General features: G+C 31.2%; 1 long non-coding RNA gene across 1 annotated transcript; it reads right to left on the reverse strand.

The window, feature by feature from the left end:
- Positions 1 to 2,917: 2,917 nt before the first annotated feature.
- Positions 2,918 to 27,890, reverse strand: LOC123661037. The gene is made up of 4 exons (XR_006744275.1): positions 27,823 to 27,890; positions 27,305 to 27,313; positions 7,655 to 7,666; positions 2,918 to 2,927 (listed from the first exon to the last, which is right to left on the reverse strand). It is a non-coding gene; the product is annotated as an uncharacterized LOC123661037 (long non-coding RNA).
- Positions 27,891 to 72,089: the final 44,199 nt, after the last annotated feature.

Consider the following 72,089-nt stretch of genomic DNA (forward strand, 5'->3'; position numbering starts at 1 on the left):
ATTTTGTAAAGTGATAATTATTATACTTATTTAGTGAGAATTAATCGCACGGGTATAGCTAGCTTCTTTATATTTTATTTTTTAAACTTACTTACAATTTAACTTAAATACACTAAGAAATACTGATAAATACAAAAGGGCCTAACAATTTTTTTTACAATTAGGTAACAGACATCAATTTTTTTTTCAATTATAAAGTGATAAGCTATACGATTGTCATATTACACGCTCTTTACTACCAATTCCTTATCACAACACCTGTTCACCTAATTTTTAACCAGTTCATGTAAACATATGTTATAATTTTGAAGTGTGTTATCGAACAAAATATACGCTTAGCATTTTTTAACTTAAATTTTTAAATGACTGACCAAATTCGTACTGCCAAATATTTTTTCGTGAATATACTGTAATTTTTATTTTATTTTATTTAATGCAAACTTTTCCCTGACAATTACAAACACCAAAAATAATGTAAACACCAAAAAAAATCATTTCGGTGATTAATTTTTATTTACAACTAGCTGTATCCTGCACGCGTTGCCACGCTATTTTTTTCCTTTTTTTAACTCAAAAACCTTTGTGGGCTCATGTACAATATTTTGCTGAAGATCATGACATGATCAAATGCATAGTTTACAATTCTATAAAGGACATACAGACAAACATTCATTTATATATATGTAGATAAAAGAAGATTATGTATTACATGAATATATGTATTAAAACTATATTAAGTTTACAAGATTTGTAATAATATTTCGGACTGCCTGGATAAAAAATAGCTTCATCCAATAGTCGTGGTTGCATGTTCAGTTAGCCGACAATTAAAGCTAATTGGGATCATTTGGGAGGGCACAATCCATTCGATGCGGGCCATGCGACAATTACACATACGTTTACTGATGATTCCATATCAAGGGCAATCCTTAGCGCTGCCAACGGTTTTACTATAATTTTATCTTATTTTTCTTCTTCTAGGAAAAATGTAACATTATATTATCTAATAAATAAATCATAAACAATAAGTATACATAAATCGATTTTTACTAGCCTAGCGTCACAAACTAGCCAAAAGTGGGAAAAAATCCATCGTTGTGGGAACGGTTGTAGCCACAATCGTAAAGTACTTGTAACGTCACACTGTCTCGTTCTATTGAGAGCAATAAACTGATGATAATAAACGTTATGCCAGAAGGAAAGTACAAAAAATTCTTATACTGTTGGCTTACTAGTTACTAAAAAAAATTGAGTTTGCTCGCAAACGAAAGAAAAAGACTTCAATTACATCGACAAGTTTGTTCAACACAACGTAGGTTGGCGAAAAAATAATAAATATTAAAGATAATTATTAAAGATAAGTCAAAAACAACTTGTAAGATCTTGATCAAATTTAAATGGGACCACACGACAAGCATCACCTTACGATAAAAAAAAAACGAAATCGGTTCACCCAGTAAAGAGTTGACGCCGCGTTGGCGCAACGGTCACAGCATTGGCTTGTGGTTATTGCTCTTGCGGTTGCGGGTTCAATCCCCACACATGACAAACATTTGTATTGACCATACAAATGTTTGCCGTGGTCTGGGTGTTTGTGCAGTTCTTTTGGGCCTACCCACCGTGGCTAACGTGCCGGAGAGCACGTTAAGCCCTGGGTCCCGGTTGTGATCATGTAAACCTGATAGCGATCGTTACTCATAGTAGGGAATATATCCGCCAACCCGCATTAGACCAGCGTGGTGGATTAAGCTCTGATCATTCTGCTACATGGTGAAAGAGGCCTATGCCCAGCAGTGGTATATTACAGGCTGAAGCAGTAACGAGTACTGAGGTAAAATAAAAAAAATACAGTCGAATTGAGAACCTTTTTGAAATAGGTTGAAAAAAAATTATAAACAATATATATATAATAAAATTATGAAATGTTTTTTTAATAAATATTAAAGTTGTTTTAGAATTTAATCGAAACTGTTTGACTATTTAATTGGCCGAAATCGAGTCTGATTTCCACCAGTGATTATTTCCATTCCTAAGGTAAAAGACCGATGCGCGGGAAAAAGGAAATAAAATTCAAGTCTTTTGTAATAATATGTAAGTCATGATTGTTCATGAACTACTCCGACTAGCACGGTCGATATTCGGGTGGCTGTGACCACAACCCTTTTTGAGGGCTAGATCCGCGCCTGAGACTAGCAAGTTTGCACTGTAAATTAAACGTAACAAAGTATATAAGCATTTATTGTAGGAAATAATGTGAAATTTTATCGAAAAGCGTATCCAATTGTTTATCCAATTGCGTAAAAATCAAAACATTTCGGTAATTTATAAAAGTAATGTGTAAAGTCCCACAAATTACAAGGCTCATCATTTCATCATCATTTCAGTCTATCACAATCCACTGCTGGACATAGGCCTCCACAAGTTTACGCCAAAGAAGGTGTGAACTCGTGTGTGTTGCCCATAGTCCGCGTGTCCACGCTAGGCAGGCGTTACAAGGCTCACACAATTGATATTGTATATGTTTTAATATGAATATCACAGAAAGATGTAAATTAAAATGTAATAATTTCGTTACTAAAAATTTAACACCTTATTCTTCTTTCTCTTAGTTTATAGCTTTGCTTTCAACCGGTGACAAACATAGTTGTATACAGTAAGATAAATATATTTACACGATATTATACTGCAGCTATTGGTAAAATCTTATTAGCAACTTCAAAAAAACAAATTTAACGGGCAAAACATAACCGCCTTTTTGATGTTGCTTAAATTTAAGCGATTGAATTATGAGCCTGAATGCTCGTACAAAGTATTTTGAGTAATGCTAAGTATTTAGCTGGATAAATTAGGTATTTAGACAAATTAAGGTCAATCCGCTTTGACTTGATGATTGATCAGTTCTTATTTGACGATTCAATTGCATGAATCTTTCAAAGAAGATGTGAATAAAATGAGAAAATTATATTAAGCGTTTGTGTAAAAATATTTGTATCGATGTTTTATTTTCCTTGTCTTAAGGGTACGGAAAGAAATAAAATAGGTGGCATTTACATATCAACAGAGTGTTCGATCAGCCTAAGTGATTTTTGGTCTATCGATCAAATAAATTCGGTTAAGTGTTGTTAAGTACCCAAAGACAGATAGATTCCGAAATTCCAAAGTTACTAAGCGCTTTTTCTTTTCCAACTGCCGTATTATTAGTCAAGTTTCCTCTTGTCGAAGATAATTTACAAACATACCTTGGGCGGTTGTTTGTTTCACCCAAATATATTTTGTACGGTTCATTATAGTAATATGATACTTGGAACACAAGATTTAAGGTTGTTTATTGATAAAATAATTACCGTTCTATGAAAACACCAAGGATAAATATTTCATAGCATGAAAAATAAATTCCGAATTGTAGTGTATTCATTTTGTTCATTAAAAATTGACCTATTTTATTAAGGCTTGATACTTTTGATATTGCTTTTATTCGTCTTATATATTTTATGCTCAGTTTATTTTTGTGACAGAGATCAGAGAGATCAAAATATATTATTATTCGAGAAAATATCTTTGACTACTTTTTACGCGTAAATTCAAAGGTCAAAGAATAATCGAAATTTCGACTCTAAATCGTTATTTTTGGTTCAGCGACTACAATTTATTTATTTGAAGACGTTTACGCAAATAACTTTACAACATTAGAAACCGAAGGAAATTTGCAGAATTTATGTCCGGAAATTTTAGAATAGTTGATATTTTCCTAACGAGTCGCGAGATTTTATTTGTGTTAATGTTTAGGGCTTATGTGAACTCTAGCGTATTTTTTTTAAATACGATTTTTGTTAACAAACACAAAAAAAAAGATTTGGTCGGTAGAGATGTTTTTAAACTAAATTCTATCTCTATTCTTTTATTGTTCAGTCGAAGTTACAGACGTGAGAGTAAAATATACAATTTTTAGAAGGGAGCGCTATTTTTAATTTAATAATAAAGACATAACGGTTAATAATATCAGTACGTAATTTTTTATCTTTTATACCTATTTGTAAAACATTTCTTTGTACTCAACCTCACACGACGTCGGTCGTAATGAAAACAAAGCTTCCTTAGAATTTATACAAATGCCTTTTAAAGATCGCATAACAGTTTAATATTATCATAACAACGTAAACCGTCTGTTATCAACATATAGAAGCGACTCATAGCTTTTTATATGTTTATATTACTTTATATTATAGCCCTAATGTAATGCTATATAAAGCATATAATAAATGTTTCATATTGTTATTTTTAACGGTTAATAATAAAACACTATATGAGGGGACAAAATTTCGTTAAATTATTTTAAGAATATTCAATTTTTACGAGTAAAATATACATATTAGTAAGATTAGGACTAATATGCTATTCTGAAAGTAATTGAAATTCATGACTTCGTGGCGATTTAGATCTGATACGACTTCAATTAAATGATAAATGGCGGGGATTATATTTATGACCGTTTATTTGCATTCAGGTAGTCTACACCCACACATTTAAATATGTTCAAGTACGCTTGTTACGTACGTTTACCTTTGAGGTAAATATCATTCTAGTAATTTTCACTTTACATACTTTTTTTGGTATAAACTTATTATTAGTAACTTTCAGTCGCCCGTGACCTTGGCGTTTGCAACGTCACTGAAATATCGGGAGTTTCAAAATAACAATTGTGATAAGTCCGCACGAGTAAAAGTTTCATCAGTAATCACTACATAGTATAAAACAAAGTGGCTTCGAAATAGTACCTATAAAACAAAGTGGCTTCGTGCTGTCTGTATGCTTAGACCTTTAAAACTACGCAACGGATTTTGATGCGGTTTTCTTTACTAAATAGAGTGATTCTAGAGGTAGCTTTAATATATAATACAGGTATAATATAGTAGAGGAACAATGATAGTTTTTGCACTCGTACGAAGCCGGGGCGGGTCGCTTTTGCTATTAAAGACAAATAAGACACAATTAAAGTTAAATCTTACAGTATTATTGAAAATACGGTTCCATCTTTTTTACGTCACTCTAATGACCAAATTTTTATAAAATTAATTATTAGTAGGAAAGTATTATGGAAAAGGAATAAAAATAATGGAAATATTCCGCTATTCTGAAAAAGATCCAGCTTAATTACGTGCTTCTTCTTTAAGAGGAAAACAACAAATATGCATATTCAAGAATTAATAAGAGGTGTCATTTTGGTAACATCATTTTTTATTAAAATAAGGGAAAAGTTAAATCTGGCAGCGTGATTCCAGTTAATTGAATAGTTTTTTGGTCGATTCTCTAAACTGAGGTGTGACTAGTTGTACAGCAATCTGTCTACTTAACATACCAGTTTTGGATTTATAATAACTAGTGATCGCCTAGTGGTCGAAATTTGACCATGATTAATTTAAATTATAAATTTGAACATTAAACGAAAGACATGGTAGTGTGTATTTTTTATGCATAAGTTTTAAAAAAAGTTAGCATTCATCACTCTTTCTCTATACAAACTATAAGTGTGCAAAATTTTCGTAACAAGGGATGCAAAGCTTTTGCTTCACGTATTAATATACAGAAGATTCTAATTCATACATATATTAATATGAAATTAAGATTTTGTTGTTTAAAATGTTTTGGATGTCCATAAATTTTAAGAAGGGTTTTACATTATAAGTATTTCCTTAACGCTATTTCCATGAACAACACGTTCAAAGTACATAAATATTACTACAAAATTACTTAAAGCAATACACATAAATATTTCTCTATTTCTCAGTAATCGTATCTATGAACTGACGTCACAGTATTGTTACAGTGTTGAATACAAATACATCTTATTCAGGTGATTTAATATGAATAAATTTTACAATCAATTACCGAGTTATTAATACAATCGACTTTCCTAGCAAGGTTCTGACCTTTAATGAGATAAATGTGTGACTAATTGCAAATACTATATCTTTGTCGTTATTTACTACTGTCACAAATAATGATAGTTTAAATAAGACAGAGGTTACATCAACGTTAAGTGATTGTGAAGTTTATAGTTTCCTTAAAGAAGGTTATGATTTATTTTATATTTTTAAACTTTATATTATATGATATGTGTTTAAAGGTAAGACCACCTTATCAACGTAGCGTATCAACATTGTTACTGCTATTGTTCTAGCTACGTCTCAGCCAGATATTACGATTGCTTTTTGCGTTTAAGAAAATGATAAAATTTTAAAGTAACCATTGCTATAAATCCAAATTATTTTTGAAGCAATATAAAACCTTGAAGAGGATAAATTGAGTTTTTATCCTTTAGACTTTATTGTACTTATCGGGTTTTTCTAACAGTATTTTTAATGACTGCTCGGTTACTTAACCAGTATTTTTTTTTTGTGTTAGACAGCCTGATTACAAAGGGATAGGGTATTCCATACAATAATATGTCAAGATATAATTTTGACTGTGTGATTTTCACCAGTCGTATATTTTATTATACTGGTACAGGTTTTATTTATTGAATATATCGAGAGAACTCCTTTGATAAAATAGCTTGGTACATGAATCTATATGAAATGTTTACAGGTTCGAATTTGGGTTATATAAAAAATAAAAAATATTTGTATCAATCCGGCTGGCTGCTAATACTGCGTATTTTAATGACGTATAGCCGATAAAACGACATGAGAATATTTGGAGGCTTAGAACTATCTATAATAACCATTACCAATTATAACCGTAATTACGCTGAGTACGAATACTGATTCGTAATACTTTTTTATTGTACGTCACTTAGCTAAGTACAGTCTTGAAACAATCGATAAGGAAACCTGCTTAGCAACATGTAATAAGTATGTTTCCGAATTTTCGCAACAGTGTACTAATATACTGCAAATACCTACACGCAAAATGGACAAAGGACAGCATATGCGTTTCTCATTTATTAAATATACTTTATATTTTACTTATATTGTATTATAAATTGTAGAATAAAAGTGTTCAAATAAACAGCTCCTTTATATTTGTCATAGAGATATTTATTTTTCAAGGTCGTACCTGAGACAATTTTAAAAGAAAAAAAACTTTCCTTAAGAAAAAATCCATCACGTAGAAAAGTTCACTTAGAGACAACGAAAACTTCGTGCTTCAAATCTCGATATCTGAAACTTTGTTTTAGATGATTTCGGTTTCGGCAAGAAACTTTATTTTCAAACTGTAATTGTTCAAAATTTTTCGAACATAGATTTACAGGTCATCATCGGAGATTTTAATCAGCAGATTTAAATTGTGAACAATTAGTACCAAATAGTATGTCTACTTCAAGAAACAAGAATTAAAACGTAAAATATATATTTAAATCAGCTTAAAAAAATCTTTAATTAGAGTTTCAAAAGGAACAAACACCGCTTGTTGCAACAATGTTTACTTAATTCTTTTTACCTTTTGTTGTGTTGTTGTTTAAAAGAATAAAATAAATAAATAACCTTTTCAATTAATCAATAATAATCATATGACTCTTATACTTTCCTGATTTATCTATTCTCATTTTCTTGTTTATGGAGTAAACCGCAAGTAAAAAAAAAAGATCGAGAAAATTCCAAATGTATATTTTCAACCAGTTTTCTTGCCATTCGTCAAGGGAATAACAGATAACATTGAAACTTTCCTAAGTAACTACGCTATAAAAACAGTGCTAAGCGCTTTGTGAAAAAAAAAAATGATCAAAAACCGAATAAATTTTGACGTATACATAAAAATATTATTTCTGTATGAGAGTTCCTAAACTCGCCAAGTCAGCCATGTAATACGAGTAGATATAATATAACGAGGATTATATATAACATAACGAGGATAACGAGGATTAGAACAACAAGTTACATCGTCTCAATAATATTATATCTCAATTATAATTTAAAATATCTCAAAATATACTTGAAAATACATCCCAATTTATAACAATAATATCAGTTGCCATGTGAAGTGATTGAAATAATAAACTAAAAATATTTTTTTTAAACAAGCTTTACATTAAATGCGTAAAAACATTAAGTAAATTTCTCCACCAAACTTTTACTATCAACATATAACGTAATTACATAATTTTTATGATATATAAGCTTGTCGCGAGATTTGGGTACTCGTATTTACTTAGTTTTGAAAGTTATACAAATCCGCAACAAGCAATTGTGGATTAAGCCCTGTCCCTTGTCATATATGGAAAAGAGGTGTTTGTCAAGCAGTGGGCATTACAGGCTTAATCATTATTCAGTTTAGTTTAAGACCAATAAAACAAATATACGTCTTTTGTCAATTATGGATAAACTACGTTATAATGACAACACATTGGCGCAGTGGTCGGCAGCACTGGTTTATGACTGTTCCGCTGGCGGTTGTGGGTTCGATCGCCGCACATAGCATATATTTGTATTAGCCTTCCACAATTTTCCGTGGTCTAGGCGTGTGCAGTGTGTGTCTGAGTTATGCTTGTGTATTGTGCGTTGCGTTTATTTATAATTACTAGTGGTCGCCCAGTGGTCAATACTCGACCATAATTAATTTAATTTATAAGTTTGAACATTAATAAAAAGAGTATATATGTGCGTGTGTCAAATACATGGTAGTAGTGTGTAATGTTTTTTTTTTTAAATTAATTTAATCTATTTTTTATGCATAATTAAAAAAAATGCATTCTGCACTCCATCGCTATATAAACTACAACTGTGTGAAATTTCAATTTTCGTAAAAAGGGGTACAAAGTTTTTGCTACACGTATTAATATAATTATTATGGATTCTTAAAAAAAGACTGTCAAAATATTTAAACTAATATAATATTATAAATATATTCTTGTTGACTTCATTTTAATTTTATCTTTTAAATAAGGTCAATGTTTTTTTAATGACAAGTTAATAAGTATTAAGGAAGACAATATTTTAATAGTAGATAACGCTTATAAAATACGTAATATGTATTATGATAACTCAATCTTGTAACAACTGGTATTAGTTATTATCTTACTTCGATGTACTTAAATTTCTATACTAAGAAATTTTCAAGTAGGTTTAATTTGTAAAGGATTTGCAGAATTCTTTCTATCAATAATGATATAATAATTAACAATCATTGTTAATTTATTTTTTTTTTTATTGGATACAAATCATACTTTCACAAAATTAAAAATACGATAGCAAGTAAACAAACCATTTTTAATATTATTTAAAGATGATTGATTATCCTATCTTATGATTATTTTCAATAAGCTAAGTCGTTTATCTATATCACAATAACATACTCTGTATTAATATAGTGTAGTAATAATAAATTATTGAAGTAAAATCATTACAACTACAGCGCCAATAACACAATTTCTTTTGCAATTTATAATAAACATTTTTTGTGAGAAAAGCTTTATAATTTTCGAACCGCAATGCTAATGAAAATACTTAGAATGTTAAATAGCTTATAATAAGAAACCTCTTTAGGCTTTTTAGGGACTTTAATTAGTATACGCCAACGTTAAAAAAATATTATACAAAGCCATACACCCAAACCCGAAACAAATACTTTTAAAATACAAATATCTGCCCCAAGCGGGAATCAAACCTGTGTCCACCGTTAATGTAACTTTTTGCACAGAATACGACGACTAATATACAATCATAAATGTATGTACATGTTTGTTCATAGTATCAATAATGGCAGAGATTGCTAAATATCTTTTTTTTTCAGAGATTACTAAACGAAAAACAAAGTGTGTGTAAAACCAAAAGTTCAATATTATTTCTAATGGTACAGGATGAAATGACGAAATGGTTCTTCATACTAAAAGTAAATAAAGAGAAATGATAGTACGTTATGAAAAGCAAATACATAAACGCATATTATGTATGTTCAGTATCGGCAAAATGTTATTTAAATACTAAATTTATTAGGATACGTCAGAAAATCCCAAACCTATCTTTTTTATTAGAAAGCTATTAAATTACATAGAAGTACGATAGGCTGTAATAGTTAAAGCTACAACTTGATAACAAAAAAAGAACCTCATACAATAACATGGTTGCAACCACACAAAAGATGTCCTGCATTTACTAAGTTACTACAAAATACATGTAAAATATTCGAGTAAATTATTTTAGCTACCATGATTACATAAAAACGCAGATTTATGATGATATTAATGCGGTTACATTATATACAATGTTTTGTTTCGCCTTAATTTAGTATAATATATTGATCGAAATTAAAAAAGTACAATATGCATTCATTGTGTGTCATATTAAATAGGTATTCGACTAAATAAAATTTGTATTTTTCTTAAATCGTACGTATAGAATGATTTAAAAAAAAACTATTAAATCAATAATAAAAAAATTGTAGAATAAATAAAAATAAAAAATAAAAGTATATAAAATAAAATTTAATTAATATAATGTAATATAATTCTTAAATCTATAATAAATACATTTGTATTTTACAGCAGACAATTATTTTTGCGCGTTACATGTTGTCCTCTCCGGTAAATAATTCCCCGAAGTCTTTTGACAGATAGTCAGACAGATTATTAGTACTGTGGTTTAGTATTTTTTATATATGGAATCCTAAAAACAAAACTAGATCACAAAATCTTTGTACGTAGTATATTTTATGATGTAGAAACAAATATTAACCTAGTATTGGGCTAATGTGGAGACACCGAAACCTATTTAGCTTCATATTAGAGTTTATATGTACTAAAGAAAGTGAGACTTACGTTTTCATTATATTTTTGGTTGTAAAACTATATTATAATAATAAAATTGTGGCTTATAGACATAATCTTGTGTGGAAACAGACACTATACAATCATAAACGCTTAGACTATGACATAGTTATATCTGTATGGCCTATAAAAATAATTGTCACGTACGTGTGCGGGAATAATACGTCCTCTAGTCAAAAACATTTAAATTTGTTAACTATATACTAGATAAGTAGATATTAATTCATAACCGAGCCCATTCTTCAGAAATAAATTTACCACTTGAAAATTTAGTCATATTTAGTCCGGACTTACGTGAGCCTGCAATTGTCTGGCATGGATTAACATGTTCTTATCCAATGGGTCATCTCAACTGTATGTATACATACGCTCAAGGATCATATGAGTCTCCATCGGAAAGCCGGGCATTGACATATTGTTAATCTACATAAGCCTTCTGTGGCATTTATATTCTAGTGTCTTTGCTTACATTAAAAACAATAAGTATACGGTCGTGGTATCTAAGTTATCAGAATTTATAATGTCAATACTCGTTCGTAATTTTCATAAACTTTTAAAAAAATAATATAGACCAAGAAAGTTTTTTTGGGTGTTATGTGATATTTACGGCAATTGAGAATAATTTTTAATGTATTTTATTTAAGCGCCTGAGGTTCGCAAAAATTTTGATAAGTGCCAAATTTTTTTACACAGATGATATACTCGTAGTATAAAGTGTATAAACGAAGAAATATTAAAGTAATTTTTTATCCAGAAACCAATTTTTGGTTTTTCTTATATATTTTTTTTTGTATTTTTACTATAATATTTGAAGCAGCTTTACCTGATGTAAGAATGTAATAAATGTACGTGATATTACGTGTTGTATTTCATTATTTTATGTCATTGAACACACGAATAACAGGAAATTGCCTGACGCTTAAATTAGAATACTTTTAGTAAATAATATAAATATCATAGCGAGTCATAAGATTTCTTGGTAAGAAGAAATAATAGTTATTTCATACCTTTAAAATCGCCCATAACTGTCGCCGATTGATAAATTAGATTTGTTACAAACCAACGAAACGATACGGTCGTAAAAAAGTGGTGTGTGCTCTGGAGATCACTATAAATTGGATTTTAGGAAAGCTGTTTGACCTTCCACTTTACCTTGATCTCCGAAATGAAAGTTATTTTATATATAGCAGCTTTACGATTCAGTGACTGTTACCTCTAAATGAAATGCTAGCTTGCTTGATATTTTTCAGTTCTTCCTTGGCCGAATTTTAGTTATGAAAAATCTTAGGTATTTTTTATATTTATGACGATATTTTGCTGAATACAAGTAATGATATAAATTATTGCACATGCGCCAATTTTTTTTAAATATAAAGTGGTAGTTTATTCAAATACGCTTCTTACAGAAATTTAGAGTCCAATTGAAAGATAGATTGGTTATTGTTGAAGCCTTTAAGTATGTACATACATAGCCAATAAACATTCTAAGAACCTGAAAGGGGAACATCAACTAAAATGTAAAATTATGATTTAAAACGAAAAAACTAAGTCTGTGACAAACATAAAATAAAATAAAAATATTACTGTCTCAGCTTGGTGTATTTATGGTGTATATAAAATAGGCAAATTGATAAGGCTTACAAGGTTTAGTTAAAACAATATCGTAAAGAAATTGATGTCACATATGCTTCACTAGTTGCGTGAAATGTGCGTTCGTAGAAACCAGGTCATTCTTCACAGTAGGATGGATAGGAACATAAAAATTTACCATCACAATTTATATTTTTATAAAAACATTAGTAGTTCCCGTTCCCGTATAAAGTTTGATATGCTTTCTGAATAAATTAAAAAAAAATATTAAGAAAACCAACAGCGTTTCAATTAATACATACTATAAAGAATTACAAAAAGTAAGGCCAATAACATGCTTCCATTTATAATATTTATAAGTTCTTAGTATTAGTTCTGCTCGTGATAATTTTTGTAGTTTATAAATTCTCTTAGCTCCTAAATATTTATGATTTACAGAATATAATAGGACGGAAAACTTAAGATTTCGTAGGTACTATATTTTAAGAGAGGTTTAGGACTTAGCTTTGAACGTTTACTGTATAATGTCCTATACCTAGGCAGTATGTACCAGGGCGAATAGTTTAGGATAAGTCTCGTCTAAAACTTAGAGTACTTAGGTACATCGTTCAATATCTTAACAGAATATAGGTACGATGGCGAAAAGCGTAGGATTAAGATTGTCTGACACTTGGAGTAATGTGTTCAGATACTAGAGTGCATACCAGGTCGAATTTTCCTCCAATACTTTTCAGTTTCCAAATAACGTTAGCATATGTATAAAGATGATAAAATCTAATGATAATTTTTGTAAATATATCGCGTACTCCTGAAAATGTTATATTTCGATTATTTTTTAATTTACTACGGATGTCAAAAATTAGTGAATAAATTGGAGCATATAATATGTGCAACGAATTTTTAATTGTCGCTGTTTAATTATCCTTGCTTTTTTGTTGAGCTTTCATTGATTTTAACGTTTGTATTTTATATTGTAGTTTGTACTAATTGTAAATACAATTTGTTTTTCTAATGTATAATCTCACAACTAGAGTAATAGGGAAGATACAAATAAAAGTCCTTGGGTCGCAGAATGCTTCCATCTTTTTTGTTTCCTTCCTTCCGTTTACCCTATTGTCCATGCCTTGCTTTCGACCCTATTGCCTTTTATAGTGTACCGCACTTATTAACAAATATACGCTATATAATATAATACTTATCTTTGAACAAAATACTTTATAATAATAAAGGATAGCTATAATAAACTAGACATTGTCAAAAATGTAAGTCAATTCGAAAAACGAAATATTTACCATGTTTCGTGTTAGCCGACAGTAGTTAATAGCTTGCAATAGTGCCTAAATGTCAGAAAATGACTAACAAGATTTTGAAAAATATACCGTTTTATATAGATCATTACAATTATAATACTTGTATTTATTATTACATGAAAAAAAAAAACCGTGACATCATATATACCGATAAGCCAATTGTAAGACGTCTATGTTGACTTTGTCAATATGTCGCCATAAGCAGACGCTGTCAATATGTTGCTAATATGATACGAGATTTAAGTCATGACTGTATAAGGTGCAGTGAGGGCGCAATGCATGCATAATCGAACTTTCATATAGTCATCATTATAATTATCATTAGTCATATTGTCATAACGATCTATGTCATTTATGGTAAATGTATACCAATATACCTAATTACCTTCTTAACGGAAATCTCATTATACAAATAAATAGTCAGTGAAAGTATTTTTATAATTACATTATGTTTTTTACCAAAAAATGACGGCCTAAATATAATGCGTAAGTACAAAAGTATTACTTAATATGTAATTGAGTAATATTAATGAATGAATTAAATGTGTTCATTGTTTCATTAATAATTACGTGAATTTACTAAATTGTGAGTCTAATTAGTTAATATTAAAGAATTCTTGTTTTAATTATAATATATTTACTAATATTATTTTACAGAAATTTACTTACTAATTAAAAGGCACATCGGTAATAAAAACCTTATGTCAAGTTAAATGTAGCTAATAAAAAGTACATTGTACATTTTGATATTTTAAAATGTTTTAATAAAAATGACCATTAAAAAGGAAAATGTAATTATATATTTTGTTTTTCATATTGAATTGAACTAGTAAAAGGGCCTACTACATAAAACTATTCCAAAGTTATCGTCAACGTTACTTATTTGAAATAATTTTTAATATAAATAAATTCAAATTGACCACCTCTAGCTGTGTTAACATTAAATAATTTATATATAACTATAAAACAAAGTTCACAAAATACTACTATTCTTGATACTTATTTATTTGGTTTAATCATTCTGAATTGAAATGTATGATAATAAATCCCTACTAATATTATAAATGCGAATGTAAGTTTGTTTGTTACGCTGTTATGCAAAAACTACTGAACCGATCATCATAAAACTTTGTGCATATATTTTTGGAGGTATGAGAAATATCATAGGAGGCTTATTATCAAAAAAATAAAATTCAATGCGAGTGAAGCCGCGGGTAAAATCTAGTACAGTATAAATTACATATACCCATACATAATACCACGAATGTTTATAATAACTTGACTATATAAAATATTTCTACCTTTTATGGATCGTTATAATCCATTTCAGTAAGTTAACCGGATATCCTAAATTCGTTAAAGTTAACCAAAACTGCGGTCTGTTGCTGAACAAAATATAAATGCAATAGGTACCTATTTGAAAGCTGTTTTCGTTACATCAGGATTTTTTTATTTGGTTTAAATTTTAAATTATTACTAAGTACGTTTGTTCATATTTATTATTACAAGCTCAATAATTCACTTAATATCTAAATAGATTGAAATTTAAAATTTTCTATAGCTTAAGGGCTTGTTAGACAAAAAAAAATCAGGTAGTTGTAGCCAGATGTACGATTTGAGTTTACGTTTCAAACATTTTTTTTTTACTTAAATAATATAAAATTTGGTTAAATTATTTTGGAACAAGGCGTATATTATAAATTGATAATGATATGGTAGACATTTATGTAAATTGAAATTATTGCAATTAGTTTTTTTCATCATGAATACCGTATAACAACTTACGATTCCATTTTTAAAAACTTCATTAAAACAATTTACACCATACCAAATTATATTTTTTGTAATATCGCTTAAAAATGTATTTAATGCGTGCAACTTTGTTATCTATAAGATGTAATGAAATTTCAAATCGCTCGTCGAATAGTTTTTGGATCAAATAATTGCATTAAGTTACCACAACAACGTGCGCACATACTAAATTATACGATCGAATACAGCCGTGAATATTAGTGAGCACTTACCAAATTTTCACTTTAGTAAAATAATCCAATATTACTCAGTCCCAGTCAAATGTTTTGTCATATAATGTTTGATTGACTTAAAAACACTTATTAAAGTATAATACAACGTTGTCACTACGATAATCCGAATCGTATATTTTAATGTCTCGCTCATCACAAATATTTAATACAAAATCACTTTGTAATGTTTGTTTATAAAAATAAAAATGTTCGCGCCAATTTTATTTTGCACGAATATACGTGCATCGTCAACGACGGTATTTGTCAAACTGCGAATGTCAGAACAACACTGACATAACGTATCAGTAGCGCACAATGCGCGCGCGCATTGTAAAGAAACGAGTAAGCGGGACGGATGACTCATTTCTTCAATGCCGGCTGCGTCATTCATAAATACTGATGCAATTAGCTTTAGGCATTAGACTTAAGAAATAAGGTTTATATTCCCATATCAGTTTTTATAAGATAGATTTCTACAACTTACGGCTTTATAAGGGTTCCGCACCTAAAGGGTAAAACGGGACCCTATTACTAAGACTCCGCTGTCTGTCAGTCCATGCGTCTGTCACCAAGCTATATCTCATGAACCGTGATAGTTGATATTTTTGTTGCCGCTATAACAACAAAATAGTATTAAAAAACTAGAATAAAATAAATATTTAAGGACGCTCCAATACAACAAACTTGATTTTTTTTGCTTGTTTTTTTTTTTGCTCGATATTGATAACGGCAACAGGTAGATGCTTAAAATATTCACAGAATATTTAGTTATATATGTATATTAACTTTAAAAATAAATACTTAAATTAAAATAAAACAAATATTTAAGGGGAGCTCCCACACAACAGACATGATTTTTTTGTCGTTTTTATAGATAATGCTACGGAATCTTTCGTGCGCGAGTCCGATTTGCACTTGGCCGGTTTTTTTAAATGTTGTGGTTCATTGATGTAGTCGAAACTTAACAGATTCTGACGTCACTACGATAGTTTTCGATAGTTTAGTATGACGAATTTATGCAAATGGTTAACTTCAAGGATTATTACTATTTTATTGATATGCTTTTGATTATCATGTTAATTAGAAATACGATCTAAATTGTTCTTGATATAATAGAAATATTTCAACGCAAAATTTCTTAATTTTTTTTAGAGCTGTCTATCATCTGTCCCGATATTCACCTAATGTATAAGTTTTCTTTTACTTTAGAAATTCGATTTAACTTAACCAATCTCATATCAATTTCGAAAATAAATACACTTTATCCTATGTCAACTTAAGAAATTGATCTTTTATAACAAGAAGATTTTCCTTGTCAGATGATCCTTTGTTCAACCCAAAAATTCCAGATATAAGATGTTCAAAGTAACAAAAACACTTGATTTGCCATTCGTTTAGAGTTTTATCTTTTACCCTAAACTCTAAGTCGTAAATCTGAGTCAGTATTGAGGTGAGATGTTGTAGTGATATACGACTTCGTGAGTTAAATAATGTGTTGTTTTCTTCCTTCTGACGTGTTCCCGACTGGTCTGGGGACGTGGAAAACGTTTTATCATGAATTATATCATTTCAAATATATGTTTATGTAATATTTTGTACTTATTTACCATTTATTGGCAGCAGACTTCTAATATGATATCTTTTTCTCTTATAAAGGATACCACTCCAAGTTTCTGGCTTACAGAGATTTAGGAGATGACTTTTATTTTATAACTCTAATTAATAAAAATACCGGAAATACATATCACAAATAAAATACAAAATATATTAACGAAATACGATTAGTTTTATATATTTTATACTTAAAAATTATAATAATAATTAATTGTATATATTAAAATAATTAATATTAATTAATTAATATATATTAAAATTTAGCTTAGCCAATTACTTACTCAGTATTTACTTCGCAATTTGACAGACTTAAACGTATTTAAAGTTTGAGGATTGTTACTTTAAAAATAGACATTGATTGCTATTTATAAACTGACTGTAGTAAACTGGACAAATAAATCAGCAGACACATTTGCTCATTTGAATAGAAGAGTATTTCTCGAATGTTAAGACTGAGCGAGTTTACTCTCCACTTACAGATGTACAGGACTGTAGCAATCTTTGTGAATGAGATAAACGATTGTAACTTATAGTACAGGATATTTCTTACTTATTAAGATTTTACTGAGATAGAATGAAAACCTGAAATATATTTTAACTAATGAAGTTTTCACCCCTATCCATTACTCACTTATTTATTTATTATTATGTTGACTGTAATAATTATTTCGTTTTTTACTCAAATATTAGTTACTATTTATTTCTTGTTTGCAACCTAAAAAACTAATTAATACCTATACTCAATCAAGTTTCTGTACTGTGTGGCTACGGTACTAAAGAATATAGCCACCCCCCTCTCTTCCCGTGGGTGTCGTAAGAGGCGACTAAGGGATAACACAGTTCCGCTACCACCTTGGAACTTAAAAAGCCGACCGGTGGCGGGTAACCATCCAACTGCTGGCTTTGAAATACTCAGGTCGAAGACGAGCTGCAGCGTCTTCGGTGCGACAAAGCCAGTACTGCGGTCACCAACCCGCCTGCCCAGCGTGGTAACTATGGGCAAAACACATGAGTTCACGTTATTTTTGGCGTAAACTTGTGGAGGCCTATATCCAGTAGTGGACTGTATAGGCTGTAATGATGAATCAAGTTTCTACCGAAATTTCCTTTCCATTACACTCCTTTAGAGATAAAATTTCTGCGAATATTTTCTGTTGAGTATTTATTTCACAAGGTAAGAAAATAAAATATTTTGGCAAATAAATTTTATAGTTTAATAGCGAACGACATTACATATGATCAGGTTTATGTTAAGATAATTAAATTTTAACTACAATGTGAATAAACGTGTATTTTGTAGTAAATTAATTCGGGCAACCTATTAGATTACAATTACACAATTTTTTTTGTAGTAATTACTCAAGATATCTATAGTTATTACGATAATTACTAAATGTTTTAGCAATTGCCGACTTATCTAGCACGTAGGTGTAGATATATATAATTGTATTTGCTCGCAAATGAAAAAAAACCGACTTCAATTACATCGACAAGTAATACAACGTAGATCGACGAAAAAATAGTCAAGTAAATACGCGTTATCAAATATTACTCAAAAAGTAGTTATCAGATCTCAATAAAATTAAAATGTGACCACATGATAAACATCTGCTTGCGATTAAATTAAAAATTATCAAAATTACAACGGTATTAATAAATTAACGGTACACCCAGTAAAAAGTTATGAGGATTTTCGAGAGTTTCTCTGAGAGTTTCTGGTTTCCTTATCATGGTACCAAACTAGGGATATCCTTATATATCCTTTCCAACAAAAAAAGAATTATCAAAATCAGTACATCCAGTAAAAAGTTGTGTGGTATGTGTATAATACAACGTAGGTCGACGAAAAAATCGTCAAGTAAAAACGCATTATTAGATATAACTCGAAAAGTAGTAAATAGATCTCAAATAAATTTAAATGGGACCAATTGACACACACCACCTTTCGATTAAAACAAAATTTGTCGAAATCGGTCCACCCAGTCAAAAGTTCTGAAGTCACATACATTTAAAAAAATACGGTCGCATTGAGAACCTCCTCCTTTTTTGGAAGTCGGTTAAAAAGAAAAAGAAGACATAAAATTTGTGAAGATATATGGGAATGTTGGCAGGTCAATCGCCTATGTCTGGCTTAGTATTCGTATAAGACCTAAAGATATTGTCGCTAGACCTAAAACTATTTTATTATGTACTAGACCATAGTAATAAAAACCCCAATATATGACTGAATAATAAGGTAGTTTTGAAATATTTTTATGGATAGAGCATTTTGATTATTTTTTGGCTAGAAGCACTAAGTAGTTCTGCTAAGTACGGTTTTCATGGATTTGGCTTGACAAAATAATAACACTTTCGTTTATACCTTATTATACTAATGTTTGATTATGAGATGTAATGGCGTTAACCTGTTATATGTAAGTATATAATTATAAACGAAGTTTTAAAAATATAAACACATGTTGATAACGTTTGTGAGTCATTTCTTATCTATCTTTATCTTTATCTTTTGAGGTATGAACGGAATGTGATTCTTAGCTAAAGCTGATCATCGAAGAGGATAAAAAGTCCTAAGGATAAGCGTAAGGGTTGCTTCAATGATTTCTTCAAATCAATTAAAAAACGGTGTAACTAGAGTCTAAATCTACTTGGAATTAATGAAAAAAATTCAAAAATTTCTTAAGCACTCCCAATACATGCTGATGCATCGTGTCATTTACTAATTTTGTATATTAAAGATAATAACAGTAGTAATAAGTATTTTAGGCATTTCGTAACAGTCATTTTTAATGGTTCAATTTTGAAATTTCTTACACAAGACAACACTCCTAAGACAAGTTTACTTTGAATAGGTGTTCCTAAAGATATACTTATATACCTATATAATAATTATACATATTATAGATACTTTTTAATGTAAAAAAACCAATAATAACAATAATAATAAAGTAATGTAAAATTGGCAGTGACTTGTTTATTTGCTTGCTAAAACAGATATCGAAAATTTAATTGAAGTTCTTACAAAATAGCTTTTAGGCTATCAGTCTGCAAATAGAGAACTTAGTTAATCTAATTTTAGTATTGGCGAAACAAGACGAAATGTACACGAGAACAAATAATTGTATTATCAATAGTAGGTACAACTGGATTTACTAATGTTTTAAAAACAAAAATCTAATTTTCAAAAATTAAAACATATTAGGTTTAGTAAAGATTTTTTCTTATTAATTTCGTCTTATTAAATTAACTTTCAGATTTTTATAAGGAGACTTGTACACGGATACAATTGATTGAATTGGAGTAATCGAAAAGTGTGATTCGCAAATCATGAAATAACTGAATCTGAGCGTTTACTATTTTCGGTCTTTGTAAATGGGTGACAAGGAAAATAAGAAACTAGCATCAATTTTGTTTTGAAATTTCCTTACATATGTTCCATTAAAAACACAACACATTTTTTACAGAAAAAAAACCGATTGCATTACAAGCTCGCCGATACCCAGCACAACTATAAACCAAATAGTTCGAAATTTGAAGAATATGAAATTTAAAATTTTACTACTCGTTTTCACCAGAAAATAGTGAAAAAAAAAACAGATTTTGTGGTTATAAAAATCACTGTTTTTAAAGAATAAAACTGGTGTTTAACGATGTTTGCGATGATACCAATAATGAATATTTAAAATACGGCGAATTTTTTCAAGTTCACGTTTTAAGTGTAATACTAAAGTTGTAAAATGACTGAAATTATACTAAAAACATGTAACTATAGTGAATAATAAAGATAGAAACTGAAATTGCATTCTAACTAAGAGTTAGCTGAGTTTCATTATAATATGCAGTTCATGCACACAAGCAACTAAACGACTGTGCAGTGTGCATATTTTATGACGTTCATGCGGTTTTATAATAAAAATGCTGGTCCATATATTAGAGTTTTAAATATATATTTTTATATCTTTTAGAATCACCCTCCTATAAAGTATACTTACAATGTTTACAGATAAAAACTTAATTTTTTGTCTGTTTTTATACTAAAAAACAGTTTTTGTTGCGTGTTTGTATTTTAACACCTTTATCGGTTGTCGCGGTGGCGTAGTTCGTGGGTTGCTTTCTATGTCAGAATGCTGGCTTCGATTATTGATTAATAGCTTACGATTACTCTCGACGATCGCTCTGGTGTAATGGTGCGTGTCCTGTATCGGCAGCATCTAAATCTAACGGTCACGGGCTCGATGCCCGCTCGGAGTGGATATTTGTGTTTATACAAATATTTATTTCCAGTCTGGTTGTTAGTCCTTGTGAGTCTCCCCACCCTGTCTCAGAGAGCACGTTAAGCCGTCGATCCCAGTTGTTATCATGTACACCTGATAGTAATTGTTACTCATGGTATAGAATATATCCGCCAACCTGCAGTAGAGCAGTAGAGGAGAGCAGCGGCATGAATTAAGCTCTGATTTTTCTCTTACATGGGGAAAGATTCGAACTTCTGAAGCGATTAGACTTAAGACATTTAAGACCTTTTTACTTAAGTTGAATGAAACCCTAAATATCACATTTAAGGTTCTCTAATAAAGGCAGTTAAAATAACCGCTAACACAAAAGCTAATCGAGTAGCTGTAAAGTAACAGGTGTAACGAATTTCCATTTATTCAAGTTTTGAACGAAATGCGGAGCTTAGATAAAATGATTTATCAATCGACGAGGAATGTCCGAAAATTTGCCAAATAACTCAAACAGTATCATTTTCTTAAAACTCTTTGACAGAATAATTCCTAAATAGACAAATTGGTTGGTCTAGCCCACCTGGACCGTTGAACAAAATTAAATGACCACTAACAGCTTTTGTTGATAAACTTGTCAATCAATTCAACATAAATATCATGCGTTGTTACGACATTTTACGTTTGAATAGTGTGGACATATTAGTTTGCCTGTTTAATAACGTGATTGCTTAATGATTGAACAAAATGATACAACGATAGTCAATTTTATTGACAAACTTGCCAAGAATACCGACGTGTAATATAACATTTTATTTTAAGTGTCGACAAATGAGTTTACCGATCATTGCATGATTTCGTCTAGCCCCCCCGGGTCCCGTGACACAAATTCGACTGGATATAAATGTCACATCACCTTGAAATGAAGTGTTACCCGCTATTTGTTTATCAGTCCCCTCGCTCTTTAATAAGGATGTTGAACGTTCCCGCGCTCTCCGCACATCATAACTTCTTTATTAACCGCTCGCGTTTATCTCGTGTACATGACGCTTGTTATTGATATATCGGAAATGGATAGTAATAGGAACAAAACAAATTATAGCTCTTAAATAAACTTAGTTTCCACGCAAAAAGGCTAAATATCTACTACTACTACTACTCATTGTAATTGGAGTGTCTGTTTGTAATATTAATTCATATGTATGTATATTCATACTAGGTAAATATACCAAAATAACATTTTTTATAATTTTCTCTCTATCTTTCTGTCTGTCAGTTTGTTTTGGCTAATCTCCTAAACGGCTGGACCTATTTAGACGGGAATTTCACTGGGAGACATCTGATGTAGTAAGGAGTAACTTAGGTTACTTTTAGGTTATTTATTTATTTATTTATTTTTATTTTTAGAAATTTATTTATTTTATAACTCTGCAAAATGGAAAAAAAATTTTTTTGTTTAAATTCTATGCGCACGAAGTCGCGAGCATAGATAATAAAAATAAATAATAAACTTTGGAAGCTCGTATTGTGTCTAGCTGTAATAGAAAAGGTATATATGTTACGCTCAAAGATCGAAAACGCTCATTGAGCGGAAAAATAGCTCACAACGCGATGTGGTCACAGTAAAACATCCACATAGCGAAATTCGTGTTATGGCTCTAATGAAAACGCGCACGACGCGTTGTGGCAATCAAAGAAAGACCAAATAGCGAAATTCGTGTCGTGGCTTACATGCTATTCGATCTTAACGCGTTGTGGCAATGAAGAAAAGCCATGACGCGTTCTGAGCATTCATTGTGTTAACCATATCACGACGGACAGGTTGTAACTTGTCGGTATCGGCTCGGGTGCAAAGACGCATTGAAACATCAGTTTTATTCATTTCTTTTCTGTTTATGAGAGTGAATTTTAATGTCAGCGCTAATTATGACGAATAAAAAAGGAAATTTCTCTGTGTTGAAATTGGTACTAACGTTTTAGTTACAAGTTCCTGAAGTTGATAGAGGGCGTGCAGCACCCAAGAATGTTATGTGTGTTGTTATGAACATTAATCCATCAGGTCTCTACCAGTTAGGAAACAAGGAAGGTACACTCGATAGACTTTATGCACGTAATGAATTTACACTTTCTGAACCCAACTTTATTAACATTTGTGATGTGCCCTCAACTTCATAGTTAACACTTCGCTCAGCATCTATGTTATCGTCTGGAAGTAAGCGAGGGTTTATAATGTACCACTGCAAAAGATACTGTATTGATAAAAAGTGCAAGTGTCGCTCCAAGAATATAAAATGCAACTCAAAATGCCACAGTAATAGTTCATGTAAAAATAAATAGCAATCAAATACTTATTTTTCACAATTATAGTTATTTCTAATATAGGTACATTGTTGTTGTTTATTGGTGATCAATAAACATTTGTGTTAAATATTTTTATTTCTTGAAAGAATTTTAATTGCCATGAAAAAATTAAAACCCTTATCATTTTATGTGAATTATGAGTAATTTACAAATGATATGAATATTTTGTGTTCGGTGATTTATTACTTAATACATTGATTTGTTTAAATATAAAGTAATCTCAATAAATAATAAATATCGTTTCATTTTAATTTATATAATTATATACTTAATATATTTGATAATGAGAAACACGCTATGCCGTGATTTTATAAAATGAAAAATATTTCTTAAGGACATCTACCAAAACGTTTTCGGAAAGTAGTGTGCGTTGTAATCAAATAGTATTCCATACGCGTCATAGCTTTTCTTCATTGCCACAACGCGTTAAGATCGAATAGCATGTAAGCCACGACACGAATTTCGCTATTTGGTCTTTCTTTGATTGCCACAACGCGTCGTGCGCGTTTTCATTAGAGCCATAACACGAATTTCGCTATGTGGATGTTTTACTGTGACCACATCGCGTTGTGAGCTATTTTTCCGCTCAATGAGCGTTTTCGATCTTTGAGCGTAACATATACATATATTATGCGTATAATTAAAGTTTAAAGAGGTTTGTTTAAATAGAGATATTGTTTAAGCTGAACTTCATAATACTAATCACATATAATAGAACATGTTTTAAAACACTAATTTTAATTTCTATGGACAAATATTTTTTACGAAACATTAATTATTTTAAATATTTAATAATTCGCAATTCTGTTTCACCTTTCATTTTATATTTTTTGAACGAAAATAAGAAGAATTTAAAATCTTTATCGTAAAATAAAAACTCATACAATTATGTATGCAAAAGCCAAATATTTTCACCCGGTTTTATGTTAAGTTTGAGTAGTACATTTAAAGTTTTGCATACTTCATATTAAATTCATGAAATTGTTAAGGCAGATTGTAGGAGTATATACAAACAATATACGGGCATGTTTTAAATATAATATATATTTTCTTAAATGAAACGAAATATGAGATAAATGAAATGCTTTAAAACTTGAACAATATTTATCGTAATTTATATGTAAATATTATTTTAGACATTCAGTAATTACCGTTAATTCGTTATTGAATAAATCAATGGGGTTATAAATACTCGTGATTTAATTAAAGCTATCGGCACATATATTGAGCGCTGATCTTCAACCTGCGTAGAGAAGACCACCAAAGAGACCCAAGATGAAATGAATCCAAGGTAATTCGTAATAAAACAATGATTGGTCGGTCGCACTTCGCGTCAAAACTATTACTCGTGCGCCTTTCGTGATTGGTTCCTTTCCCTTGCTTCAAGAGCGCTAAAACCTTAGTGATAATAATTAGAAATTTATTATTTTATTGACATTACTTGTGACGTAATGGCTACCATCAATACATAATATTGCAACGCAACCTTAATTTTATGGATATAGACATTAGACGAGGACTTAATATTTACATGTTATTATTTATTTATCTTTATTATAGAACTATTATTAGTCTGTTACCTTTTGTTTGTGACTCCTGTTCGATATGCAAAGCGATCCTCACTCTGTAGCCAAGCGCTTAATATCCGTGCCGATAACTATATAAAAAAAAAAACTATATTGTAACTATGTTGCGTATTTGTGACAGAACAGTCGTACAATAAACTTTACTCATAAATAAAATGTTTTAGTATGTTACCAAAATAACGTAATCATAACGCGCATACTACGTACAAGTACATTTGCCACAGCTAATTTATAGCTATCAATTAATCAACAAATGCTTTGAGGGAGTTAAATTTCGAGCCTTTGGTTAACTATCTGAAACATATTGATTAATGCACCGACATAGTGGACACCGACATTGTGCGGTAATGAAGACTCTTGAAATACTCCTGAAATTGGGATTTCACTCATTAAATTGAGCCACAGCGAACGCTTGGACTGATGAATATATTAAAATATCTTTTATTTACTTTTTGGGTTGTAAATAGTCTGTACCGATCTTTACGCTTTATTCATTCGTAACAATAGTCACGTAGTCGCGTTGACTGCTCAGACATACTTGTTTCAGTAAACTAAACTGCCATAAACGATGTCTGAGCTTTATTTTGCTTTGATTTAAAATCTGTACAAATAAAAAAAAATAGAATGTGTCCTTAAGATCGCACGGGAGAAGTGAAAACTTCATTAGCAATCATATTAAAGTAATAACGCAATGATTTCCCAGTAAACCCGATCGAGCCTTTCACCGTTCAGCAGTGAAGAGTAGCTGTCTGTATCTTTCTCGCTCGAGTACACACAAAAAATGTGTGTGGTGCCCCAAAAGAAGTTTTCACTTCATAATAATTAAGGATACTAAACTGCCAGGTATTTTGTCACAAGACTTGTTTATAGGAAAATCTTGTAGACATGACTAAGCTGAGTGACAACGTCACTATTTTCTTAACGCAAATAGACGTAGGTGACCTGACGAGAAAACATAGAAAGTCTTTATACATTTTTAGCATTATTTAATAGTAAACTTTACAATGTACAAGAAAAAACGCTTGTAGGTGTGTCGAAGGGAACTTTGAACAGATTATATATAATTAAACATCGCAATTTTAACTTTATATTTCACAAGTCCAAATTTTAAATAAATTAGAATTTAAAGTTACAGACCAAAAGAATATTGAAATAGACAGGTAAGATATTTGACATAAATATAATAATCAGTTTGACAAAACGCTAATACCATAGTTATACAGGTACAAATAAACTATTTCTGTTACATATCCTTGTTGTCTATGAAATGACTGAGAATGATTTTAAAATGAAATACGAAATATATTAAAATTTACTGTCGCGAATCACGTTTAAACGTCAACATACCACTAAAAAAATTTCAATCTAAAAGCAATTAGGTAATATCATTAATTTCTCATTCGTCATTTCATTACGTTTATACGCATGATTCATCTAGTCATAACGGAAAAGCAAAAGCTTTCGTGAAGTTTAAAGGCCTGACACATTAACAATTCGACGCCCCCGTGCAATAAGTCGGTAATCGAAAAATGCAAATTTTACAGGAAAAATAATTTACTGTTTTCTTGAATAACTTTCTAACCTCTGGGAGTATTACGGTCATTGATATATCAAATGAAAGCTAATTTTTTATGAAATGCTTTTTTATCACCTGATTTAAATTAAATGCACCCTGTCGGCTGCAATATGAAAAATAAAATTTTACAGTATCGAGAAAAGTGTCATTGTTCTGCAATAGTAACTAACGGGATTATTGTGGAAAATTTATGAAGAGTGTTGATTTGTAACAGCATACTATCGACTTTTATAACGTTTATTATTATTATAGCTGGTGAACGTAATATATCTTAACCAAGTTATTCTAGTAATTTTCTATATGCAAGAAATACCGTATAAATAAAATACAGTACTAAATAGAAAATTTAACAACAATTTTTTCATATTACCGTTCATAACAAAAAAACCTTTGAAGAATATTAAACCAAGCTTTTTATTTGAAATAAATTTATAATTATGAATTTAAACATTTTTATTATATTTAAATACAATTTACATAAATTATAGCCAGAATCAACGATATAAATGGAATATAAGAAACACATATTGAATAAGACGATTAACAAAATCAGTGTGAAATTCTAAATAAAAAGCAATACAAATATAAATTTAAAAAATCAACAACTATCCTTTTCATTTCTGTCTGTGCGTCCTCATTTTCAGTAAATGATAACGACTTATAAAAGGAATGAAAAAATCACGAGATAGTGCCACTTTTACATAAACTCATTAGATCTGTGTGTAAAGCTTTGGTGAATGGAATGGGCTGGTGGTATACTCGCTGCAATTCAATGATACCTGGAACTATAGGTGTAACTTGTGTTCGTTAACGTCCTCGCCGTCTAATATTTAAAGTAGATTGTAGATTAGTATCAAGTTCGAAATATACGTCTTTAAAATTGTATCTAAAACAGTTTATTTTCCCGCAAATGTATCGCTTTAACCTCCATTACGCCCGCCCAGTGGATTATCTCTCCATCTTTATCTCGCCGCCAATTATTAGGTTCTATAAGTTGTTTAATATCATAGATATCGGATTGTTCAAATTTTTCAACACAATACTTTTCGCCAGTTACTTTAGAGTTCAAAATAAAGTTATGGTCCGGAGGGAATACCACTTTATTCTTTAAGTTTCTTTCAATACATGGAATCTCTCTCATTCTGGCTATGTCCCGTTTCAAAAAGCCTGTGGGTAATAGAAATGCCTAGTAATTTGGCAGCATAAAGATATAGAGCAAAAATATATCTACTTTTATTTTGCCCATAACATCCAGCAGAATAAAGTGAAATGTGGTAATGCCATCTTCGTGGTTAGTTTAAAAAAAAATTAGCAAAGCTATTAGCTACCTATTTCCGTACTACCTCTTTTTGCTATTTGGAAGTGCCATACATAACAGTAGCCTCTTTTTCTAAGAGCGTCAAAAACTATAAAATTATATACAGTATATTTACGCTTGTAGTGAAATATACTCACTTCAGATTTTGGTATACTTAAAACTTATTGTAAATCAAAAATTGCTGTCATAGAACTATTTTTATCAGCAGTATCTATTTTGCCTTTCTTAATTTTTCTAATAATATCTTTTCTTTCTAAATGGTATCTATGTTTTTCCTCTAGAGACGCTTTAACCAAAGGATCAGCTTGATCAAATAAAGAACACGAAGGGCATTGATCCTTTTTTGGTTTTAAAAATGAGTAGTTGTAATTTGTATTAAACACAGTTTCATATTGGCGTTTTGTAGCCATTGTTACAACATTGTAATTTTAATTTCAAACCACTCAGTGTAAAAGCGATACATTTTTGAAATATTTAAATTTTCTAAAAGATATTCCCGCTCAGATGTTTTCCGAGTTTAATGGGAGTCTACTTTTGGAAACAGTTCAATATGCGTTTTAATACTTAGCTCTGTAGCAGTACTCATTTTCCGAGGTCTGTTATTGTGAACTCCCCTGTTATCTTTAAAGCCCTCATCTGATTTTACCTTCTTTAATGCTGTATACACCATTTGTTCCCCAATTTGTAATGTATTAAGAATTTTTTTTTTACAAACTAATACGTCCTCGTTATTTAAGGAAAAATGGTGTTTTAATGTTTGAAAGCGATTGTTTTTGCGTTCTAATGACATACGTTTAATGGTATCAGTCTTTAGATGTTTACTTAAATACAACCACTGAAGTTCCCGATCAACGAGACTAAAAGTTATCGAATATGCGTTGCCTCTCAGACGAAATAAATTTTTCACCACAACACGCGCACGAGGGATCTAAAGATTTTTAGGATACCCTTTTTTAGGTACATCTTTCGTAGGCCTCGCCGCTATTGTTCAGTTTTTTATTTTTCTTACAACGCCACTCATTTTTATCCAGTTTGCGTTTCCTAGTTAGTTTTTTTTTTCTTTGTTTGATTTAGCTGGGTTATCCTGGTTACTTGTAACGTTTTCTTCATCATCTGTGCATCTTGCCTCAGAAAAATTATGTTCCATTTCAATCTTGTCATCACCCTCAGGACAATTCCTTGGTATGTTTCCTGTTAGTGTCACATCAGTTTTTTTGCAGCTTTCGGTTTCTATGTTTTGGTCTGGTTTTAATGTTTCATCTAGATCTATAGTAGATTTTTTACATGAAATATGTATTGATGCTATATTACTGTCTACAAATGTTACATCATTTGATCGCATAATTCCTTTTTTTTGTTTTTGAAGTATTCAAATATTTATTTGATTCTACATCTTCACCTAAAATTATAAATTGAAATATAAGAAGTAGGAAGTTAAACGTCTTCCTTATTTAAACATTATCTTATTTAAACATTATCACAGAAATGAAATTATTACAACATAAAACAACAAAATAGTTTTAATAGGTAGAATGTAGTACTTACTCTCAAAGTCATCTAATTTGTTCACCAAGAACAGTATTCGTCTTACACGAGAATTTTTTAATTCTCTAGATTTTCTCAATTCCATCATAAAATACTAATTCAAGTGGTAAACAACAGTATCCTATACAATCCTCATTCACACTTACACATAAATACACTTATAATAATCAAAATACCATAAAAAGAAAGAGAAAAATGTATATTACAAATTATCTGATGATGAAGTAAACATAATAATGTTGAATACAGATATCGACATGGTCGAATTTGAAACGAATAGTAGACACACGTTAGTAACATACGTTAATGTTACAAAACATTTTCCTTTCTAAAAACTTTGTTATTTGCTATTACTGATTAATGTTTTACAAATTAAACACGAAATAAATATGGCATATGCGTTTAAAGGAAATTACTGCAAATTATTCACTATAATAATCCAGTAATAGCAACTTACCGAATACCGAAAAGAAAAACACTTATGTATTAATGTGTAATGATGTTTTTCTCGTCATAAATGTATTTACAATTTCCCTACAACAAAGTGGCTATTCCAAATATCTCCGAAAATGTAAGTAGGAAAATTATAAAAAAAATTCACAATGTGTATTCCGACCCATAGATTACGATTTTAACATAACAGTAAAAAGTCCATAATAGCACATTACCGACTTATTGCACGGGGGCGTCGAATTATGATTTTTGGTAATACACGTAATAAGTAGCAGTGGGATATTTTAGTGTCCTCAACCAATTTTCGAACTGAACGGATTTGTATCATGACATAATATAACAAACTCTAAATCTTATAAAATTGGTATAGTAACAATAAATGAGGACTATTTTTATTTCTGTTCTTTTATTTCTATCAATAAAGTCTTGTAAATGTGTTACAAGTTCCTAAGACAAAATAAAAATAAGAAAGAATCCCTTCCTTCTAAACACAGTATTTATTTCCGTTTTATATCATTTCGTTACAATATACGCGCAATAAATGTTATACGGATTTTGACAATGGATAAAGGAAGTATGGGAATAGTTATTGCTTTTTTTTGTTTCTATTGCTTTTCATATTAAAAATAGTCCGATAAATTGCAAATGTTCAGCATCGAATGATAACGTACATATGAGATGCATATCGTTCTAGTATATTTATTATATTACAGTAAAAGAGTTGAGAATGTGTCTGTTTAAACTCACTTTCGTGAATATCTTTTTATTTTTGATTTTTGTACAACTAGGGTGGCAAACAAGCGCATGGTCCACCTGATGTTAAGTGGTCACCATTGCCTATGGACGCCAGTAGTACCAGAAGCATCGCAAATGCGTTAACATCCCAACCTCCGGTCTCACCAGGAGCTCTGGCTACCTTACTCACCACAGGAACGCAACGCTGGAACGCTATTTGGGAGCAGCATTGTTTGGCAGCTTTCTGTAAGTTTCGCTGCTCTAGAGCCCAAATTCTGAAATATTTATAGAATTTTCGGGTGACTATAAATTTCCGGTGCCATGCACAATTGCACAGTCTGATGGATGAAATTGTATGAGGTCTGTTTATGAACTTATCTATGCAAATAAAAACGCGGATTACAGCTAATAAATGGTTATTACGCTTCATTCATTCTTCATTGAAGTATTTATTTTAGAAGAATGAGCGAAACCGGATGGCATGATTAGTTACGAAAAAAATTATTAGGAATACTGCCTCAGTAGTTCAACATATACGTAATATTAATACGTAATATTCTGTTCAGCGTGCATGTTATTAGCTCGCTTTGTGAACGTAAAATCTCTCGCAATCGCAATAGCTATAGGTGAACAATTGTGAATATTTTTCAACTATTTTACGTATTAGATTTAGATTTTGATTAATAGTAAACGGTTCTACACCCGTAATTATTAAAAAAGTCCATGATTTAACAAATAATTAAATAATTTAAGCAACCGCTTAGTTTTTCAGTTAGTACTTAACAAAATACCTAAATGTTTATTTGCAGACAGACGCAACGTTCAACAGTTGGCTCAAATTTTCGAGTGATTGTCAATTTGGATAGGGCTTATACTTGTTAGTATATCTTTAACCACTATAAATACATATAGAAAAAGAAAATAACATGCAGAATATGTAAGCTAAAAACTATACCGTACAACCGAGGTTTACGCTAAAAGTACCAATGTAAAATTTTAGAATTTAGTAATGGATTTTTAGTTTAAAATAATTCACATTCCTTAAAATAACACACAACAACTGCTTTGGTGTAGTGGTGCGATTAGTCGCTTAAAACGCCGACGGTTTGCGGGTTCGATTCCCGCTCCGGAGAGATATTTGTATTTGTACAAATATTTCTTTCCGATCAAATGCTGGCCGGCCTAAATGAGTTGGTCACGGTATGAATTTGGACAAAACGAAAGTTATGTTTAACAACCAAGTCATACCGAAACCGGTATCGATTTACGGTTTCCTTCTCAAAGTTGTTCAGGATTATATCTAGTTAGGACCACCACACCACCACTCACACCATTCAACTAGACCGAAACAACTTCGAACTGTAGATATATATAAACTTCAACTGTAGATATATAACTGTAGGTATATAACTTCAACTGTAGATATATATAATTGTATTTGCTCGCAAACGAAAAAAACCGACTTCAATTACATCGAAGAGTAATACAACATAGATCGGCGATAAAATAGTCAAGTAACTACGAGTTATCAAAGATTACTCAAAAAGTAGTTATCAGATCTCGATAAAATTTGTATGTAACCACATGATAAACATCGGCTTCCGATTTAATTAAAAATCATCAAAATCAGTACACCTAGTAAAAAGTTATTTCGGATTTTCAAGAGTTTCCCTCGATTTCTCTGGATCCTACCATGGTTCCTTATAATGGTACCTAACTAGGGATATCCCCTTTCCAACAAAAAAAGAATTATCAAAATCGGTACATCCAGTAGAAAGTTATGTGGTATAATACAACGTAGGTCGACGAAAAAAGCGTCAAGTAAAAACGCATTATTAGATATAACTCGAAAAGTAGTTGTTAGATCTCAAATAAATTTAAATGGGACCAAATGACAAACATCACCTTTTGATGAAAAGCAAATTTGTCGAAATCGGTCCACCCAGTCAAAAGTTCTGAAGTCATTTAAACAAATACAGTCGAATTGAGAACCTCCTCCTTTTTTCGAAGTCAGTTAAAAAGAAGATGATAGGAGGATTCGGTTGGCAGGTTTCGTCGAGTCTTTACTTCTAAGATTCCGCGGCGTTTTTTTTAACATACGGTGCCGAGACATAGACGCTGACGAGGAGATTAGTCCACAAGCTTAAAGTCGCTCAACGTGCAATGGAACGAGCTATGCTTGGGGTCTCTCTCAATGATAGGATCAGAAATGAAACCGTCCGCGAGAGAACGAAAGTAACCGACATAGCCCACAGAATTATTAAGTTGAAGTGGCAGTGCGCTGGTCACCAGTGTCGTTGGACCGATGGCCGCTGGAGCAGACGTGTCCTGGAGTGGAGACCGCGTGATGACAACCACAGTGTCGGATGGCCTCCGGCCCGTTAGACGGACGACCTACGTAAAATTGTGTGTAGGCTGGATGAGCTGCGATAGGCTGAAGTGGTTTCTTTCCGATAAGGAAGTCTGTCCTCGTGGATCTTCCCACCGTGCCTCGGAGAGCACGTTAAGCCGTTGGTCCTGGTTTTTATCATAAATACCTAATAGCGATCGTTACTCATAGTAGGGAACATATCTGCTAACCCGCAGTGGAACAGCGTGGTGAATTAAGATCCAATCCTTCTCCTACATAAAAAAAAGCGGCCTATGCCCAGCAGTACGATGTTACAGTCTATATGCAAGTCACAATGATAAAAATCCACTCAAGTGCTAGCAAGAAGTCATTTGCAACGAATGTTTTTTATTTATAGTTATATAACTGAATATTTTAGATATCAAATTAAAACACTGAGAAAACGCGTCCCTGCTATTACACCAATTTTAAATTGAATCTGGATAAAGCTATACTATAAGTCTGTTTTAAAGATTTCTAACAAAGATATCTTATGTAAAACAGTTTCCAACAGACAATAGTATTTCTATTAGCATCTTGAGTATCGAAAAAACATAGTTTATAAGATAAAGATGAGGAGGATAAGGAGAGCTTGTTTCAAGCTCTGAATATTATGTGTGTACGTACTATTTTATTTGTGACTTGTACAACACTTGATATATGGGGGAACGATTTTCTTTTTCTTTATTTCTCGCTTCCTCGACCACTTTTGTAAGTAATGCGAACAACTTACTCTTATCGTCATCAGTAATTTTAGTTTCACTTAGTAACGTGGAGTCCATGCTACCGAGGACGCTATTATCGTTTCGAAGTACTGAAACCTATTAAACTGTAGAAGATCAATCACTGGTTTAGAAGGCAATCATGTTAGTTGAAGGAAACTTAAACATCACTGAGGAACGGATTCCTTTGTGATTTATAGGATACTGTCATATTTTCTATTAAAAGTTTCCTTTATTTATTAGTTTATTTTTATAGAAACTAAATGAATTTATATACAGTTTCCACAGTATTACTAGCAAGGAGTTTGTTGTCTGCTTCGTGATTAGTTCTGTATTATTTCACTTCTTTAAAAGTTCAAATATTTGTTGAAATACTATATAAGAAAATAAACAAAATAAAAGCCTATATATTCAACGGCCCACACTAGAATTTTCTCCTGTGTCGGAGGTCCGGAAACATACACAATACACAAGCACAAACACTCAGACCTTGGCAAACATCTCTATGGCCAAATGCCATGTGCAGAGACCGAACTCGTTCTATGACATGAAAGTAGAAAGTTAGATTATGATATTCCTATTTATCTGAGACAAAAACTATAAATAAACTTAGTTAAAGTTCTTAGTGTAGACATAAAGATTATAAACGCTAGTTATTTATGGTGGGTAAACTACTCGCCAACTCTTCTGCTATATAGAAGAGAAAGCATTTTCCTAGCAGTGGTATATCCACCTATTACATTTGAGGTGTATGTTTTATACACAACGTACATAGCAAAAGTAAACTCGTAATTCTAAATGAAAGGACGTAAATTCAAAACATCTCTAGCAACAAAGAAAATTTTAGAAAAAATTATCATCAACATTTATATAACCTTTCATAAAATATAAAAAAAATGCGATCGGTCGTTACTTTTGAGAGATAATACAAAAGTCAAAAGTTTTTTTAGACTACGAGGGAGACGGGCAAGCGTATGACTCACGTGGTGGTAAGCGGGTTCCGGGCCTATAGATGCCTGTAACACCAAAAGTATCGCAAGGGCCCACATTTGATGAATATTCCCAACGAATCTCCATACGATTAATCTTTAATTACAACAGAAAATACAAGCCACTCTACTAAAAAAGGTTTTTTTTAGTTGAAACTAGTTTTCACTAGATTAATTATCGGTTTGTAGTAAATTATAAAATATAATACTTTCAATGGAGAAATCAGAACGAATATACCTTTGTTTCAAGTGAGTTACGTAAACTAATTTCAAGTACATTGCAATAAAACTGAACATATTTTGAGTTATTAAAGTAATAATTTAATTTACTTTCATTTTTAAATTAAAAACATTTGCATCAACTATACTGACTTTTAAAATTTAAACGAACACTCCATGTTCTAGTCCTAGGGTTAAGCATAATAGTACAAAAACACAATTAAGAGTGATTTAATTGATCTAAGTCTTGTAATTAACCGACTTCAAAAAAAGGAAAAGGTTCTCAATTCGATTGTATATATTTTTTTTAATTTAATTTAATTCACTCTTTATTGTACACATAAACAGAAGTTTACAATTTACAAAACAATTCACAAAAATAAATGTACAACAGGCGGTCTTATCGCTAAACAGCGATCTCTTCCAGACAACCAGCTTGGAGGAGATAAGGTGAAAAACGCAGAAAGGGTGTACAAAATTGAAATGAAAGAAATGTATATTTTTTTGTATGTTTTTCGATGAATTTTCTTTAACGATAAAGAGTGTTGCGTGTCATGTTGTCCCATTTAAATTTAATTGAGATCTGACAAGTACTTTTAGAGGTATACCTATGTTGTATTAAACCGCATAACTTATTACTGAGTTCATCGATTTTGATGATTCTTACTTTAATTGAAAGCTAATGCTTATCATGTAGTCTTGTTTAAATTTGATCGACATCTGATTACTACTTTTTGAGTAATCAACGCATGTTTACTTGACTGCTTTTTATATTATACCTCATAAGTTTTTACTGGGTGCACCGATTTTGATGTTTCTTTTATAAATCAAAAACTAATATTTTTCATGTGGTTTCATTTAAATATCATCGAAATATAATGAGTACTTTTTGAGTAATCTTTGATGACGCGTGTTTATGAGACGGTGCAACGTCACGCCACGCTAACGCCATCTATCTGACTTCATTAAAACTACTTTAATGAAGAATCGATCCAAGGATGAATTTACTATAATGTATACCTTAGTTATAGATAGCAGTTGATTTTTATAAATCATTTTGATGATTCTTGTTTTAATCGAAAGCGGATGTTTGTCTTGTGGTAACATTTTAATTGTCGATGCAATTGAAGTCGGTTTCATTTTCGTTTACGAGCAAACTCAATTATTTTGGTATTACAATATTAGAAAAAAAGAAATTTAAAGCCATCAAACCTAAAATTATATTTTTACTTAATTCGTTTTAAATTAAAAGTTGCATTTAATTTTTATCTATACCAAATCCATATTATATCTTAAAAACTTTCAAACATTACATAATAGCGTAAAAAATATTCGAGCGCAAGTTTAATTTGTATTTAAAGAAAAGTAATGAAGCGCAATGACCAACATTCTATTGAAATATTTGCACTGAAATATTTATGTAGATTCGAGGGTTATTTTGTTACATTATGTCACATCATTTAATCACACTTATGTAATATGTAATCAACAATTCAACGGCACAGCCTGTAACATTCCACTGCTGGACATAGTCCTCTTTCTCCATCTAGGAGAAAGATCGGAGCTTAATCCAACCACGCTGCTCAACTGGAAGCTTGCGGATATATTCCCTACTATGAGTAACGATCGCTATCGGGTGTATACGATAACAACCGAAACCGAGAGCTTAATGTGCTCTCCGAGGCACCGTGGAGAGACTTACAAGGGCAGAAATCCGAACCGGAAAGAGATATTTGTACAAATACTAATATCCATCCCGAGTGGGATTCGACACCGCAAACTGCCAGTGTTTAGGTGCGTACATAGCACACGCATATACCTGGGCGTTGTATTGTTAATAGTAATGGATTAGGGTGTGTAGTACTTACACACGAGTCCATGACTTCAATTTGAACAATATGGAATCACTGTAAGTAAATTTATTTATCTTTACATAGATTTTGTAAGCACATTCTAGGAAGTCGATCCTGATAAATGAAAAATTGTTACAAAAAGGAAATATCAAATTTATTTTGTGATGATAGTAGAATGATAATGGATAACGGATGTATAACACAGGAAGTTATATATGGATAGTGAAACTAATGAAGTTCCTTGTAAGATTATTAATTTAATAACGTTAAAATTAATATCAGTTGCATTTTCATCCTTTATTAAAACGATAAATTAAGTCGAAGGACGACACATTTACATATTATTGTTTATTTGATGGTCTATTTTACGAAAAATTACACTGACACTTTACGCTCTACAAGATATAAATAGCTATTAACAAACGGTAGCCTTTTAAGCTAATAAATCTCTAAAGAAGGCGGTTAAGATTTTAAAGCTACGAACTGGGAGTAACTGAACTGGTAAATATTTTATACAGAACATCGTCATTGATTCAAAAATAAAATTCCTTAAACAGTCTTTCACCAAAATTTCATTTAGGTGTCAACTCCAGCCAAGTGTAATTGAATTTGTCAAATAATAATTATTTAAAAGGTTTAATTTTATTTAAAATTGAATCCGTGGAAATAGACCAGTTTTTTCATAACTTTGGAATTATCCTTCAAAGCTTTAACTCAAAGGAATCGCTCTCTGTTCACATTTAACTACTCGTATTTAAATGTTTACGTTTTTCATTACTAAGACATTAAAATTATCATATAAAAATATATCATAATTGTGCTTTTCGTTTGTCTACTCCCATGCTACTTTCGTTTGTCAATCCTCTATAAAAGATTCTGAAACAGTTAGCTTATGCTATTAAAACACCCAATATCTTAATTACCATTATTTAATTTCACGTTATAACTATATTGCAAAACATTTTCAAAAATGCTAGTTATTTTTTAACCGACTTCAAAAAAAGGAGGAGGTTACTCAATTCGACCGCATATATATATATATATATATATATATTATGTATGTTCGGGGATAACTCCGTCGTTTAGAAACCGATTTTGATAATTCTTTTTGTTGAAAAGGAGATATCCCTAGTTTAGTCCATGATAAGGAAACCAGGATCTGATGATGGGATCCCAGAGAAATCGAGGGAACCCCGAAAATCCACATAACTTTTTACTGGGTGTACCGATTTTGATGATTTTTAATTTAATCGAAAGCCGATGCTTATCATGTGGTCACATTTAAATTTCATCGAGTTCTGATTACAACTTTTGGAGTGATCTTTGATAATGCGTATTTACTTGACTATTTTTCGTCTACCAACGTTGTATTACTTGTCGATATAATTGAAATCGGTTTTTCTTCGTTTGCCTGCAAACACAATTATTTTATAATATTTCAGTTATTCGAAATTCCATAAATATCGTTTTTAATTTGAAAAAAATATATTCACTTAATTTAAAATTAATTAGATATGACATGTTATATAAACAAATTTTTAGCGTAATTTTTATTTTTATGTAATTACATATAATATTATTTTTTAATTTTCAAAGAATGTGAAAGGTGTCAACATGGAGACTGTCCCTATTTAGTTGTTATCAAAATCAAAAATAGCTTTATTCCAATAGGCTTCAAAGGTACTTTCGATTCGTCATTTTACAAAGTATAAAATTCATTAATATTAAGTCTGCGAGAAGAAAGGTAAGAATTTCCGCAGCCAAGCTTTAAAAATATATATATAAACGGTATTTTTATACAAAGTTGGTAATAATATCTTGCATAAAATACAGCGTCACTAACACATCATTTATCATTTATGTGATCCTATACCGAATAATAAGCTTTAGTTATTAATTTCTATTTAATGAAAAACTTTAAATTTATTCTCAAATAATTTCAATATCGTTTGTGGGATTATATTATAACATGCGAATACCACAACCCAATATGGAGACATTTATTTTTGCGCAGTCAGAAACTAGAAGTTACAATTTTGTTATTCCTTCTCGTATTTATAGTGCGATTATTACTATTTATATCAAAACAATCGATTTTATTGTAAATATAAATAAATTGGTTATAAATAATTATATTCTGACGCAATCGTAATATATGTTTATCTTTTGAAAACCATCTCGCAGGGAGACTCTAGCTCCAAAATCATAAATGACGCGAATGGCTCTTTTTTATAAAATAAATACAGTCTAAATATTTATATTATTTCCCCTAAGTGTCAGACCGTAAGATATACCTGTGGAAATAGCTGAAATATATTAAACGCGCATTAGCAACCGGTTAGTTGTCGAACTTTTCTAACTGCGAATGCTGCGGAGCTGAGTCTACCATTCAAGGATGACAAATGGGAACTCCACTGAATCCAAATTTATCGCCTAAATTGTAGTATCACTGACAGTAAGCCTTTCGTTATTTATTTCAAAATTATAGTTCAAGTGTTAACATTGAGCAACGCAAACACATTTTTTCTTTGTTTCAAACGAATCTTGAATTAACGATATGGAACTGTTCATAAGATCACAAGAACTACAGTATGTAATTGAACGTTTTTTTTAAAGTATTTAGTTATAATAAATAAATATCTTATAACATACACACACGATCGTCTGTTCCTATGGTAAGCAACTTAATGGTTGTGTTAGGTAACAATGTACAAATTTTTTATCAAATCAATTTGCCCTTTTTCATTTTACACACCAAACATGCAAATTACTGGTAGCTTGTGATGAATTTTTTCGACCATGTAATAAATCCACATTGTGTGAACACATTGTAAAAAATTTATTACATTTTTTAACATATAACTGAAACAACATTATTATTAAAATGTCGACTTGGCAATACATCGTTTTAGAAGCATATACCTTTACAGATTGCCATTTTTGAAATTGCTTCACTGTCTATGTGTATAAAAAAAATGTAAGACTTTCAGTCAACATTTTTTAAAATAAATTGTGCAATACGCTAAACCAAACGAATAATTTTCACCAAACCAAAAATTGCCGTTAAAGTACTTATATTCTTATTTATGATAATTACTCGTTTTATTCCTCAAGTTCATTTGTTAGTACTATCAAGATTATCCCTAATAGTCTATTATGGACAATAAAAGTCGTGCCTAACATTGACTAATCGTGATCATCAGGATTCCTAACATAAATATTTTACGCCATCGATAATATTTTTCGATCCTCGTAAAAAACAAGTTTACAAACATTATGTCGAATGACCATCGACAAATAAGTCGGTAATAAAACGAATATTTTTACAATAACATGTAAGCCACATACATCTGTGTCTCTTGATAATATGTCCAAGACTGACTGAAACCGTTCTGGTTATGCCAATTTTTTGTCGTTAATTCTAGTTAGCCTTCATGTAAGTAAAATAGAAAGGAATGAGATAATTTAACGTATTATAAGAAAATAAAATTTAGTTTTAAAATTCTGTTGAAGTAGCAACAAAAGTTATGACAATAAAGTTTCGTTAACCATATATCCAAGATCTGGTAAAAATATCATTCCAGATAACGATTAGTGCTCTTTATTAAAAAAAAAATACAATACGTTGGCTCAACGGTCACAGCACTGGCTGTTGCGTTGACGGTCGCGGGTTCGATCCCCGCTTGCGACAGACATTCGTATTGGCTATATAGGAGTTTTTTGTGGTTTGGGCGTTTATGTGTTTGTATTGTGTGTGCTCCCACGTACTGTGTGGCTACGGTACTAAAGAATATAGCCACCCCCTCTCTGCCCGTGGGTGTCGTAAGAGGCGACTAAGGGATAACACAGTTCCACTACCACCTTGGAACTTAAAAAGCCGACCGGTGGCGGGATAGCCATCCAACTGCTGGCTTTGAAATACACAGGCCGAAGACGGGCAGCAGCGTCTTCGGTGCGACAAAGCCAGTACTGCGGTCACCCGCCTGCCCAGCGTGGTGACTATGGGCAAAATACATGAGTCCACGTTATTTTCGGCGTAAACTTGTGGAGGCCTATGTTCAGCAGTGGACTGTATAGGCTGTAATGGTGATTGTGTGTATTCCCAGACCCCCGACACAGGAGAAAATCCTACTGGTGGCCGTTGAGTGTGAAGCGCTTATTATTATTAAAAAGATATGCCCAAACCTATTATTCTTTTATAGAAAAAGAGAGATTCTATGCAGCTAAATGATATACACTAATTTTAAACACTATTTTCTAAATGAACAAACGGTATGTTTTTTGTTTACTTCGATTTTCGTTTAATTATTTCTAGCGAACCAAATTTAAATAAAACGCTACGAAACATATTAATCATTCGCAAAAAATCCATTTATTGAATTCGCAAAATAAAAAACCAATACCTACGATGCCTCTGAGTATTTCATAATTCAGTTTTCATAGATTTATTACCCTACCTACTATTGAATATAAAATTTATTTGATTTTGTATTATAAAATAATTGTATCGAAAATTAAAATAAAATTTGTATAAATTATTGTTTGATATACAAAATATAACAGAGAGATAAATTTTAAATGTTAATGTGTACATAGTATTATGACTTTAAACTCTCACAAAAATATACATTATGTAGATTTTTATTTAATTTTTAATTCGATAATGGAACTGTTTCGAAATCAGTAAAATAATTAAAGCCAAATATTTTACGCTACGTCAGTTCCAATTTGCGAATATAAATTATGATGAAATTACCCATAACTTTCAGGTTTTCTTATAATGTTTTCTCTATCTTCAAACATAACATGATATTTTGAAATTACATTTGAAAAACTGATATGACACTCGGTTTGGTTTTCAAGTGTTTTCTTTATTAGCGGGTTGTGGTCCATCTCAACGTACTCAGTATGTGAGATTATTATTCAAAATGACTGCAACCACTGTTCGGCGCTGCATCCTATATAGCCTATAAGATTACTTAACCAAAATATGTAAACGGAATTCTACACTCAACACTATCATACAGAAATATAGCTGTAGAGATAGTTGACATTTTTAAATACACATAAAAGAAGAAAAAGAAGAAGAAATATACTTTATTGTGCATAAAAGTTAAAGTACATAATACTTAAAAATTAAAAAATATATACACATAATACATAACATATAATACGTTTTATATACGAACCGACATAAAAGACAGATTCTCTGAAACGAATTTATTTTTTTATTTTTCCTAAATTATACGCTTAGTTTACATAGTAAAGTCGTATAAACGACCCGTTTTGTATTATAATATAAATCATAAATATTTACCATTAATTTGATCGGACTCATTTAAATATTTTAATCTATTTAAACGAAGGCTCAATATTTTCCAAGTAACGGAAATTTAACCATTCATAAAACATTAATTTGGATTGTGGCAATGTATTTGTATAAAAACGTAACATAAAAAAAAGAAATATTAAACGATTCAACATTCTAAACGCAAAACAACGGGGTATTCTATAATATATGGTAATACAGCGTCATTACACCGTGGCATATTTGTCATAATACTGTACAGGTTTTCAGATAATTTTAATTACCTTATCACATGTAGTGATGGTTTTCATATTTTTATGGCAGTTATCAGTAATAACGGCATTTTATTTTCTTAACTCTGTATATTTTATTTATATGTCCTCTGAAACAGTGTGTGAGAAGATCCACAGCACAAAACACGCGACCGTAGGTAGGTATTTATAGATAACCGCGGATTAAAACTATTGAATACGTGCAATATAATTTACTGTAAGTATTGAAGACAACATTTTTTAACTGAGGTAGGGTACAGCAGGAAGTGTTCTGCTCAAAATCTGGAGCACCCTGAAAGTACCTTGAACTTACAGAAGATCACAGCGAAATATCACTGGTTTCAAGCATTGTTGTGTTCCTGTGGTGAGTAAGGTGACCAGAGCTCCTGGAGAGGTTTAAGGAAAAAGGTTATTCTGCATTATCCCTAAGACAATTCTGAAGTACATTATTTTGATCTATCTCGTAGGGTTCAGCCAGGGTTTGCAATGTAAGCACAAAAAAATGTGTTTATTTACGACATCACATTAGAAGACTCTAAAAATAAAAGTGTTCTTCTACTATAATATGCATGTATTATAAATATAAAGCTTTCTCTGGAATCACATTATTGACTTAAGAAAACTTTTTTTAAATAGGGCGGTAGATACTAAAATAAGGGAAAATAATGAAAAAAAAGACTTAAATCTTTTTGAATACACATTTATTTTGAAGTAAATCTTCTTAAAAAATAACTATCGTTATGTAACAGAAAATAAAGCAATAAACAGTTTCAAAAATATAGAAATTACAAGATTTAATAACTGCTCTATACTGGCATAGTATACTTAAAAACCTATAAAAATTCTTTGATGACTTTATGCACCACCTATAGTCCAACTGATAACCATTACTAAGAACCCAATAGATTTGTATGTATTATAATCGACGTATCTAAAAAGAAGAAAAAAGTGATTAACTAAATATTTGCATATTAAATTACCTTTTTATATCTCATTCTATCTATCTTATTCGTTCTATATTATATACTAGCTGTGCCCGCGACTTCGTCCACGTGGAATTGAATGAAAAAGTTATTGTTCAGTTCACAGAGTTATGAAATAAATAAATTTCTAAAATAAAAGTAGCCTAAGGAGTACCTGATTACATCAGCGATCGGCCAGTGAGTCCCGTCAAAATCGGTCCAGCCATTTCAGATATTAGCCGGAACAAGCAGACAAACAGGCAGACAGACAGAAGGATAAACAAAAATTGAAAAATTTTTTATTTTGATATATGTACCGTGTATACATCCATATGCATTAAGTAAAAAGCGTTTTTTTTAATATAAAGTAGCCTAAGGAGTACCTGATTACATCAGCGATCGGCCAGTGAGTCCCGTCAAAATCGGTCCAGCCATTTCAGATATTAGCCGGAACAAGCAGACAGACAGACAGACAAACAGACAGACAGACAGAAGGATAAACAAAAATTGTAATTTTTTTTATTTTGATATATGTACCGTGTATACATCCATATGCATTAAGTAAAAAGCGTTTTTTTTAATATTACAAACAGACACTCCAATTTTATTTATTTATATAGATGCCACGCATACAAACAAAAGTATACATAGTATACAAGTAGTCATAATAATTAATATTTATTTTCAAAAATCTAGCATAAGTCCGAAAGCGTCTTACTAAATACATTGCTTGCACTGAAGCTTACTAAGTACACCTAAGAAAATACGTAGATGTCTAATACTATTAAATTATACTACAAACCCCTCAGGGCTTTAGCTGTATTAACATTTATTTGTTCTGTTAATTTACCTTTGGGTTAAAGCATGCTTCTAGTCTATATCACGTCTAAATAATGTAGCTTGCTAAAGATGAAGAAATTATTTATATCGCTTCAGTACTTTCAGACTTAATTATTAAACATTTTATAATCAAACCAATTAATATTTATATATTTGAGTGGGCAGTTTAACTCAGGCCGTTTTTAAAAAAAATGTCAGGGTTCGATAACTTTCCATCTTCGAAGTTGTGAAAATAAAACACGCAGGTCTCAGGAGATATTCTTCTTTGATTTATTACAGGTTGAGCAGGTCCGATCGTTTCGACGGCTCGAACAAGAATTAACAATACCGGCCGGCGCTCGGCCTTTTATAACAAAATTGGGTGGGGCACTATTCACTCAACATAACACCTATTTATGGACCATAAAATATTTCACACTAATTTAACATCTCAAGAATTTATTAAACATTATTAATTTAATAATCAAACAGTTTTCAAACATTAATTGATTAAAATAATCATTTCCGACCACGTGTTATTCTTAAATACGTGGTTTCCCGCCGACATATTCTATAATATTATTAAATACTAACTTATTTTATAATCACATAGCTTATTATAAAGCCACTGGCGCTGACAGCTACTATAATAACAGCAACTAGACAAGTTTGAAGTATTGCTCGAATAACTGCCTTTAATATTTCCAAAGTCAATTTCGCTAACCCACCCGTTAGTTTAATAAATACATCCATTACCCATAATAATTTTCATTTGGACCTGAAATAGGTATAATTATTAAAACAGATGTCTCATAGGACGAACGTATCAAACTTAGGCGATAATTCGGTTGACTAAACTGTAACTAGTTTAGTTTGATTGAGATAAATTCCTAGATAATGATATAACTTGTCTTTTTATGTATCTGAAGTGTAAACTAACAAGACTATACCAGCACTTTACTAGAAATAAATCGTTAAAACTTTTTATCAAAATTATTCCAATTTATATTAGGTATCATTTTTAACCGACTTCCAAAAAAGGAGGAGGTACTCAATTCGACTGTATTTTTTTTATGTATGTGACATCAGAACTTTTGACCGGGTGGACCGATTTTGACAATTTTTTTTTAATTGAAAGGTGGTGTGTGTCATTTGGTCCCATTTAAATTTATTTGAGATCTAACAAGTACTTTTCGAGTTACATATATCTAATAATGCGTTTTTACTTGACGCTTTTTTCGTCGACCTACGTTGTATTATACCACATAACTTTTTACTGGATGTACCGATTTTGATAATTCTTTTTTTGTTTGAAAGAAAATATGCTTAGTTTGTTACCATGATAAGGAATCCAGGATTTGGTGATAGGATCCTCGAGAAATTGAGGGAAACTCTCGAAAATCCGCATAACTTTTTACTGGATGTAACGATTTTGATAATTTTTAATTTAATCAAAAGCTGATATTTATCATGTGGTTACGTTTAAATTTTATCGAGATCTGATAACTAATTCCTATGATACTACGTATGTTGTATTACTTGTCAATATAATTGAAGTCGGTTTTTTTCGTTTGCCCTCAAAACACAATTATACACATATATAACAACTTGATAAAGAACTTAACAAATTGACTTTGAGTTTGATTTGGTTTAAACTCATAGATGACATATGAAAATAATAGTAGAAAACATAACAGAGTTTTTAATGCCATCCCTTTTTCATAATCGTATTCCAAATGGGCACAGAAGGAGAAGAATAATCTCAAAGTAAGGATAAGTATATAGGCTTAATATTCTATCCAATATGTCAAGCATAACCTTTTCAACACCCTCATAGGGTGAATCAGATTTTTTCTATCAGGCTTACAGTTAACGATTACACCTTGGAACTATGAGTTGATATCTACATTCGAAAGACCTGAAGTCATTTATATTATGTTGAGACGAAAGACTTTCATCTCAACATAATATATATGACTTTGTTTTATACTATGTAATGATAAAGGACTTTTTCTCACAATATAATATAAATAGGTTTCAGGTTTATCGTAAGATTTCATATGTTACCGATATTCGTTAAAGAAATCGGGAGAGTGAAAATAAAACTTTCGGTGTACAATAAATGAAGTAAATGCCGCTTGATTCAAAAGATCTCGAAAGTACGGAGACCTTTTAAGTAATTCGTTTGAACATTCAAAAGTTCTATATAAGCAATTCATTCGTACTAACCGTTTTAAAAGTTTTTCTATTAATATCCGTTGTACATGACGTAATTGGATTTCATTTATATTTTTGTTCAAACAATTATGAGAAAATCGTAAATCATGTTGGTTCTAATAGTCTCTCTTGAGACCGCGCATGATTCTCCATGGACTGAATTAGAGTAGATATTCTTTTTTTAATCACAGAAGTTACGATTTAAGTATTCTATCGTTAAATTTTTATTACTCACGTGAGATTGGGGGATGGGGGAGGGGGTTGAATAAAATCTCACGACATCTCACCGGGGGGGGGGGGACAGAAAATTTAAAAAAAAACACCTCACATAATTTATGGACGCCCCCTAATTAGTATATGTAGGTACATTAATAAAAATATAATATCGTTATCTTTAAACTGTTATACGAAACACAGGCCATAAGTTGTAATAGTATTTACAGACGAATGTATGTGTATGTTAAGCATATGTGTATATTATAATATGTATTACACCTCAGACGTCCTAATAACAGCCTTAAATCTTTCTCAACTTCATATAAGGCTCATTACCTCTTTATTTTGCGGTTTGTAATTAATCAACAGATTAAGCTTCTTCTTTAGTAAAACATTCGTGACTAAAATTTAAAGCGAAGCAATTAAAATTCAAAACCAGAGCGTATTCAGAACTTTATCAGAGAATAAAGATTCAACTTATCTATAACCGGCTTTTCTAATTAAATATTTGATCTTTAATAAAATTACAGACCTCAAAATATGGTAAATTATTTTGCGTGCGTATCACTTTTAAAGCTTACAATTAGTACAATTTAGGTCAATAATGTAAAATTTGTTAACTTTCTAGTACAAAAACGTAAAAATGTCAACATTTGTTATTAAAGACATTTTTCTACATCCGTTGCCAGTATCTTAGTTTTCGTTGCAATTTATATTGCTGTATACTCTTACACATTTGGCTTAAGTCCAGGGATAAATGTGGATGAAAATTCAATAGCTGTAGCGTTTATCGGGGTGTATTTTAAAGTGGGTCAACTTACTCGATATTCAGTGTTTATATCGTTCCTATATTGTCCTCATATCAGACGATGATTATTACAAATTTTATTAAGTACCTATCTACTATCCTACTTTGGAACTACCACCTTGGAACCTAAAAAGCCGACCGATGGCTGGATGATCATCCAACTGCTGGCTTTGAAATAAACAGGCCGAAGAAGGATAGCAGCGTCTTCGGTGCGACAAAGCTAGCCCTACAATCACCAACCCGTCTGCCCAGCGTGGTAACGATGGGCAAAACACATGAGTTTACACTATTTTTGGTGCGAACTTGTGGAGGCCTATGTTCTATGATTCTACTTTGTTTTTTTCGTAAATAAATCAATTATTTCAAATATTCTTGTCATCACTTTAATGACATCAAAAAAAAGTTACCCGATTTGACGCAATCGTTCGAAGATTAAACGTAGTTTTAACGTTATAATCGATGTTCTGTGTAAGTAGGTTTATACAGCAACAAAACGCAGCCTTGTAAAGCTGTTATGCGCTCACTGCCTGCGAGTTGAGATTTTTGACAAAAACTTGAGGGTAGTTGCAATTTCTGAGTTACACATAAGATCACGCCGCGAACGCACGTTGCCTAACTTGACGCGATTACACCGCGGGTTTCTTATGCGGATGTGTTATCGTGAAATACAATAAACACTTAGCATTATCTCAACTCCAAGACTTTTGATGTGATGTGCAGAATCCAACTAGCTGGTGTGCCAAATCGGTAGTGAAAGTCATCATCGATCTCTAAGGTACGTGAGTGCATTCTTTTTTATTGCTGCGTGCCTATTAACGTCCTGAACATCGATTTTATCGGCAGATTATTCCTGGTTTGACCTAAATGTAGTAAGAAGCCACCTATCGTTTCCTTTGTTGAGGTGCGTTTGCTACAAAACACGTATACATTGCGATTCATTTTCATTTATTTAGATGAAAACCATTATTTAAAGAAAATAATAAGTTATATTATCGGTATAATTATATTATAGTAATATAAATCATTGATCACACATATAACTCCTAATATTTCACACTAATAAATAACCATTACTAGGTCGAAACGTAATTGATTAACTCAAGTAGATTTCGGAAGAACTTCTCAGCAACTAAGAACTTATCTTTAATTCATAACGTACTTAGAAAACATCGAGTTGTGCTCCAGATACGAGTGATATTTACCTTCATTTATTACGTAGGGATTATCATTTCAGAATCTTCGTAAATTGAGTGTAGGACGAAATATTTTAACATTTAACATTAATTGAAATATTAATTGAGTGTCTTATTAATCAACTAATATTATAAATGGAAAAATTAATAACGATGCATAGATATTTGTTACTATTTCACGCAAAAAACTAGTAAAAGAATTGTAATGAAACTAAGTGTAAGGTTCAAAATTGAGCACTTCATAAATAACTTATTTATCACAAGAAATATGTCGTATGAAGTAGACCCGCGCAAGGGTTTCGTCCTAAGACTGCCTAATAAAACTCCTCGTATTATATCAGTATAGGCCGATTTTAAGTTGCGTTGATGTACAGTTTTTGTTAAGGTTATAAAAACCTAAATTTATTGCTATAATTTATACTAGACTAGGTATATCTAATACCTTTAAACGAGCAATTCTTGTATGTATATATATATATATATATATATATATATATATATATATATATATATAATACGTCCATTTTTTTTATTTTTATAGATGAGGAAATGCATTTGCGCACTAACCCCGCCACACGAGGGTGACGGGAGTGTGGAACTCCAGGCGTGAGGTGCAATGCCAGACTATCCACTACAATCCACATCTTTTTCCGCCAGCACCTTTGTGAGGACGCCATGGGATCGCTTTCGCACACTACCACGACGCCCCCCGGTAATGGCCTTTCGACCCCGTCGGAAGGGATGCTCAACCGCTCCGCCGTCTGCAGGAGGGAGACGAGGTCCAGGAGCTGCCCCATCGCCTGAATCCGGGGGACCACGAGGTCAAGTCTTTCCTCGGCCACCGGGCTGCACCTAGCAGCCCCGCAGAAACTGCAGGGCGCCCAGCGCTACCCGGCGGCATGCGCTTGCGCGCCTTAGGGCGGGCGAGCGAATCCGCCCACCCCGTCCGCCGCGTGGAGAAAGGAAAACCCGACCCCCACGTCTCCGCGCCGTCTCAGCGCCACGCACGCCGCCGCGCCTCCGTGCCAATACACCTGCGCTCACAAGGCCACTCTGAGAACCAGAGCGGTACCCGGAGCGCATTGTCTGGTGTCCGAACCCGCCGCGGGGGTCCGAAGACCCCTATCACCCGCAGTCGTTAAACAGCAGGCGGCGTTCCCCTATCCGCCAAACGGGGGACGCGCCCAGCTAGAAGTCCAGCAACTCCTCCCCTTGGGGCCTAGGCCCTAGACCTAAGTCTGGACCTAGGCTCCAAGAGCCTGGGATATAATTAGTACCTGGGTGACCGAGCTTAGCTCGTTTTTTTAGTAAATCGTGTTTTTTGGAAATCATATTTAAATTCGAATTACATATTTATAAAATATGAATACCATTTTTATTTACCGACAATAATAAAAAATATAAATAAATATAAAAAATCCAAAATAAAAAAAATATTAAAAAATAATAATGATAAAATATGAATAATACTTTTCGAATTTACCGACATAATAGTAAATAATTGTGTTTGCAGGCAAACGAAAAAAAAAACCGACTTCAATTATATCGACAAGTAAAACAACGTAGGTAGATGAAAAAATAGTCAAGTAAATACGCATTGTCAAAGATTACTCCAAAAGTTGTAATTAGATCTCGATGATTTAAATGTGATCACATGATAAACATCAGCTTTCGATTAAATTAAAAATCATTAAAATCGGTACACCCAGTAAAAAGTTATGCAGATTTTTGAGAGTTTCCCTCGATTTCTCTGGGATCCCTGCATCAGATCCTGGTTTCATAGTACCACACCGGGAATATCTTCTTTTCAACAAAAAAAGAATTATCAAAATCGGTTCATAAGCGACGAAGTTATCCCCGAACATACATAAAAAATATATATATACGGTAGAATTGAGTAACCTTTTTTGAAGTCGTTTAAAAAATAAGAACTGGCTATTTAAATAAAAAATAACGAGTGTAATTAGAAAAAAAAGAAAAAATAATAATGGATCTGAAATTTTGAGGATTTGAACCATTGTCTTTTCAGTCGGTCGCGACCGGCCGATTTCCCACCTGAGCTAATACGACTCTGTTGACCGCTGCGAAATTTACCTTTGTATTTTAACGATATAGAAGCAATTTTTTCATTGTCTAAAAACTGGGATAAAACGAAATTTTCTAAAAATAAATACTAGCTAGATTTATTTATCTTCCCCGAAACCCCCTGCGTACTAAATTTCATGACAATCGTTGGAGCCGTTTCTGAGATTCAAAATATATATCTAATAGTATTAAACGAGCAATTCTTGTATAAAAAGACGCGTGCTATATTTTAAAGGAAATAATTAAATTTTGATTTGATTGATACTGTTGCCATGCGAAATTATTTACGTTAATAACGAATTACGTGCTATATTACGATTATTGTATTTTGGAGCGGGTAAACACGGGATGGAGTTGACAGTCAGGTGTCAGTTCGGTCGCTGGTCACTTTTTGGATTGTGAGCTTCTACGTGACATTGGCGAAATCATCTGTGTTCATTTGGCACTATTGAAAGCCATTTTAAGAAGAAGAAGATGGATTGTGAGCGAACGTGTGACATGTACTCGCAAACCCAGTAGCTCTAAATCAGTTTGTTTCTTCGTAATCTTTTCAAATTCAGTTTCTTAAATTATTTTGCCAATTAAAATTAGTTCGATAATATTTCGTAGTGGTATAAATATTTGTATTAAATCTTTGTAAAACAACATTCATGATGGCCAATTCTGAGCAAGCACCCGCTATGAATAACCATGATGAAAGGAGTCCGGTCTATCTTGAGAATTCACTCGGCGCTCCATCATATATATATAGCAAATATAGCAATAAATCGATTAATCTAGGATTATATTTTAGAAAATGTCATTTTGGCCGTGTTTTCAGGCAATGAAAAACTGCTACAATATTATAAGAATACGAAGATAAATATTGCATGTACTGACAAATTTATAATAGCTCAGGCAATGGCGCGCATAAAGTTTTTAGACAGGGTAGGCAGTCAAAAAAAAAATTTGGACAGCCACACTGCACTTACTTTCTCACAATTTTTTCCTAATTTATTTTAATTTTGTTGGGAATAGAGGCTTTTAGATAATTTCAAGAACAGACAAGTAAATTATTGGACACGTAAAGTGCATTTATACTAATAATGCAGGCATACAAGTACACGTACAGCAACCAACTGATACATATTAGACTTGGGTGATCAGTTACTGGATAGACACAGTGACCTCATAAGGCCGGCACTCTGATAATTTCGTTTGTGTCAAACATAGGAAATCATTTATAACACTATTAGTTACGAAATTGTATTCTTAATAAAAGTACTTGTTTATTTATTAATAAATGAAAAATTATAGCGTCATTGTTATTTATGTGTTAATCGATACGCCTGAACAATTTTTAATTTATCTGTAAAATCGAACGTGTTGAATTTTGATGCACTATTTACTTTCATCAAACACACGTCTCCGCTACATATTTCACAAGTAAGCTTATTCGTCACTAATATATTAATATTTTCAGTAATAACAAGAACGCACAAACGAAAAATTGAAAGTGAATTGTCATAATATTACTCTGTGGAATGTTGCGATTACGCGACCGTGTCAAAAATCATAATTATTAGTACAAACGGTATCGAATTCAAGACAATTTAATTTGACAGGCTATTCTTAGGCAGTGCCTAATTTCGTTGATAAACCGACCAATGTTAAAAAAACAATACTTTGTACGTATTCCATATGACGCGCGCGACATTATAAAATTGTAGGATTATTATAATGTCTTACTGTCATTGCTGACATTTATTATGCGATTATAGGCAGAAGTTTCATAAAAAGCCCGTCGTCGATGCGCACGAAGCGCTGATATCGCATATATGACGGCGGGTTTTTTTGAAACGGATGTAAATTGCATTATGATTTATGTCTTTTTCAAAAATATGTATTCAAAAATAATTTTTATTTTATTTTATTTTATTTAAAATACAAAGAATCTTACAAAAATAAAGAGTTAGCATTTAACGGTGTGACATAAATCATCGTTGATTTATCCGCACACCGGCATTCGACATCGTACGCTCACAATATCAAAAAAAAATAAGTCGTAGCATAATTATAACAACTCAACAGCAACACACGATCAACATTTTTACACATCTACCCTCCAAGTTTTACAATTAATCAGTCACAAAATAATACAGTCGCAGTAGCAGGATACACACGGGGTGAAATACTTTGATGATATTATTTAATGTTTATTTTTTATTAATGATAAGAAATATTGTTTTAATTTATATTTTATATTTGTTTTTGTAATTTCATTTTTTAGTGAAGCTGGTAGGGCGTTTATTAATTTTGGTATTTGATATTGTAGTAGTTGTTTGCCATATAGATTATTGTAACTCGGCACTTTTAATTTAACTTGAGACGCACTACGTGTTTGGTAGGTACGCCTAATGACGTGTTGGTGTTCACCATTATGAAACTGCTCGAGCAGTAATATGTATTTAACCTGATCATGTATTGGTATCATGTTACAATAATAAAAGAGCTCGTGATAATCGTTTTCGTGATAGGTTTTAATTTTTTTAGGTATTATAGCTTTCATAATTCTTATTTGCAAATTATATATTGTATCGAGGTTTGATTTACATGTTCTACCATAGCTACTCAGACCGTAAAATATAATTGTTTCGCCTAAAGCTTTATATAGGTTTAATAGAATTTTATATGGGATTTTTCTTTTAATTAAAGTTATTTTAGCCAATATAGTACGCAACTTATCACATACGTGATTAATATGTTCAGTCCATTTTAGTCGATCGTCAATTATAAGTCCTAGATATTTTTGTTTAGTGACTATTTCAACCGCCTTACAAGAACAATTGTGGAGATTAGCATGTAGACATTGGTGACTGTGCGCTATTAATTTTAAATTATTAAGTGATTTCCTATTTTGGGTAGAACTGATGTACATTAGTTTCGTTTTATCGGCATTTAGAACAAGTCCTACATCATGAGACCACTTTAACAACAAGGTGAAATTTGTTTGTAAGTCTCTCAGAGCTGCATCGAGATCGCTATTTGCTGCTATGAGACAGGTGTCGTCAGCAAACTGGTAAATTTCACAGTTAGATATTAGGTTGACGACATCATTTACATAGGTTATATAATGTAATGGGCCAAGTACGGATCCCTGCGCTGTTCCGTCTAGTACTCGCACGTTTTTGCTGGTAACATTGCCAATCTTCACTACATATGATCTATTATTAAGATAGTCTCGACACCAATTGTTTAAGGGGCCCTGTATACCACAGTCGTTAAGTTTCTCGATAAGAATGTCATAATTGTAATGTTCATGTTTTATATATCATTTTTAGTAACATGCCAGGGTAGGAAGTGACTTTCTGCCTATAAAAATGCACGCTAAGGAGCTCAGGTGGGAAATGAGCCGGTCACGAAACGAGAAAAGACCGGTTTATGTCTCCGGATCGATTATTTTATTTCCCCTTTTTTTTCTTATTGCATTCGTGATTTTTCATTTAAATAACCAGTTCATATACGAATTTGTATTATTATTATTGAAAGTTTGTTTTAATGAATTTTATGAAATTTTCAAGTGTGATTATTTAATTAGTTAGAATTCAAATTATTATTAGTTTTTTTAATTGATTTTATTGAATTGTTTAAATTATGTAATTATTAAATTTAGTGTTACTTGTATACAAAAATCTATAGATAGATGTAAAATTTGTGATCAACTTAACTAACGCATTGGGTTCCCCGTAATATTAGTTTTAGGTTTTTTCTGTCCGCCTGTCTGTCACCAGGCTGTATCTCACCAGCCTCGATAGCTAGACAATTGAAATTATCACAAATAATGTATTAATGTTGCTGCTATAACAACAAATAGTAAAAATAAATTAAAATAAATATTTAAGGGGATACATATAACAAATACCCATACAACAAACGCGATTTTTTGGCCTTTTTTGCTCGATATCAATAAAGGCAACTCAGTTAGGCACTTGAAATATTCACAAAATACTCAGTTGTATTTTTAATTTAATAATAATAATAAAAAATTAAAATAAAATAAATATTTAGACAAAAATAATTTTCTAAATATTTTACATAGACAATGGCACGGAACCCTTTTTTATGATTATTTATTATTATGTCGGTAAGACCAAAAAATATTATTCATATTTTATCAATATGTAATTCCCATTTAAATATGATTTCCAAAAAACACGGTTAACTAAAAAAAAAAATACCGAACTAAGCTCGGTCACCCAGGTACTGATTATTTAACCTTTTGACCGCCACGCCTCAAAACCATTCCCGTGCCCTGTACGCCAAGGCATAAAATAAACAAAAATACCTACGAAAAAAATAGTGCTGCCAAGAGTCGTTATCGAGTACCACACAGTGACTTGTTTTTGTTGGTTTTTATGCAATAAATGACTACTTATATAATCTAGGAAGGTTTATTTTTTAATATTTTTCTTGTGTTATCTTGCACTCGTTATATATACTTACAACAACATAAATAAAAAACAAACATTACAAAAATAATCGTAGTAAAGCACAACACTCTTTTCTATCGCCATGACGTCATTGTCACGACTGGACGACTACGGCGCAGCTGACCTACGGTTATGAAACTCTCTTTAGAGACGTGCTGTGTCGCACGCAAGGAAGCCGCAGGCTATATATCGATTTCGAATCGAATCGATATATACATGAAAAGTAATTTAGAAAAAAATTAACCGAATTCAAATTTGTATTTTTTTAACCGACTTCAAAAAAGGAGGATGTTACTCAATTCGACCGATTTGATATATATTTTATATTTTTTTTATTTATGTTCGGGGATAACTTTGTCGTTTATGAAACGATTTTGATAATTCTTTTTTTGTTGGAAAGGAGATAACCCCGGTATAGTACCATGCTAAGGAAACCAGGATTTTATAATGAGATCTCGAAAATCTGCATAACTTTTACTGGGTGCACCGATTTTGATGATTTTTAATTTAATCGAAAGCCGATGTTTATCATGTAGTCATATTTAAATTTCATCAAACCCGATTACAACTTTTTAATTGATCTTTGATAATGCGTATTTACTTGACTATTTTTTCGTCTACCTACGTTGTATTACTTGTCGATATAATTGAAGTTAGTTTTTTCGTTTGCCTGCAAACACAATTATTATCTTATTAGATAATAGTTTATTATTTAAGGTTCATTAGAACAGTATTCCACTGTGCCCCGTTCCATAGTGCCCCATAAGGCCAACGTTTTAAACGAGTTTTATAAAAACTTAGGTTATTTTTTGAACTTTCCACACAATTGTCTCAAATGATTAAAATTAATGAAAAAAAATATCATTTACCTATTCTTTAAACTTTTTTACTAAAAAGAAAGTACTTTGAAAAGAAATCTCAACTTTTGAACAAGAATAATTGTGTTTGCTCGAATACAACGTAGATCGACGAAAAAATAGTCAAGTAACTACGCGTTATCAAAGATTACTCAAAAAGTAGATATCAGATCTCAATGAAATTTATATGTGACCACATGATAAACATTAGCTTTCGATAAAATTAAAAATTATCAAAATCGGTACACCCAGTAAAAAGTTATTACGGATTTTCAAGAGTCCCTACGCGCTGTAATTGGTCGAAGCGTTACCACACGAATTAGTTTAGAATTCAAATTTTTATCGACACTGTTCCATAGTGCCCCGTGTTCCATTGTTCCCCAACTCAGTAGTTGATCCGATGAAGCAAATTAATATAATCGGTGCGGTCGATGCCAGCCTTAGTTTAAAAGAAATATTTACATGCGTTAAATATTGTTTTGCTTAGGTAGCAAATAGTACTAAAACAGTACTGAGTAAGTAGCAATATTTCAAATCAAATATTTCACGACACACGACGACACGACATGGGTCTCAGAAAAAAAGCTTTTATGAGAGTGGGGGTTAGAGATGATATTGATACTGCCAAATGATTTTGAGAATGAGAAAGAAAATCGTAATTTCGCTCTTAACCTTAGATAAAAAAAAAAAAAAAAATTTTTTTTTTTTTTATTGGTAATTGTATATTATTAAAATCATCGACGCCTTCCAAAATGCGACGATGTTCTAAGGTATCGCTCGTCTTGCACTTCACTAGTTTTCTCGCTATTCGCTTATGACGTCATCAGCGTGTCGTCTATACTTGACAACGGCGTGTAGAGAACGGATTCATGACTACGCGCTAGAGATGCGCCAGATTTGAGATATCAGATTTATTATGGCGATTTGATTAATTTTAGTTGATTTGATTTTTTATTCATTTGCTATTTATGTGTTAGCTGATGATAGTTTTATGTTTTTTACCTTTCGTTTTATTCAAATATTAAATTATTTATAGAAAATATAACACGTTTGAGTTGAATTTTGAATAGCTAATTGCAAAAATGACTTGTAATTATGATTTTTTTAAAGTGCAATAAAGAATATATAAATCATCTATACCATTTTGACTAGCCCGTTGGCGCAGTCTGTAGTGACTACAGGTCAGCGGTGCTTTCTGCTCCGGAGGTTATGGGTTTGATTCCCACCCCGAGTCTGGGTATAATATATATTTATTTATATTTATATGTATGCTTATCAAAAAAAAAAAATAGCTATACCAGTCAGCTGTTACCTATAACACAAGCATTAAGTTGCTTACTTTAGGAACAGATGACCGTGTGTGTATGTTGTAAATATTTATTTATTTATTATTTATTTATACCTCTTGCGTCACATCCCTAGCGGTCAACTATAGACGACTTCGGCGTTCTGGACATATCATTTACGTGGAATAAAAATGCATGTTTTTATTTCAATGTTTCTCAGTACGTGTAGCTCTACAAGACTTGTTTTTTATACTCAAATGTAGCGGGGATATTCTATTTTCATAAATGTTGAATTAAAATACTAGAAATATTTTTTTAATAATTTTATTTAATATTTTTGTGGTCCGGGTTTTTTGTCACCTATAGACGTCGCTGGCGCACAGGACTCGCGAGCCCTTGTCAAGTATAGGTGACTACGGCGGTCAAAAGGTTAACAAAGCTTATTAGTTATAATCGTTCAATGAATACATATACATCAATCTTATGTCGACTCAATCACTGAATCATTTTGTCAAGCCTTTCTAACCAGGTAAAAATCTAATAAGGTGTAAAAATTCACCGGAAAATTCTAAAACTTTTTAGGGTTTCAATATATTTCTTAAACATTAATAAGCGTCGTAAATTCATCATTATCTTAACCCTGAAATGCATACTTTGCCATATATGTACGACCAGTATTTTTGCATATTGCTATCGGTGATGAAAAATAGCAACATTCCGACAAACTCACACCTGATTTCTGAGCAAAATTCTACAAACTTAGTAACAGTATATTTTGGAAAAATATCACTAGATTATACATCGCTTCAGCCTGTAATATCCCATCACTGGGCATAGGCCTCTTTCCCCATGTAGGGGAAGGATCAGAGCTTAATCCTCCACGCTGCTCCAATGCGGGTTGGCGGATATATTCCCTACTATGAGTAACGATCGCTATCAGGTGTATATGATAACAACCGGGACCGACGGCTTAACGTGCTCTCCAAGGCACGGTGGGGAGACCCACTAGGACTGCACAAACACCCAGACCACGGCAAACACCTGTAAAAAAGAATATACCCTCATCTGAAAAAGATGACATGATTAAAATTAAAATCTTATTTATCTGATCTTATTTTAGCAGTTCCCCCTTTTTGAGATGTAAGACGTGACGAAATTGATCACCTTCGCATCTTGAAGTACAGAAACGTAAGAAGAGACAACATTGCCAGTTTTCTGAACATAAACGAAAAATTGTCTGTATATAACAATGTATCCTGCGAGTTTCGTGTTTAGATATGCTTCAAATAAAATAATAAATTGTTTTAAAAAAAATTACCTAATAGCAAAACATTTTTATTTCCAACAATTTGTTTTTAGAACGTTCTCTTTAGATATTAAATTTTTATAATTTTTCCTACTTAAAAACCAAATGTAAGCGTTATTGCATAATGTACGTTGTATCTTATTATAAGTGAACTTTGTTTTTATGAGAAATAAATTCTTTAAACCTAAACCTAATGTATACAGAACAAAATAAAAAACATAAAAGTCAAATATTTTACTGAGTCTCGATTTTTAAATTATTTTAAATTCAGAATCACACATATTTTTAATGTTAATGAAACAAATTTTGCAGTGTAGTGTTAAAATTTAATTAACGAGTATTACGTGTTCCCCGCTGATATTTAGTAGAGAAAACTGATTGAAAAGAGTAATTAGAGTTGTTTGATAATTTAGATCGGCTTTTTATTGAAATATAATGATAGCCGTATATCTTGTCTTGATTTATTATTTATTTGGAAGACAAACAATGTTTTGTTACACAAGATATGAAATGACATTATATATTTATTAGGTCTAGCAATGAAATATTCACAATTTATAAAAAATTTATGTAGGTACAATGTTTATAAAAATCTACATAGTATTCATAATATAGGAATAAATGTTACGTAGAATTAATTACACTTTAGTGAATTTATATTAAGTAAAAAATATGTGCTTCATACAGGAGGTAAAAAGTTTAATGTGTTAATTTTGTCTATTACCATTTTGATATGAATTTACCCTAATACTATCAAAGTAAAACTAAATTAAAAAGAAAAAAAAGCTGTAAATATAAACGTACCTACAGAAATACGTAAAAGTACTTTTCGATATTTCTAAGTCTTCGTCTTGATTTTGTCTTTTCTTCTCACACTTTACGTGGTGTCTTTACTTGAATAATTTGCTTCTCACTAGATTGAGAATAACGCAGAAAAAGCAATAAGCAATAACCTCTATAAATGCAAACGAATTTCTTTAGACAAAAATATACCAGGTGGTATAGACTTGAATCAACAATAACCTTATAACAAATATAAAATTAATTTAATATTATATAAAATTTAGCAATATTCATCTATACATAGATGATGTATGTTAGTACCAATACCGGCACACGTTCTGACTCAAATATGTATTAATAATAGAATATACACGCAACAATAGTAGTATAATATGCAAATTTAATAACATACAAGGCATTTATTTAATTAACTATAGTAAATGTATTGCCATTTTATAATTTCTATAAAACAAATTATGAAAATCATGTCACGTAATTGTTATAAAATGTATTAATTTCATAAAACTGTGTTGCACTGATATAAAATATTATTTGTTATAATTGTTATACGATATACATAGTTTAAATAATGATTTCAGAATATTAATATCACCATAAACTAGTGTATGACAAAAATAAATATTTTTACATTATTTATTATGCATAGAACTGAAGCTTATAAAGTTGAGTTAATTTTAGGCAACTTAAGAAAGGTTGATCACATAAAATCACACGATAAAAAAAAAACAATAATGATGTCCACTTTCTAGTTAATTAATACTCGTTAATTAAATTTTAACACTACACTGCAAAATTTGTTTCATTAACATTAAAAATATGTGTGATTCTGAATTTAAAATAATTTAAAAATCGAGACTCAGTAAAATATTTGACTTTTATGTTTTTTATTTTGTTCTGTATACATTATGTAGGTTTAGGTTTAAAGAATTTATTTCTCATAAAAACATACTTAAAGTTCACTTATAATGAGATACAACGTACATTATGCAATAACGCTTACATTTGGTTTTTAAGTAGGAAAAATTATAAAAATTTAATATCTAAAGAGAACGTTCTAAAAACAAATTGTTGGAAATAAAAATGTTTTGCTATTAGGTAATTTTTTTAAAAACAATTTGTTATTTTATTTGAAGCTTATCTAAACACGAAACTCGCAGGATACATTGTTATATACAGACAATTTTCCGTTTATGTTCAGAAAACTGGCAATGTTGTCTCTTCTTACGTTTCTGTACTTCAAGATACGAAGGTGATCAATTTCGTCACGTCTTACATCTCAAAAAGGGGGAACTGCTAAAATAAGATCAGATAAATAAGATTTTAATTTTAATCATGTCATCTTTTTCAGATGAGGGTATATTCTTTTTTACAGGTGTTTGCCGTGGTCTGGGTGTTTGTGCAGTTCTAGTGGGTCTCCCCACCGTGCCTTGGAGAGCACGTTAAGCCGTCGGTCCCGGTTGTTATCATATACACCTGATAGCGATCGTTACTCATAGTAGGGAATATATCCGCCAACCCGCATTGGAGCAGCGTGGAGGATTAAGCTCTGATCCTTCCCCTACATGGGGAAAGAGGCCTATGCCCAGTGATGGGATATTACAGGCTGAAGCGATGTATAATCTAGTGATATTTTTCTACGTTTAAAAAGAGAGTCTAAGTTTGTAAAATTTTGCTCAGAAATCAGGTGTGAGTTTGTCGGAGTGTTGCTATTTTTCATCACCGATAGCAATATGCAAAAATACTGGTCGTACATATATGGCAAAGTATGCATTGCAGGGTTAAGATAATGATGAATTTACGACGCTTATTAATGTTTAAGAAATATATTGAAGCCCTAAAAAGTTTTAGAATTTTTCGGTGAATTTTTACACCTTATTAGATTTTTACCTGGTTAGAAAGGCTTGACAAAATGATTCAGTGATTGAGTCGACATAAGATTGATGTATATGTATTCATTGAACGATTATAACTAATAAGCTTTGTTAAATAATCAGTACCTGGGTGACCGAGCTTAGTTCGGTATTTTTTTTAGCAAACCGTGTTTTTTGGAAATCATATTTAAATGGGAATTACATATTGATAAAATATGAATAATATTTTTTGGTCTTACCGACATAATAATAAATAATCATAAAAGAGGGTTCCGTGCCATTGTCTATGCAAAATATTTAGACAATTATTTTTGTCTAAATATTTATTTTATTTTATTTTATATTTTATTTATTATTAAATTAAAAATACAACTGAGTATTTTGTGAATATTTCAAGTGCCTAACTGAGTTGCCTTTATTGATATCGAGCAAAAAAGGCCAAAAAAATCGCGTTTGTTGTATGGGTATTTGTTATATGTATCCCCTTAAATATTTATTTTAATTTATTTTTACTATTTGTTGTTATAGCAGCAACATAAATACATTATTTGTGATAATTTCAATTGTCTAACTATCGAGGCTGGTGAGATACAGCCTGGTGACAGACAGGCGGACAGAAAAAACCTAAAACTAATATTACGGGGAACCCAATGCGTTAGTTAAGTTGATCACAAATTTTACATCTATCTATAGATTTTTGTATACAAGTAACACTAAATTTAATAATTACATAATTTAAACAATTAAATAAAATCAATTAAAAAAACTAATAATAATTTGAATTCTAACTAATTAAATAATCACACTTGAAAATTTCATAAAATTCATTAAAACAAACTTTCAATAATAATAATACAAATTCGTATATGAAGTGGTTATTTAAATGAAAAATCACGAATGCAATAAGAAAAAAGGGGGAAATAAAATAATCGATCCGGAGACATGTGGATTTGAACCGGTCTTTTCTCGTTTCGTGACCGGCTCATTTCCCAACTGAGCTCCGTAGCGTGCATTTCTATAGGCAGAAAGTCACTGCCTACCCTGGCATGTTACTAAAAATGATATATAAAACATGAACATTACAATTATTTTTGAATACATATTTTTGAAAAAGACATAAATCATAATGCAATTTACATCCGTTTCAAAAAAACCCGCCGTCATATATGCGATATCAGCGCTTCGTGCGCATCGACGACGGGCTTTTTATGAAACTTCTGCCTATAATCGCATAATAAATGTCAGCAATGACAGTAAGACATTATAATAATCCTACAATTTTATAATGTCGCGCGCGTCATATGGAATACGTACAAAGTATTGTTTTTTTAACATTGGTCGGTTTATCAACAAAATTAGGCACTGCCTAAGAATAGCCTGTCAAATTAAATTGTCTTGAATTCGATACCGTTTGTACTAATAATTATGATTTTTGACACGGTCGCGTAATCGTAACATTCACAGAGTAATATTATGACAATTCACTTTCAATTTTTCGTTTGTGCGTTCTTGTTATTACTGAAAATATTAATATATTAGTGACGAATAAGTTTACTTGTGAAATATGTAGCGGAGACGTGTGTTTGATGAAAGTAAATTAAAAATAGTAAAGTAAAAATATGTATTAATAATAGAATATACACGCAACAATAGTAGTATAATATGCAAATTTAATAACATACAAGGCATTTATTTAATTAACTATAGTAAATGTATTGCCATTTTATAATTTCTATAAAACAAATTATGAAAATCATGTCACGTAATTGTTATAAAATGTATTAATTTCATAAAACTGTGTTGCACTGATATAAAATATTATTTGTTATAATTGTTATACGATATACATAGTTTAAATAATGATTTCAGAATATTAATATCACCATAAACTAGTGTATGACAAAAATAAATATTTTTACATTATTTATTATGCATAGAACTGAAGCTTATAAAGTTGAGTTAATTTTAGGCAACTTAAGAAAGGTTGATCACATAAAATCACACGATAAAAAAAAAACAATAATGATGTCCACTTTCTAGTTAATTATTTTTCTATGATTGCCTACAATTTACTTACCCGCATTTTGGGCTAATGGAAATAAAAATTACTGGTAACACTCCCTCGGTACGTCATTTCGGGGCATAGAAATTATAATTTAATTATAATTTATTCATTTATTTTTTGATGTTTGATTTTAATGTTAGAATTTAAAACCATGTTGTTTTCCATAAGTTTAGTCAGAGATCTCATTATATGTATTATAGATAATGTCTGCTAATGACTGTGTTCTGATACATGATTATTATACCAAAAAGTTGATTATAAGAATTTTAGAAAACACATTTTTATGTGTACTACAATAGAAAAAGGTACGTTAATTTTTTAAGTTTTGTTTTGTAAACATGAAAAAAGATGTCAATAAGCATTATTATTCTTCATACTTCATGTTTAAAAATTCATGTGGTATTAAAGTACTTTATCTTAAAAAAAATTCTCTCGCCCCAGGCAATGTATCCTTAAAGACACACATTTATTTTCAAATAATATGTGGAAGACTTGGCAATGTATCTTATAAGATACACGCTATAAATCATAATACATAAATAATATACTTTTTCATTTTTCTCGTACATTATTATGCCTTATTAACTATATAGATAATAAAATATATAGTAAATCCAATCACTTTTATCGCTGCCAAGTTTAGGGTTGACTCACATACAACGAAATATTTGTGTAAATAAAGGTAAACACCGAAAAGGATCTAATAATCTTTTCAAAATAGATTTCAAACTTGTTAGTGAGAACAAGGACAGGGGACAAGAATATTGACTGTTATCCTAAGATGAATTATTCGATAGAGTAAACAGTGAAGTAAGTCTTGTATACATTGGCCTGTTATCTTTTATCTTGCTTGAAAATAATATTGGAAACACAAAAACCTTATTTTTACAAACCCAAACCGTAATATTAGGTACTTCAAGATCCAATCGAAAATTTTAATTGCTTTTTCTGTGAACACTAAGGAATAAATATTTTGTTCAGAAATTGAATTTCGTTTACAAAACAAGTCGTAAAATCGATATCTGAAATATTCGTTTAAGACATCATATTTTGTTGAAAACCTTAAGAAACATGTTTTAATTAAATTATATAAAACATTTTTTAAGCCTACAAGTAATCTTAATATATTAAGCCTTAAGTTATTTATTGTTTTTATCCGCTTGGGAAAGACCAAACTAATTACGTATACATGGAAATAAGTTGGGTATAAGTCGTTGTATTATTCATAAAACAATAAATTCTGTCGCAAATATTACGAATTTCACAGAAAAGCGCCGTTTCATGGAGGACATAAATTTCGAATAACCTCAGTTTATCTGTATAATCCTCGTATTCTTAACTACCATCATTTGTGAGGAGTTCCGTCCTTTTGTTTTTGATCTATGATGCCATATCCTTTATCTCAAGAATTTTTTATATGATTAGGTCGCCAAACAAGCGTAAGGCTAACCTGATGGTAAGAAGCCTTATAGGCTCCTGCTATACTAGAAGCATTTTAAGCGTCTTGCCACTTTCTGGCCCATTTTTATATTTTCTCAACCTTTTCTTTTAATATAATATTGTAAAAACGTTCATTTATTTCCTTTTCTACAAGGAAAAGCAAATAGAAATATTGTAAAGTGATATTGTAGTTCAAATTCAACATCACAAAAAGGTTTATTATAATAAATTTATTTGGGTCACTTAAAATATAAAAGTAGGTACAATAAAAGCCTCTTTGCGCTTATTAGTTTTCCAATTGGATTAACAGAAGTGATTTAAAGAACAAAAAATGTAATTCAGTATTTCATGAAAGTAAAATTTCTTTTCGATATAAGCTGACTGACCCATTCGCCATTTTTTTGTGTTAATTTTTTCAATATTTCTCTTATAGAAACCTTATAACCTTACTGACAAACGAATACAAACGGTTGTTGCAAACGTTCAAAAGCTATCAGCGATAGGTACGCGTTATGTATTTCAGCGATTTATTTTTATCTATATAGATAATCCGCAAACATTTAAATGTTTAACAACAAAGCTAATTACCACAATGATATCAATATAATTTCTTATAAAAATTACATTTGAAAATAACTAATTCAAGTAACTTAACAGAAGACCCGAATAAAATGACATTCGAGCTTACAAATAATTAACATGAATATTCATGAGAATACAAATCTTTGGTATCCCTTGGCTGAATTGGACATTATTTATAAGGGAATTTATATTTACGTAAACGGTAACGAGTTAACCAGTATATAACATTAAGCCTATTCAAATTAATATAATAAAGGTGAGGAATTTCGTTCGTTTATTCATTCATACGCTAATTTCAGGATTAGATAATAAGAGCCTGCGTATTAAGAAATTTATAAATCGTTACTTTGTAATAAGCTCAATTTGTATAATATGAGCGTGAAAGAGTACTGGCGCTTTAATTTAGTTTCTTATAAAATCATATGTCAAGAACTGATGTGGTCCTTGTATGAACTTTATCTATAATAATTGTGTTTGCAGGCAAACGAAAAAAAACCCGACTTCAATTATATCGACAAATAATACACCGTAGGTAGACGAAAAATTAGTCAAGTAAATACGCATTATCAAAGATTACTCCCCCTATATGCCCTATGCCCAGTAGTGGGATATTACAGGCTGAAGCGAATTTATAATAGTAATAGTTATGTATTTAGTTCTTTATTTTGTATGTATTTTTTTTTTAAATCTTGTATGTTCAGAATCACTGATCACTGATCAGATCACTGAATGATTCAAAGTCTTGTACTTAACTGTAACTGTAACTTGTAACTTACTGATTTTGATTGTGTTTGTGTGTGGATGATGTACACTAAAACTGTTTGTCAAAATTTGCTCCGTAAATGTGTCAAAACATGTATCAAAATATTTATCAGGTTCATCGAGTACCAATAAAGATCTATTTTGATGATTGGAATTTGATACAATAGCAAAATAATCTCGTAGTAAACTTTTCTAGGCATTCGTTTACTCTTACTATGTAACATATCAGACAAATATAGCTTATTAAAGTCGTTCGTAAATAGCGAAATCATTCACCCAAGTATAGAATTATCTTAAATTATTAAGGGAAGTTTAGAACAAACAACCGTCAAGGAGAGACTGGGATTTTAATGACCTTTAAATTTGAAACTTTGTGATACATTTAGGGTGCTTACGTAAGTTCGACGTAAGAGCTTTTAATTTAAAACGCCCTTAGTTTTCTTCTATTATATTTATTATGTTATATCCAAGAGAAATATTTGTATAAATTTTAGATAAAAAAATATACTTTTTCATATATCTTGAGATTTATATTCTATTGTTATATTTAAAATATTTATAATATTGAATGAGATTATCATAAATATGAGTATTAATACCCCAACAAATATTGTTCGTGTAAACTCTCACATATTGTTATAATTCATATACTAGTCTATCTTTTGTGCTTCTATTTCTTTCTTCTTTATAATTTCGTGTTTAAAGCCAAAAACATTTTATTAATATTAAAGCCGAGTTTGAATAAAAATTATCAAACTGGAATTTAATGCAAAAGTAAGTTATATTAAACAATCTACTGAAATTATAATTCATTAAGTTTCCTTTGCAATGTTGGTTAACTAAAATTAAATATAGGTCTAACCATAATAATCTCACGATTTCTTGTTATAGTTTTGGTGATTTTCCATACTTTTTAAGCTATACTTCAATCTCGTCTGTCAAATACACGAGTTTCATTGAAGCAGAAAACGTCTGGAGATATTGTTCTGAAACGGTTCGGACGAATTTCGCTGTAAAAGAGTAAATAAAAAAATCATCAACTAAATTTTGGTTTTCTAATTATATTATTTCATAATGAGCTTTACTAATATTACGCAAATGATGCAGGAACAAACAACACAAAGTTATTTGCTTAATATATTGTCGTCTGTTCCTCAAGTAAGCAACTTAATCACTGTTTTTAGGTTCACTTCATTTAACTTCAGCCTATCGCAGTCTACTGCTGGACATAGGCCTCCACAAGTCCGCGCCAAAAATTGCGTGAACTCATGTGTTAGCCCATAGTCACCATGCTGGGCTGGCGGGTTGGTGACCGCAGGATTGGCTTTGTTGCACCTAAGATGCTGCTGCCTGTCTTCGGCCTGTGTATTTCAAAGCCAGCAGTTGGACGGCTATCCCACTATCGGTCGGCTTTATAAGTTCCAAGGTAGTAGTAGAACTGTGTTATCCCTTAGTCTTACGACACCCACAAGAAGAGAGGGGGTGGCTATATTCTTTACTGCCGTAACGACACAGCTTGTTTTTAGGTTAGATAGGTACACATAATTATTTTTTGAGAAATGTACGTAACAACAAAAAATAAAAATAGCATAAATATGTTACACAGTAATTTGGTTTGGGTTTAAATACATATCCCCCAGAGTAAAAAAGCCACTGCAAAGTATTACAACGGTCATAGTAACTGCTCACTAAATTACACACATATACAAAATGCCTATCAACGAGAGTTATACACACAGCTTATAGATTATATTATAGTATGTCACAATGTTGATTGGTTGTTAGACCCGGATTATCTAAAGCCTATGTCTATTGACTATCTACTGGAGCTAAATGGAACATTATTTGGTATATGAAAGAATTAGCACACGAATATTATTATTTAATGTTTTATGAATATTTTTTCTATTCTGACGTAATAATTAGGAAGTTGCTTTAACTTCGACGATCGATTATACACTTTCCTCTGGAAAGGGATTATTGTATAGAGAAAATTTGTAGAAATATTTGTTTTTTATCAAGATGTTTGTAATTGTACTTCTCCTTATTCCAAAATTTTAATAATGCCTGGATGCTATAATCAGAAAACGATTCGTTTATGTCAACAAGCATTATTAAAACAACGTCACATTTAAAAAAATGTCTTGTCCGAAAATTAAAGATCGATATTCGATACCGATATTTATCGACGAATGATATTTATATTGGTTCCAATATGGGTGTTTGTCTTTGGGTTCCTTGGGTTGGTTGGGTCTCCTTACCGTGCTCCGGAGAGCAAAGCTATCAATCCCGTTTGACATCATAGAAACCTGGAAACAACTCATAGTAAGGAACATATTCGTGAAGCAGTGTGGTGGATTAAGATCGGACCCTTCATCTATATAAACAAAGAGGCATATGCCTAGCAGTTGGATATTACAGGCTAACTCAAAAGAGAAATGATTTTTTTTTCTGAATGTAGCAAACGGGCTTAAGTTATTACTAATTAACACGTAGTCCAATTTTATTCGACCTTTCTTTACAGCAAAAATTTTTTTTTGATTGTTCCCTAAATATTTTAAGCTTTTTGGTCTGTTACCTCAATTATAAATCTAACTCATGGACCATATTGTCATTAGTAAGTATATAATTAATTGAATCTCGAAATTTAGATAAACCTTTAAGAGTGCAGCTCATTTTAAGCTGGCAAACATATAGTAGAGAACTGAAGTCACAGGTACAGATAGGTAACTAATATAGATACAAATTCACAGCGACAGCTAATTTACTATCATGAAAAAAAACGATTATGTTGAACAATAAGCAAAATAAATATGATATTTTAAACACGTTACGTTGACTCTGTGTGCTGTAAGGAAATAATATTTATCTTGATACTTTTTCCATTTTTTTGCTTGTAACAAATTTATGTATATGTGTGTCAGTTATCATATTTACATCGATAAAGAAATACGTGGAATAATTTTACGACTCTTTGTATTTCCTTGGTATTTCTTATAGTCAATTACTTTTCTAGATTCAAAATGTAATTACCTATATTTATCACCTAAAAGGCTATAAATATAATAATACTAAAACTTTAACTTTGATGTTTGTAGATTAGCTAAAATCTACTGACTAGTTTCATTTAAAGCTGGCTTTGCAGAGCAGTAGCGTGGGTTACACATAAGAATGATCATAAAACTTATTTTTTAAATTGTAATTTATGGTAGAACCGAAACCTAAAATCCCTTTTTATTCAGTAATATCACTAAGATAAATAAGAAATGACTATTTGTTTTCATCAAAATTTACTACGCTTCAGCCTGTAATATCCCACTACTGGGCATAGGCCTCTTTCCCCATGTAGGAGAAGGATCAGAGCTGCTCCAATGCGGGTTGGCGGATATATTCCCTACTATAAGTAACGATCGCTATCAGGTGTACATGATAACAACCGGGACCGACGGCTTAACGTGCTCTCCGAGGCACGGTGGAGAGACCCACAAGGACTGCACAAACACCCAGACCACGGCAAACATCTGTATGGCCAATACAAATGTTTGTCATGTGCGGGGATCGAACCCGCAACTACCAGCGCAACAGGTACAATCCATGGCTGTAACCGTTGCGCCAACGCGACGTCAAAATTTACTAAGATACAGTTTATCTTCTTCTTTTTCTTTAGGGTTAGTAGCTTTCAATAGTGCCAAATGAGCACAGATGATATCGAAAATGTCACGTAGAAGTTTTAATTATATATTCATTAAGCTTTAAAAATAGTGACGTAAATGTGCATTATTAGATATCACTAGTACTTATTTAATCTCGATAAAATTTAAATGGGGCCACATGATAAGCACCACCTTACGATTAAGACAGGAATCATTGTAATCAACTGGTCCACCCAGTAAAAAGTTCTGAAGTATCATACATAAAAAAAAAACTAACTCAGAACCTCCTCCTTTTTTGAAATCGGTTATAAATTAATTATTATTTCTAAATATTTACCGCATAAGATACACTTTGTGAGATATAACATTTAACGTAAAATATAACATTTAAACTAGAACTAAGATAACAACAGCCTAAACGACTTAAATTACAGACAAAACTATAAAACTTTATGTATATTCAGCTATTAAACTGTCTACCATATGTTTGGATCGTGAAATGAAAATGTTATAGTCGAATTATTAAAACTCACCGCTGCAGAGTGGATGTTGTTATCATAAAACCGAATAGTGATTTTCACAGCAGGTCTTCTCGATTGAAACAGCGGGATCTTGCTGGACAATAGTGGAAAAAATACTTATTTAATTATTTGTTTAAATAAAATTTACTAACAGAGCATACAATAAAAATAATAATACAATAACTAGCAATACCCGTACGAATATTTCGCACTAAATAAACAAATATTACAATATGTATATGTTTTAGATTATATTAGGTCACAACAAAAGGCTAATGTTAATAAATTTCTAGTTACATGTGTTTTAAGTTCATAGTAGCAATATACGCGTATCGTCATTGACTAGTCCATCGACGCAGTTTGTAGTGGTTCTGTTTTCTGCACCGCGGGAACTGAGTTCGCATCCCGCCAGAGTCTGGGTGTAAAATATAATTCTATATTTATTTATATGTACATTTATCTAAAAACTGTGTAGCTATATTAGTTGTTAGTTACCTATAACACAAGCATTAAGTTGCTTAGCTCAGGAACAGATTACTGTGTGTGTATGTTAAAGCCATTTATTTATTTATTTATCTGTTATCATTACATATTTACGCTTACGCTTCAGCCTGTAATATCCCACTGCTGGGCATAGGCCTCTTTCCCTATGTAGGAGAAGTCACACACACTTTTCACGCTTCAGCCTGTAATATCTCAATGCGGGTTGGGGGATATTAATTCTAATTATTTTTTTTTTAAATGTCAAACAAGCTAACAGTCAAATTCATTTAGTAATCTACAGGGAATCTATTCAAATAAATAAAATTGGAGTGTCTGTTTGTAATATTAAAATAACCGCTTTTTACTAAATGCATATGGATGTATGCACGGTACATATACCAAAATAACATATTTTACAGTTTTTGTCTGTCTGTTTGTCTGTTTGTTCCGGCTAATCTCTTAAACGGCTGGACCGATTTTGACGGGACTTTCAATTGCAGATAGCTGATTTAATAAGAAGTAACTTAGGCTACTTTTATTTTAGAAATTTATTTGTTTTATAACTTTGCGAACTGAACAATAACCTTTTTAATATCTAAGATTTTTATTTTTGTGTTACCCACATTAGGAATTCTAAACATTTTTGAATATCATATCAAAAATTGACCGCTCCAGCGGGGTTCGAACCCGCGTCTCCGACTTGCCGTGTCGGCGCTCTAGCCAATTAAGCTATGGAACGATGCACCCGCTCGAGCGAAATTTTCGATATGATAATTTTTAATTTTCGGTTTAAGCGAACCGTGGCGCCGTTTTTGATATGATATTCAAAAATGTTTAGAATTCC

The sequence above is a fragment of the Melitaea cinxia genome, chromosome 16 (genome assembly GCF_905220565.1).
Source record: "Melitaea cinxia chromosome 16, ilMelCinx1.1, whole genome shotgun sequence".
NCBI classification, from domain to species: domain Eukaryota; kingdom Metazoa; phylum Arthropoda; class Insecta; order Lepidoptera; family Nymphalidae; genus Melitaea; species Melitaea cinxia.